The sequence below is a fragment of the Anomalospiza imberbis genome, chromosome Z, assembly GCF_031753505.1.
Source record: "Anomalospiza imberbis isolate Cuckoo-Finch-1a 21T00152 chromosome Z, ASM3175350v1, whole genome shotgun sequence".
Classification (NCBI taxonomy): domain Eukaryota; kingdom Metazoa; phylum Chordata; class Aves; order Passeriformes; family Viduidae; genus Anomalospiza; species Anomalospiza imberbis.
In genome coordinates, this window is record NC_089721.1 from 51,543,630 (window position 1) to 51,615,718 (window position 72,089).

A 72,089-nucleotide genomic window follows, 5' to 3' on the forward strand; every position below is an offset into this window, starting at 1 on the left:
TTCCTGACTCAATCAATTCCAGAATATTAAAAAAAAAAAGAAAAAGCAATGCAGTTACCACTGCCTTCTGCTCTCTTTTTCAGTGATAGACTAATTCTGTGACCTTTGAGACACCAAATACTTCATGTCTTCCCATCTCTTTTTTGTGTATGCTTTCCCTCAGTCTGGAATCTCTGTCCTACAATTCTGAAAGAAGACAAATATGTCTGTCTTGCACAAGGTAGGCTGTTTCCCCAGGAACCTGTGAGATGCCATCAAACTCCAGATTTGGAATTTGTTTGCAAGTCTGCAACAGACTTCTGGAGAAAACCAGTTCCAGACCTGTGTCCTCTTGGTCACAGATCTCTCATCTCAGGGTTTTTTTCTCTATGTCAATATTTTCCACGTGAAGGATTTATTTTACCTTCTTAGGCTCCTTTTTTCCTGTATTTGTCTGAATAAAAACTTGAAGGGCTCACAGTTTTATTGTCCTCATGCACAGAAGTCAGCTGCAGTCCTGGTGCTGCTTATAGCTACCCTCTGCATCCTAGGCATTATTCAAAATCTTTTGAAATTGTATTGTTTTAAGAGCACGTAATTGTTATTATTTTTACTGCTCTTTTTTTTTTTTAATATGTCTTGTCAGATTGGTAGGAAAAGAATGCTATGTATCATCTAGACCATTTTAATTAAAACTACTTTTTCTTAGTGACTAATTAAGTTGTCAGTATAACAGTACTGCAATGGGTCTGTGAAATCCTCTGTCAGTTGCACTAACAACAGCTTAAGAACCTGTGCTTTTGCTTCGGTGCTATACCTACACCATTAAATGCTCAATACCTTTTTGTCCCTGCAAAAATTAGTTTTCTCATTTGAGCAGTGTAGCACTTTTACCACTGTGCATCCATTTGATAATGGATGTGCTGAACTAACTACAGAGGGTTGAATATAGCAAAAATACTGGTTTAAGTATTTTACACAGACAGTGTTGGGCGCCACTGTTGGGCGACACTTGCAGCTTTCACCCGCCACGGCCTCAAGCAGCTGGGAAGCCTGGCTAGAGCTGCCCTTCCAGAGACCGTGGCTGCCACGTGGACAGGAGCTCCAGGGCTGTGGCGTTTGCCTCCCTGCTAGTGCTGAGTGTGCCAGCGTGGGTTCACAGCTTTGGTAGCTTCACGCTGAGAGGAAGCGAAGGGACAAGAGAGGCTCACTTTGCCAGCAATGCTGAGAACTTTTATTTCTCGCGTGGTTGCAGTGGTGGTCGGAGCAGCCGTTCCCAGCACCAATGCAGGGCAAAATGGCTCCAGGACAGAGAAAGTATTGAGTTATATAGGGGGTCGGCGGACAGGGGTGGAAAACCCCCTCGCCCAATAGGGACAGACAACAGGGGAGTGACATAGAACATAACAACCTGTGGGAACATAACAGAGGTGGGTACAGCGTTCTGGGACAAATGGGAATGCAAAGGTGGGGTGACTGACACAGAACTTTCTGTGAAGAAGCAGGGAGTGGTTAAAAGATTGACATGTAAGAGCTCCCGTGGTAGACTGCTTGGAGCAGACCATTGTGAGGGAAAATAGGGGTACAGAGAACCAACCTAACTAACAATTATTAAAATCCCTAACTAAACCCACCCAACCTACAACAAGACAGTTTTCTAATTGTACTATCAAGACATTTTGTTCATATTAACATCTATTTTCATATTATACCAAGTCAGTCATGTGTTAACAAAAGTGCTCACTTTGATTGTATACTACTTATTGTTTTTGACTCTTCTTTTCCTGTTCTCAGGAGTTTCAGGCATCTGTACTGAAAACACTCAAAAATCATACTTAAAAACTGAAGTAATTAATCATATAGATTGCAAACAAACTGAAGTTGAACAATGCCTAAATAATCTATTGATTTAAAATAGTGCACCCAAACTATTCATCTGATCACTAGAGATAAGGCAAACAACAAAAAAAATCATTTACTTGTGAAGAATGTCAGATGTAATGAAAGCCTCCTTAAATAGGATTCATTTCTTCAAGTGTTTGACTTCTGAAAAATACAGAGAATAGAGACTATCTGGAGTCCAGCCCTGTAAGAAGAGATCTGAGGTTTTGGGTAGATGGCAATGAGCCAGCAGTGCCCTGGCAGCCAGGAGGGCCAAGCATGTTCTGGGGGCATCAGTCACAGCATCACCAGCTGGGCAAGAGAGAGGATTGTCCCACTCTGCTCTGCACTGAGGCAGCCTCACCTCGAGTGCTGGGGGCAGTTCTGGGTGCCACAATCTGAGGACATCAAATTATTGTAGTGTATCCAGGGGAGTGCAACCAAGGTGGTAGAAGGCCTCAGGGGCAAGACTTAGAAGGAGCAGCAGAGGTCACTTGGCTTGTACAGCCTGAGGAAGAGAAGGACCCCATTACAGGCTACATCTTCCTCAAGTGGGAACAGCAGGGGTGGAGACACTGATATATTCTTTCTGCTGATCAGAAATAAGACAGGAGGACTTAGAATAAAACTCTTTCAAGGAGAGTCCAGATTAGATATTAGGAAATGGCTCATCACTGAGAAGTTGGTTGGCCACTGGAACAGATTTCTATGGAAGTGGTCATGTCAACAAGACTGTCAAAGTTCAAGGAGTAACTAGATAATGCCCTTAGTCATATGGTTAGTTTTAGGTAATCTTGAGAGGAGCAGGGAGTTGGACTAGATGATCCTTGTGGTCCTCTGCCAACTTGAGATACTCTATGGTTCCTTGATTCTGTAATTCTAACACTTAAGATGATAAGTCATATTCTTCCATAAACTATGCAGCCCTCAGTAATTTAATAACACATACATATAACCATACATGTGTACGTACTCCCACTTTTGCTTGTACTTAATTACAGACATGTGAGTGATCCCTTGATTTGAATAGGACTACTCACAAATTTAAGCATCTGTTTAAGTGCTGCATTTGGGATTGAGCACATAGAAATGAGAATAAAACCCACAGAGTTTCATTTAGTCCCTACTGAAGTCAGGAAGATTCTTGCCACTGCCTGTGGTGAGAGTTGGATCAGATCCAAGCCTGGATGAAAAACTCAGCATGAGAAAGCCACTAAAATGTACAAGGTATTTGTAACTAAAAACATATCTGAAGGAAAGTGGCATTTTCTGATATATAAGCATGAGATTGTTTGGAATCTGTGACACTGAAAGTCTATTATCTATAGTCATGTATTATTAAAGCAAAAAACTAGCAAGCATTGTGGGAGTGAGGCCTCTAAAGCTATACAGAAGAGAAAAAACATGTTCAAAAATGAGGCTATACATTATGTTTAGGAGGCAACAGTAACAAAAGAAATCTTTTCCTTAAATCACACTGCATTAAACACAAGTCTGAGGTGTTTTGTTTAGCTTTCTTTTTCTTCCAGCTGAGCAATTTTTGAGCTATTCTTGAATACTTAAAAATACAATATTCAAATATTAAATGTGTAGTCATATTTTTCAAGTGTATAACCTGCAGGTAATTGTGAGCAGTCTTTGGAAGACAAAAATATTTTGCAGCCTGCTCCTCAACAACATATCCATGAACAGATTGGGTAATTCAGTGGGTTTGTTTACTGCATCCTGGCTGTCAGAGATGACCATATTCTTAGAATTCTTCATACAATGAGTCAATCTTGAAAAGAAAAACAAAAAAATTGCCTGTATAAGGATTACATAAGCAAAAGCTTTTCTTTGCCTCTTCTTGAAAAACATCTTTCTTTCAGCATACTTCATCCTTCCTTGTCTCATCTGATCATTTTTTATTCAAAGTTTTATCATCTGGAACTTGAAGTCCTTCAGGGTAAGAGCAATCCATTAGATGAGTTATTTTCCTTTAGCTAAATTATCAAGTAGAAGAAAGCACAGAATAAATCCTGATTCAGATCTAGATCTAAACAACAGCAAAGTTGCCTGGAGCTGATGTGCATCATTTGAGCTTAGATAGTCCATGCACATGAATGGATATCATACAACAAATTAGCAGTAAAATATGAACTACAGGTCACTGAACATTGTTATTTGTCTATGAAGTAGTTGATTTTCAGTACTAGAAATATCTTTGCCCCATTAAAGAATGTTTAGCTCAATCAAGGCAGTTCCTCTTACCAGTTTTACAGATTATTTTTGCACCAGGAAGTTACTTCTAATCCAGTCATAATACACAAATTATTTAGCATCAAAGTGGCCTCAGAAAGGGCCTCAGTGCAAGCAAATTTAGCATGGCAAATTCAAGAAAATTTTCAAGAAAAGTTTCTATTATTCATTGCAGACTGGGGGTCAGAGGAACGAAAATTTCTTTCATGTAGTTATAGAAGGTATAAATGTTAGTCTTTCAATTTTACCTGAATAATAGTATTTACAGCATCAGTTATTATTACTCCAAATTTCCAGTAAGATTTTTCCTTATCAGATTCCTATGCATGCATAATTATTGAACTACTACGTCAGTTGTGGACCCCAGCCTCATCCTAACAATTCATTGTAGAATATGTTGTCCACAGATTAAATATCAAAACTGAATTGTGAACTTCATAGTAATTTCTGCTGTACCTTCATTTTCTTATTTGAGGATATATCTAAATTATTTATCTTATTAAAATAAAAACAAACTAACAACTTTTTTTTTTAATGCTGATTTTTACTGTGGTAGATCTAGGAACATAAGAATAAATAATTTAGAACTAGAAACTTTAAAAAAGAATGGTTGCGGTGTTGGTATTTCTTTGCCCTGGTCCAGGGCAGCCGGGGGTGCCCGGCTAGGCACGCTGCTCTTTGGTGAGACTGGGGCGGAGCTCTAGGGCTGAGCCTTTGTGTGGGTCTGCCGCCTCCGTAGCCGCATGCTCAGGTGAGATAAAGGGTGATGCTGCCGTGCCAACCCTGCAGCCCCCTGGCTTTTCCTGCCCGGCAGAGGCACGGTCAGCTGCGGGGGACACTTGCCCGTTTTTTGTTTCTTGTGGCAGAGTCAGGGAGCGGCTAAGACAGAGCGCTGTGCTGTCTGCCTTGTATGGAGGAGAGGCGGCATCCGAGGAGGTAATGAGGGAGTCGACTCAAGGCCGTGGAAAAAGTCTCAGGTTTAATGCAAGCTCTGGGGACCTCTCAATGCCATGGTCCCAGCAGCCGAAAGTGGCCTCAAGGCTTTTGCAATCATCTTAAGTACCGGGGCAGTAACAAGGGGGAAGGGATGCCCACCACCCAATGGAGGAATTTGGGGGAGTGGAAGGCAGAAGGACAGACAGAAACATAAACCACTGGGGGAAGTTTAAGGGACGGACCCCTGGCCCTCGTCCTGTCACTCGATGCCCAAGGTGGAAGATTTTGGGAGAGTGGGATTACGAGCTGCATGATGGACAAGGCACCAGGGAGGGGACAGGGGAATGACTGAGTATTTTCAGGGAGACTGGCATTGGGGAGAAGGGTGGGAAAGCTCAGGGTGGAACCATTGAGGGGGTAAAGGGGCAAACCATTACAGAACTGTTACAAAGATATAAAAACACAATACAACGGTGTGAGAGAAGGCACACTCTGCCTGCATGGCTGAGAACTGTTAATTTCCTGCATGGCTGCAGCAGTGGACAAAGCAGCTGTTCCCAGGCACGTGGGGGCAAATTGGCAGTTTAGACAAAGGGAACATGGGGTTAAATAGGGGGCGGGCTGACAGGGGCAGAAGCCCCCCTGACCCAATAGGGACAGATAACAGGGGAGTGACACAGGCCACGGCAACCTATGGGAACATAACAGGGGTGTGTACAGCATTCTGGGACAAATGGGGATGCAGAGGTGGAGTGATTGACACAGAACTTTCTGTGGGGAAGAAGGGAGTGGTTACAAGATTGACATATAAGAGCTCCTATAGCAGACAGCTTGGAGCGAACCATTTTGAGGGAAAAATGAGGGTACATAGAAATGACCTAAATAACATTTATTAAGACCCCTAACTGAACCTACCCGGCATGCAACATCTCGCTGTTTTTTATTAAATAGAAAAGAGCAGCTGCTTGAACTTCTTTGTTTTGTTTTTCATGTGGTCGCTTCCCCACTCAGTCTCTCCGGCTGCGACTACTTCAACTGCTGATGGAGATGGCTTTGAGATGGTGGTGGGGCTCATCCTTCCCTGAGTGTTTGGGGGTATGGGAACTGGGAAAACAACTTTATTGTAAACAACTGAACTGGGAACACAAACAGACAGACTGACGTAACTGAATGGATTTTCCCTCTGGTTCTGGGAAAAAATTTTTAAAGAGATGTAGAATCCCTTCCTTCTTTGTGGCGTCAGCGATTGGATGCACCCCCCCAATTAGTGGGGTCATTTGCCGCATCTCCAGGCACTGGATTGTTCTGACTCACTGCTTGCACAATGTGATGAATTGCGGCCCCCCCTTGAGGTGCTGGGATCTGCCTTATTTTTATCTGCATGTGAGGCAGACTCGCGCTCTCCTTTCAGTTTTTTTGAGAGGCCTGGTCCCCCTTCCCCCGCCTCCCGCTGCCCCTAGCAGTGCCCTCCCCAAAAATGGACATGGAATTAGAAAATGTCCCTCCCGATTGCAGTGGAAGCAGCGGAGCTTAGATGGAGACTGCCTCGGAAGAGCATTCTTTGGAGGCACAGCAGCTGAGATGACCATGTTGTCTTTGGGCTTTTCTTGGACCTCCTCTATCTCGAGCTGTGTTTTAGTGTTCATGGATGCTGCTTCTGGGACAAGCTGATCCCTCCACATGCCTCTCCACTGTCACCCTGACCCAATCCGTGAAATCTGCAAAAGGGTCAGAAACCGGTTCCTGCTCCCCTCCTCCCCCCATACCCCTCTCCCCCCCTGGATCCCTGGGGACCATGGGAACACGGAGGTGGGGCGCGGGGGACAGGACAGGGGCTGTCCCATTCCTGAGACAGTGGGGTGGAGACAACAGAGCCCTCCCTGGTGGGAGAGGGTGGGGCCGATGACGCGGCTGTGAGGACATGCAATAGACTGGAGGGAACGCCCACACGAGGAGGAACAGGGGGAAGGGGAGTAGCCTGATCCCTCCACGGGGCGGCACCAGTGCCCACAGGGAAGCAGGAGGGGTCTGGGGCTACAGCGGGAACAAAGGGAACAAAGGGGAGAAAGGGATTGTGGGAAGAAGGAGCCCCTGCAGGCATTTTTCCTCCATTTTGTGAGAACAAAGGAGCTGTGGTGCCCCGTCACATCGTCGGCGGGTCTTCCTCAGGGAAACAAGGAAAAAGGTTTAGGGAGACAAAACTGCGCAGGATTGCGCTAAAACTGGGATTTTCAACTGGGAAAAAGGGATTGGAATGAGGGTTGGGGTCAGAATCTCCACGGCGTGGCCAGTGCTGCTGAGGCGAGGGTGCCGGGGGGACTTGGGGAAGCCGGTAACGTACTCCTTGTTCTGGAGGTTACCTTGCACCTTTAAATGGTGGCATGCCCCCCCCACCCACCCAGACTCAGGGAAAAGGGAGAAGGAGAGGCGGGTAAGGAAACGGGTGTAGGATAAACTGGGTTTTTGTTTGGCTGCCACTTTCCCCCCTCCCAGTCTTCATCTCGTGTATCTTCCATTCTAACCACTTCCCGAATCAACAAAAACTATCTAATAAAGCTATTTTTGGCAGAGGAATTCTTGTGCTCGATTCCATCGGTCAATTTCTCCCCCACCCGCTCCCAAAAATCCTTTCCTAACTTCTGCCACGGAGACGCCCGGGAAAGCATAATGCAACCACCAAATGGAATTCTTAACTGAACTTTTGGGGACACCACCATCCTTCACCTTTAGGATCTCTTTAACTTGGGTGTAAAATTCTCTCTGGTGGGTGGTTAACACGGCTCCCATGTTACCAACCCACACGAACCTGACCTCAGCTGCAGGAAAAGTAGGAAAAAAAGAAAAAAAGGTGGAGTCCGCTGGCAGCTTTCACTGGCACTGTGCACGGTGCGTCCCGTAACCCTGGGATCATGAACAGCCCACCCTTGGTGATGGTGGTTTTTAGCCGGGTCTGCCCCTGCCGCTGAAAATACTCACCAAACTGGTATCTTCACAAACAAAACTGCAGTTGGGGTCCTCGTTCTCAGAAAGGCTTCTTGGTGTCGTCTGCGACCATGAGAAATTATGCTTCCGTCCCTCATGGAGACCGCAGGACAAAAGTCCATGTGCTCCTACGAGGCTGGTGGAGTTTTCACAGACTTATTTTGTGGAGGCACGCTCCAGTTTTCAGTCCAACATTAGGCGCTTTTTTCTGTGCGGAGACGGTGGCTTGGCTTGCAGCTCAGCAGTGGCGGAGGCCTGGCAGTGCATGGTTCTCAACTCAGCAGCAGCACATCTCTTCATGCAGCTCCGGGGTGCATGACGGTGAGTCTCCACCTGCGTTGGCTACTTCCCTGGGCGCCCCTCACAGCTATGGCCCCGGTGTTGGGCACCACTTGCAGCATCGGTATTTCTTTGCCCCAGTCCCAGGCAGCTGGGGGTGCCCAGCTGGAATGCTGCTCTTCAGTGAGATCAGGGCTGCCGCGTGGTGCAGAGCTCTAGGGCTGAGCCTCCGCGTGGGTCTGCCACCTCCGTAGCCGCACGCTGAGGTGAGATGAAGGGTGAGAGAAGACACACTCTGCCCACATGGCTGAGAACTGTTTATTTCCTGCGTGGCTGCAGCAGTGGACAAAGCAGCTGTTCCCAGGCACGTGGGGGCAAAATGGCGGCTGGGACAAAAGGAGCAGGGGGTTAAATAGGGGTCGGGCTGACAGGGGCGGAAGCCCCCCTGACCCAATAGGGACAGACAACAGGGGAGTGATGCGGACCACGGCAACCTATGGGAACATAACAGGGGTGTGTACAGTGTTCTGGGACAAATGGGAATGCAGAGGTGGGGTGATTGACACAGAACTTTCTGTGGGGAAGAAGGGAGTGGTTACAAGATTGACATATAAGAGCTCCTGCTTGGAGCGAACCATTTTCGCTGCAAGCAGACAGCTTGGAGCGAACCATTTTGAGGGAAAAATGAGGGTACATAGAAATGACCTAACTAACATTTATTAAGACCCCTAACTGAACCTACCCGGCATGCAACAAATGGTCTTATAATTTATTTTTTTTTTTCTGAAATTCATCTCTTGGGGAAATCTTGCTTAAGCTAAGCCATGTAGCAGCATATCAGTGAATTTTAAGGCTGGGTATGTGCTTGTGAATGACCTCATTCCCAGGTGGTAGGGCCAAAGCAGAAGCACAGGCTAAGGAAAAATCTTGTTCTAAGCAGTGGAAATGTGCAAACTCTTGTACTGTGGCTTGTAGCTGTTGTTCAGGTCGTACTGACTTTTATAGGTGGAAGTGCCATACCACAGAAAACACCTTTGTCTTACTAAGAAGTCAAAGTAGCTGTGGTTTTTGCTGACTGCATAATAACAGTATATATTCTTCAGTGGCCTATAAAAGTGTAATAGTATATGCTGTATGCCTTCTTCAATAAGGTGAGCTTTCAAGCCAGAGTTTATATTAAATATTTGTATTAGAAAATTATTCTATTTCTAGCACTGCTTATTAAACTTTACTAATGAACCATACAAAAAATATTTTGCAGCCCAGCCTAGCCCATGCTATGGTAATACTATGTGGTCAAGGCTTGCCTGGTTTCTGGGGGATAGCAGGGTGTTATTTTCTTCCCTGTTTCTATCTCCGGTCTTCATGCAGGGTTCCCCAAATGGAGAGTGAGCAGCACGGTCCAGCAGAGAAATTTTAACTAGAGGTGGACCAGCAATGGCGCCTAGGTATGGGCCATCTACACAGCTTGCCCTGCAGCTGTGAAGTTGTGTCCTAAAAGCTGTTTTGTGAGGAAGCAAATCCTGCCTCTTACCTTGCTGCTGACATGGAGTGAAACAGGAAAAATTACATGAAGAAAGCCTATGGGTGATATTCTCCTCCAACACTCACTTGAGATGGTGGGGGGTAGCTCAGGTGCTTTGTTGCAATATGATTAAGCAGAAGTAATACACATGAATGAAATATAAATCTCGGAGTTTATTCAGGATTTTGGTGCCAGTTTTGTGGTAATTTTGTGCCAGCTGGACTTTAAAGTTTCTCTACAAATACACAAGTACTAGTGTTAAATCTCCACAATGAAATGTAGTATCTCACAAAGCTTTTGGGAAGTTTGCCAAGCAACCTCTGTGGACTTGCTCTTAAACATGTACAGCTCAATGTTTTACTAAAAAGGAGACACTTAATTCAAATTAACTTTCCTGATATTAAACACATTTCAGTATGCTGAAATCCAGAATGTTTATAATGATGCCAACTGGTTTTCTGATGCCAGTATTTTACAACCATTCAGATATTTATTCAAGGGCAAAAAAAGCTTTGCAATTTGTACAGGTTGAGAGAGCAGAAGAATAAAGTGAGATATACCACATGTTCAAAGAACATAGTCCTAGTCCATTTGCTTTGCAGTCAGGGTTAATTTTAACCTCTGCAGCATTCAAATTCAAAACCTATAAGTAATTTTGCCCTACAAAGTTGTCCTCTTCTGAAAAAAGTCTAATTCAGCATTTTGGTTTTGAACCATTACCATCTGCTTTTTTTACTTGGAGTTTTTCAGAGTACTTTTACAGAGTTGTTCTATCAAAATCATATTTGACAAAGAAAACGAATGTTATGCTTTGCATCTAAAAGATCACAATTACTGTTTCCACGGTGGCCACCCTTTTCTTTAATGAGTTGCATGTGCCGTAGGAAACATTCTTGTTTATAATTAATAAAAGAATTAGTGACTTATTTTTAAAGATGTATTCCCCTTGTAATGTGGCTTTCATGAGCTGCACCTGCTCCAGCTGTAGAATCATTGATCAATCATGTGCGCAGAGACACAATACTTTCCACAAAACGTGCATAAAAAGGTAGAGCAATCAGACAGTTTCCTTTTGAAAACATGATCTGTGCTTCTGGACTTGCTCATGAATACCTCAGGTGGTATTGTTCAAGCAAACTCACAAATAAATTGGCTTTTACTCTGTTTAGCTCAGGCAATAATTCCTTTTCAGGGTGCTTCATTTTCATTTAGTCTCTGGTTCAATTCTGTGCTGACAGTTTGCATTAATGCAGCAATGTGTTAATTGAACATAAACCATAATACCAATGCAACATCTCTGTCTTGAAATTAATAACCATCATTTGTAAACCACATCATGTATTTTATTGTAGGAATAATTTACTGATGGGGCATTTTATGCTTAGCAGTGATTAAGAAACTGTGCAATTTACAACAGAAACAAACGGAGCCATATAAAATGGGTAATAAAATGTGTGTAGATGTATATAAATTTGTTGATATGAAACACAAATTAAAAATTTAAATGCTTCTGTAATAAAAGGCAAAGTAGAGGGGGCTTTTCATATTACTATCCCTCAAACTGATATGCAACCCAATAAAAGATCCAAATTTACAGGAGGATTTGCTTTATATAAAAACAAACCCTTTCAGTAGATGAAAGCATCTGTTTCAGTCATTAATAACACATGTAATGTATATGGTGCTTTGAACTAAACGTTTCCATTATAAGTGAAAGCCCATTTGCAGTGACAGCAGCAGTGCCTGGGTGTGATCATAGTGTTGCCCTAGCATACGATAGCTGCTGCAGAGCAGGAGCTCGGGCATATGCTTCACCAGAGCTCTCTAATATCACTCTCAAGCACCAGGGGGGAAACATTCAGTGCACCTTGACACAATTAGTGTGGAAAGCAGAATAGGTTCCTGTGATTTGTTTGGCGAGTGCACTAAGTGCAGGTACATGTTTTTAAAAGTTAAGTTGCCACACTGAAACTTATTCTTGGTTTATGATTTATTAGCACCTCTCTCATGTTTTCTCTCCTGATAACAGCAAAATCAGGAGAGATTCCTCATTCTTCCCCAATTCTTTCTTCTTTTTAGAGGTTTGAGCAAAAGCCACTTATAAACAGAGGTTTAGGAAGAAGTCTTTAAGTTTTTTATATGAATAAAGGAAAGCCCGCACCTGCATTATTGACCTTAAATACTGTTAGCTAATGTAGTGCAAAGGCATTCAGCATATTTTTCACACCAACGTTTTCTGGGCAGCATTCCAAAACTTAGCAAGAGTTTAAAATGACCCCAAGTTTGTGAATGTGAATGGACCTATTATAGGGTAATCGTCTTTCCCAAGCTTTAAGCTACATTTACTGGCTTAGACTGAACTAAGGAATTTTTTTTTTTTCTAAATTAGAAGATTTAACTCCTTATAAAGTTATTCTTCTGGAGGTTTGGTTTGTTGTTTTTTTGTTTGTTTTTTTTTTTTCAGTAATGCACAATGAAACCATTCCTAGTTTGTCTATGTAAGAAAAGTCTGCAATGGCTTGACAGATGCAAATATTATAGTTGTCTCTTTGGTGAAAATTAAGAGATCATTTTAGTGCTCAGGCTTTCAGTATCACATTTACACCCCTTACATATAAATTTGGTGTGTGGCTTTGTTAATGCCCTACAGTACATTATCAAAAAACGTGTTGACTATCGGGAACTAACACAAGACTTAGGGTTGGAACAATGAAATTTAATTGCAAAGCTCTCTACAAAATAATCACTTGAACTATTGTCTGGAATCTGTAAAAAGTAAAAAAACACCTGGGTTGATGCTCTATGTTCTTTAAAAGCCCCAGCTGCATGGACTCTGTAATTGAGGTGGGGTTCCTTGTTCAACAAGATTCGCATGCCATATCCGCCTCCCTAATTTTGTATTTTGGAGTAGTGCTGAATCCAAGCTCTGCAGCTGGTAAGCTCCCAGGACCCCTTAGAATCACACTGGAAGTCTGTCAGCATAATTTCACAGAAATCATTATATTTCTGTGAAATGTATTAGTATGATCAGTTCAGTAGCTAATATGAGAATACAGTCCCACAGAATGGCTGTACTGCACCACAGTGCACACTGTGTTGTTTAAGCAAAAATTTTTTAAAAAAAAGTTTCTTTCTTAGAGTTAAATACTTTTTTTTTTACAGTTTTAGGACTTGTGGAGAAAGAGGATATCCCTTTTTGGGATGGTGAAAGGCCATTTTTATAACAAAGTCATAACAAACTTCTGAAAACTGGAGATGCATAGGTATGTGTGAGGAGTAAGACCAGAGGAGATTCTCCTCTTTATCTAAATCATGTTTAAGTGAAATTAATGTTCTTCATACTATACAGTGACAAAACCACTAAGTTTTTGTAGTTCAGGCTATTCATATTTTATGGAAGAAAATACAATGCCTATGGGTATAAAATGGTATTTTAATGCTTGCTAAGTTTTCTTACTTTTCCTGCTTGTAGCTGAAAATCAGAAACTAGCATTAGTTGCATTACTAAAACAACTACATTTGTCCTGAAGCCATGACTGATTTTGGTAACCCAGTGAGAAGGGTGCTTCTGTCATAAACACATAGGAGGCCCTCAGTCTGTCAAGCAATTAAGTGGACCTGAATAATCCTATGTAATTAAGCTTCTTACTGCATAATTATCTTTATTTTAAATGTGTCTTTTGATGAAACATCTGTTCCCTGCTCTAGATTTGAAAAGATATATCCATACACACGATGGAAATGGTGCTCGTGAGGCCATCACACATGGTGCTGCTGCTCAGTTCCTTGGCGACAAATGTTGTAATTTGCTCAGTCTTTGCATGCAAAAGGCAGGTGCTGTTGCATCCATGGCCTGCTTTGCCTGACCTCCATGCTCGCTGCAGCTGCCTTTCACATTGTTACCCAGAGAAATAATTGTGTTTGAAAACCTGGCTGAGGATCATCACGCAATGAGGTGGGGAAGGCCATACGCTCCCAGTGTAAGGACAGTCAGAGCTCTTGGACGTGGCCCTGACAACCAGCTAGGCAATAAGGAATTAAAATAAAGCCAAAAGCAACAACAAAAATATCAGCCCCAATAATAGAATTTCCTTTTTTTTTTTTTCTCCATGAAATCAAATACTGCTGCTACAAAGAAGGCTGTTGAATTTCTGTTAAATACGTTATTATTTCACAGATATTTTCAACTTGTAGATTTTTTTTTTAAGCTAAAATCTCTATTAAATAGAAGTACCTTCTTTTACTGGTTTTTAAAGCAGAGAGAATTTCTACTAAACATAGGAATTATTTTCCCCTTGGTCTTATATAGTACATTTGCAACTAACTATGAATTTTTACAGTTAGTTTTTATTTCTTTTCATCAGAATCACATGGAATTGTGCTTGGCAACTCTAAAGACCATGGTGGGAGCTTCCATTTACTCCCTTTGACTCTGGGATGCTCAGGAATGCATCCTTAGGCTTCTCAGAACTACAAATAGCTTTAGGTATGATTTCTGCAGACCACCAGCCACAAAGACATCCAGGTCTCACTAATTATCCTCTCTTCTTCATGTAATATTTGTATCTGTATCTATAGGATGAGATCATGTACAAACCTAGAAAAGCCTATTTTGCAGTCTCATGGGGTCCCATGTTCAAGAGGGGAAATTATCCACTTGCTGGTTAAACAGACAGTATAGGTACACTGGCACAATATAGTTCACAGTCAGATTCAAGGTCTTTAAATTTGGCCCTCTCTAGTAAAAATTACTAAAGGCACAGCTGTTAACTTCTGTAGGAGATGGACTAGATTCCTATTTTTCAGTACTACACTAGTACATACTTTTATACCGTGTTGGAGTGTGGAAAGACTCAGACAAAGCAGTTGAACACTGTGCTTGCAGCTGTAGGTGATGGCAGAATCATAAATACAAGTGATTGCTCCTGGATTCTCACTTACCTGCTCTGCTACCACACAGACCACAAACCTTCTTTTAATTATCCAACTAATTGCAAAATAAACCACACTACTGAAATCTCAGTTTGATGGCTCTTTTTGATACTACATGACAAATAGTTGAGAGAGTTTAAACTTGCATGACTTTTGCTGGTCAGCACATCTAAATGAGCTGTTGAAAATAGCCTGGGGAGGTATATAAACAGGCTGACATTCTGCTGTATTTAGAGTTCCCAGGCACAGCCTTAACTAAATTTTGAAAATGTTCTGTAAGGAAAGAGTTCTAAGCAGCATCCTGTCAGCAGCCCTTATTACTGTCATGTATCCGATTTTCAAAACAAATTGATCCACTCTGCTGTAGGAATTCTGTGGCAAACCATTTGGTCTGAGTTGTCAGAATTCCTGGACCTTAATTTTTCATGACAATGCTTACTAACACCACTGTGTACAACTTTATGCCTAGCATTTAAGGCAGGGTGATAGTGGTATTATCCAAGAGAAGTCTGGAGGCACTGTTGAAGAGGACAGAGTGGGATGATGTGTAAGAGTCTCAGGTCTCTGACACAATGAGGAGCTGTCTGGCCCACACCACACCCAGTGAGTGCTGATCATCGTACCTTGGCCCTTTCACCTAACAACCTGTCATAAATCATTAGCAGCAAGACATGCTGTCTCCTTGCTCCCTTTTTGTTCTGCCACTCAATAAGTCCCATCATATTCAGGCACCCAAACTGCAGTAATTTCCTAAGCACATAATTTTACCGGGAAAAGCAGCATGTCATGCTGATGTGACTGAAACCATAATAATGCTAATGGCAATATATCATATTGTCTTCTATTCCCCACTTTGATCATGGTGCCTACTGTCACCATATGTATCTGTGTGCAGCATTATCCCTTTAAAATTGCCTTTTCAATTAGATTTGCCTCTGATTTTTTCATGAGGTACGAGCACAAGGTCCTTCTTTGAAACTGGTAATAGTTATGGGACAAAATAGTTGAGAATGCTCCTGAAGAATTTTCAGAAACTAAACTAAATGGAGAAATGGATCAACAGGAATCTCATGAAAATGAACAAGGACAGAGAGGAACATCTGCCATGGGAAGGAAAAACCTCTTGCAGAGAGAGATGCTAGGGACTGCCTGGTTGAACTGTGTCCTGGGGTTGCTGGCTGCAGCAAGCTGAGCATGAGCCAGCAATGCACTGGTCAAACAGACCCAGGGCTGTTTCAGCAGGAACGTGGCCAGTCAATCACTGGATTGAATTCCCCTTCTTCTCAGCATTTTTTGACCACATCCATATACTGCATTCAGTTTTGGATTACCCAATGTGAGAAATAAATCAGATTGAACTTAGAGGGCCAGTGATGTGGTTGGGCTTAGGGCACTTGCCCCGTGAGGAGAGGCTGGAGGACCGGGCCTGGCTCAACTTAGAGAGAGGGCAGCTCCAGGACTTTTAAAGTAGACCCCACTGCCTATTAGGGGTTTTTGTAGCTGGAGCTAGGCTTTTCTAAGCAGGCCACAGAGGGAGGGTGAGGAACATGACAGTCTGGGACTGACCATAAGGAAACCTTTCCCCAGAAATACAGACAAACAGTGAAGTCTTTCCCTGAAGTGCTTGGTTTGACTACTTGGTTGATGCTGCTGAGGAATATATTAGACCAGAAACCTGCAGAGCTCCCTCCTGACCTGAGTTTTCCTCTGCTTTCCCTTGGATGCAAGAGATATTAATCTACTGTTGGTTTATAAATATATATTCACTGTTAAGCAATGTGGTTTTCTGCTCAGGCTGGTCTTCCTTTTGAGAAGGGGATGTTAATAATGAGCTCATGTGGTCCTGTATCATAATGTGCTTATGCTCTAAAGATTTCTTTTTTATTATTTATACAACTTTCCAAGCCTTTTTCTGTTCAGACTGTTTTCCAAATGATTATTGTTGCATGGTTCTTTCATTTCTGGTAATGGGTTAGGGAGACTTTAAGCCCATGTTCATAGCTTTTTCTTTAGAATGGTGCCATTTATAGAAGCAGATTGTAACTAGGCTAAGGACCTGACCTGGTTTTACATGTTTGTTTTTCTTCTGTCATTGTAAGAATATCCCTAAAGTTAGGCAAATTATAAAGCTGTTGAAAAATTGAGTTTGGAACATAGGTTATTTTTAGACATGAGCCACCACAATGGAACTTTAGTGCCCAAAGATGAGCAATGTGTCCCTCCCACTGTCATACCGCTAGTTTGGCCCTCCTCTGTACTCTTTGATAGAGGCTGGTCCCAGGCCAGATGGAGGAGAAAAAAGCCTGAGTAGAAAACAAGTAAGTTAAGGAGACAAGTTAAGGGAGGGAGATATAAAAAGTAGAGCTTGAGCATGGGTTTGGTAGGTAAGAACTGATAATGTCAGTATATCAGAAACAGGATCTTGAAGAAGTAAAACTAAATAAATTGTCACAAGGGAGAAAGAAGGGAGGAACTAAGAGTTAAAATCTCCCCAAATCCCAAAAATGCAAAGTTTCCTATTTTTGTGGTGTAATATTTAGCATTAACCACATTGAGTAATTTTGTGTTTTTCTGGCTTTTACCTACATATACAGGCTAATTTCCTAGTCTTTACAGAGCTGAAGTTCCATTGAGGTCAAAAGGGATACAGAAAATGTATGTCTTGGTATTTTAAATTGCAACTGGGGGCAAATACACTTTCTATAAGTAGCAAAGATCTAGCAGAATATTGAAATTACAGTAACATAGCTCTGAATATGTTGAATTCTTGCAGAGTTTTTAATATAATTTCCACTTGTCAACATCTATTTCAGATGGTTTTATTGCTAAAGACAGTTAGCAATTTAGATAAAATGTATTTTATGAATACTATCTATCCATAGTCTTCTCTGTGAAATACTCAACTGCATAGAGAATTTTCCTTTTAAAGACTTTGAATACTGACATGAGAATTGCTTTACTTTACAATGAAACGTGCAAATTGCATTCCCATTTTGTGTGCTCTGTATGTAAATTGGCTTGATGGAACTCATTTGAATGGCTTATATGCTGGATGGGTGTGTAATGGGTAATAAGTTTTTTAATGTTCTTTTATGTTGTTTTTTTGGGTTTTTTTTTTCCAAAATGTGTTCCAATGAAAACTCCCTTTCATATATTTAAAAAGCCCTCGGAGGGTATTTCATTATCAAAGAGCAAAGATGGAATTTTCAAAGAAAAACACCTGCCTAAAAACTGCTCCATCATTCCTTCTGTTTTAGTTCTGTTCCTGAATCCTCTACAGGTCAGATCTAGCTCTGTATCTCTTTCCCATCTTCCTATATTTGCAGACTGCATGTCATGCAGTATATGGATGACATCTTCTTCTGCAGAAAGTCCAGTGTGAGAGCAGAGTGCTGTCACTGAACTAATAAGGAAAAAATACTTTCTCATTTACACTGATAAGGATTTGAAAGCACTCAGTAGAGGTTCACCACTGTGGTACCAGTCTATGTGAGAAAGGGATTAAGCCTCTGGGAGCAAAAAGGAGCTGCTTTTAACAATTTCTTTTAAAGTTATTAGGAAAAAGGAGAGGAGGAAGTAAAGCTAGTTTGAATCTATCTTTGATTGATTTCAATAAGACTTTTTCAGTGTTCCAGCCACTGCAGGATCTGATTTTTTGCTTATATGGAGTGCCATTCCACACTTTATTTAGCAAATTTGTGGGCGTAGGTTTCTTTGGAGCAAAAGGAAAAGACTGTTTTCTATGTGATAGTCTGGGTGGAGAGAATGTGTTTCAACAGATTGTACCTTACAGGAGTTTCAGGTCAGAATACAGGTCACAGCTGGAAAGGCCAGTTAAGATCTTGCCTCTCTTTGGGGAATTCCTCTAGCACTGTAAACCTGACAGTCAGTAACTTATCTGTGTATATATGCATTTGCTAAGCATGATGTTCTCTGCAGAACAGCTGGAGTTGCCACTCAATGCTGGAGCTGAGCCAGTATTCTGTCTCCACCAGTGGTTAGCCCTCAGCCAGAACAGAATCTACTATTTTTGAAGTTACACTAAAAATTTACCCAAAGACACTTAAGTTTTTTAAGAAAAGCAAGAAAACAAACAGAAAACTGTTGCTGCATTCTTCTCTTCTTGGTTTTTTAATAGAAATAATTGTTTCAGTAGCATTTCTCACTAATAAACCCAAATCTCTGGAAAACTCTTTGCCGACCAGTTTTTTCATACAAGGTTTCTGGCACTGGACAATCAAGTGGAATATCCACACAGAGATTGGAAATGTAAGAGGGATTTTGCGGCTTTTACCTGCTATGGTCTCAGGCAGCAGGAAAGCCAGGCTAGAACTGCCCTTGCAGAGAACTTGGCTCCTACGTGGACAAGCACTCCAGGGTTAAGGAGTGTCCCGACATGGGTTCACAGCTTTGGTACCTTCACGCTGAGAGGAAGAAAAGGGATGAGAGAGGCACACTTTGCCTGTGAGCCTGACAATGTTTATTTCCTGCGTGGTCACAGCGGTGGTCGGAGCAGCTGTTCCCAGCACTGTGCAAGGCAAAAATGGCGCCGGGACAGAGAAAGCATTAGATTAAATATGGGCGGGTGGACAGGGGTGGAAAACCCCCTCGCCCAATAGGGACAGACAACAGGGGAGTGACATGGAACATAACAACCTGTGGGAACATAACAGAGGTGGGTACAGTGTTCTGGGACAAATAGCATTGAAAAGGTGGGGTGATTGATACAGAACTTTCAAGAAGAATCAGGGAGTGGCTACAAGATTGACATGTAAGAGCTCCCGTGGTAGACTGCTTGGAGCAAACCATTGTGAGGGGAAATAGGGGTACAGAGAACCAACCTAACTAACAATTATTAAAATCCCTAACTAAACCAACCCAACCTACACCAGGATTTGGAGCAAACAGATAATCCACAAAGGAGGAAGGACTACTGCAGAGGAACAATGATGAGGAGCCACTTGAATGGATCATGTTGACGTGGCAAATAGAGAATTAGTAGCAGGAAAGATGTGCTGATACAAACTGACAGGATTGAGAAATCTTTCTCATTTCCCATAATACTTTTATTGCCAACATTGTCAAAGGGTCTTAATTTGTGTAATGCAATGAAAGCTTGATTACCATCCACTAACATTTTATGAAGAAGGGATATTTTGTATATATAAATTTGAGATTTGGTAGTGAAAAGGGATTTTAAAGCCACTTGTACCTAAACCCCTCCACAAAAGCCTCTGAAAGGGAATGTGCAGGGTCTACATTCCTGCCTTTCAGCCACTTTTTATTCTAGGGATGTAGGGATAAAAGAGCAAGCAAGAGAAAAGGGAGGAAGTTTCTATAACACATTAGGATACTAATATTTCAGACTTTTTCACTCAAACAGGAGTTTTTGTTTTAAAAAATATGTATAAGAGATCTCAATATAGAAAAGAAGTGAAAAACCCTTTCTTGGTATTTCAGAGTGAAAATGCTTTGTTACCATAAATGCCCTTGCAGTTGGGTGTCCATGGCTTATATTTGATATCTACTTTTGCTTTATACATTCCTTTGAATAGTCTCTGAACTCTGGGTAAACTTTTCTCATCTAAAAATCATATTATAGGTTCTGTGAATATTCTGATTTTCTTCTTCTTTCTGTATGTTAGTATTAAAGCCTCATAATTACACTGAAAGCTTTAAAAACCCTCTGTGGCATGTATTTAACAACTCATTTGCATATTTGATATAGCATCTTAAAAAGTGCAAATTCAGGACCAGGACCAAAAAGAACTTGTAGGAAAAAGAGAAAAGGAGCAAGGAAGCATGAAAATCTTGATCTTGCTACAGACTGTTGTTCTTTGAATGAAACAAGGACAACAACAACAAAAAAGGCACACTGTAAAATCAGTTGCAAACTGAACTTTTTCTTAGTCATGATCTCTAGCTTTCCACTGGATTTATGGTACCTTTATTGGTTTTGATCCTTTGAATTTCAGAGTCCTTGTGTGTACCATAGGATATGTTGGGTCTTGTTAGTTTTGGTGTTTTATGGGTTTTTATTCCACTTGTAAAAAGAGTAATTGAGATTTTGGAATAAAGACGAAAGTTGACCAATTTCTTTGGTATTTGGATCCCTTGTAATCTAGGAAATGGACATTGGATTACAGATGGCTTAGCATTATTAAGTGGCAAAGGCACAGGAAGCTACTTATATGTTTCAAGGCCCTTGTTCTTACCTCAGTTCAGCAAAGAGAAAAAATTAGAGATATCAACTTTAAAAAATTACTGAAATCATGATCTTATTTACATAGTACATTGTGTTAAAAAGAGTGTATCCCTGTTAGCCAAAAATTACATAAGTAAATATGCAAAAAACCTCAGAGATTTAAAAATTAAAAGGTTGTTCTTCTGGACAATATTAGTTATTGTTCTGCACTTGTTCTTATTAGAACAGTCTGAAGTATACATCAGCCATCTAGTTTACAGCTAATTATTGCAATGACTTCTGCTCTAGCTGTGTTTTTCTAATTTGTATTGTCCTTGGGTTTCCTCTATTTCTAGATAGACAATTGTACCTAAACTTATAACTGAATTATTGATTACTATCCCAAATCCCTGGATGATATTTTTGTTTGCTGTTCTGCTCATGATTCCTAAATTGGAATGACCATTCTCTGAGATCCTCATGTTACAAGGTAGTTTACCAAAACTAACCCATGACCTTTCAATAAATTATTTCTAAGCTACCTGTTGTCCTTTGTTAAGTCGGGGCTGCTTTTTTCTTTGAGTTGGAGATATCAAGAGACAAATGCAAAACCTCTTCCTAAAAGCTCTTTGGGAATTTCCTTTGATTCAATTTCCTTTAACAACATGTAAGGGAATTTCCTGAGAGCACCATCCTTCTCTAACACCTCTCAGGATTAGTTTAGTCACCTCTGCTGTCAGAGCTACCTCAGCAAGCAATGTTAACAGTATTGCAAGTACTGGGTAGTAGTAACTGGTGGACAAATAGACAAATCCAAAATTTAAAGCATTATTAATCACATCTAATTGTGTGGAATGCTGTGAAAGAGTTACAAAGAAAACTTTCTCTCCCTAGGCAGTACTGAGGCATTGGTATACTCAAAAGAACCAAATCCTCTTGAAAGCAAAGCATTAATTTAGACTGTCCTTTTTCAATTCTAGATGCAATCCACTCTGTAAGAACTGCGCTCACTGAAGACAGAAAAATGCTAAGCAGAATTTTCCAGAAAAATTCTCTGAAGTGTTTTTATCAGCATACCTATCTTTACATTCATAAATGTTTCTAAAAGTAAGATTAGGTAATATTGATTCCTTAAAAAAAAAAAAAAAAAAAAAAGAAGAAAACCACAAAAAACAAACAGACCAAACAAAACACAAAAAAACAAACAAAACAAACTAACAAAGAAAAAAAAAGGCAAACCCACACTTCTTAAAAACACTTTAACACTTTAAATGCTGTCCTCACCAATAATCTATATGCTGTATGTACCATAACTGTAACCTCTCTAGTTAGGATGTCCTGCAATCTCCGGAGTGTTCACACTGGGATCTAACAGGATCTAGGTGTCCTCTTTTCAGATAACCCCCATTGTTTTCCTAATTGAAAGCTCTCCTCTCCTCTCCTCTCCCTCTCCCTCTCCCTCTCCCTCTCCCTCTCCTCTCCCACTTCTCTCCCTGGAACTTCCCCTCCCAGAATTTCCCTTCCCCTCCCAGAACTTCCCATCCCTTCTCTCTCCTCTTTAATTTTCTCTTCATTAGCAAGTTAATCTGCTTCTCTTTGCTGCCACATGTTGTGGGAGCTGGGGAAGAGGAAGTAATTGAAAACCAGCTGATGAGAGCAGATGAGAGGACAGTATCCTTCCTGTTGGGTGCAACCAGCTTTAGCCACCTGTGAACCTGCTAACTTAAAACAATCATGTTGCCTTATTCCTTTAAACCTTTTGAAGTCTCCTTACTTGAAAGACTGTCCTTATATTCTTCAGTGTTTGTGAAGGCTTCTGGGGCAGGGAGCAAGAGGAGGTGAGAAGGCTCAGATTTGAACAATTAAGCTGTTTCTTTGCGAAAATGTCAATTTATTTCACTGCCAGCTGTCTCTTTGACAGTGTGGAAGGAAGAGTTCTTTCTGCATTGCCTGCTCCCTTCTCAAAATCCAGATGTCTATGCTTTTCACAGGGGAAGATATTTGGGGGTTAGAGCATCTTTTACAGTGAGGAAAACACACATTCATTATACATTAATGGCTTGCAACAACTGGCTACAAATTCCAGCATGTAGATTTTCTGCCATTGTAAATCTCACCTAAGTGGCTAGTTTATCCTTTTTTTCTGACTTTATGTCATTCTTCCATTGCATTAGTTATTTTCCTCTGCCTCCTGACTTTTGTTGCTTTGTGTACCTTCTCCCAGAGAGTGTTTTGAGGTTTGTAAACCACCATATAAGTATTGAATGTTAAATAGTAGTTATGATCTTTTAGATTTCATTTCTGTTGATAGAATCATGCTGATATGAGACTGCCAAACCAACACTTGAAAACAAAATGTTCAAACAACATAATACTGGACTTTGGTACAGAAAACAATTCCTAGAAATCTTGTTTGTAATGAACAATAGACCAGGCAATAAGCATCAGATTAAGTTTATAAATGTATCCCTTCGATGAGACTGCTGTCATGCAGATTAGTGAAGTGATTTTTCAGGCATTTCTTCATAGCACTTATAGTACATAGAATTTTGTCCCCAGAAAATTTATTTCCCAGCAAATATTGTTTGAGAGTTGGGTTTGGTATATGTTGACAAGACACAGTCTTTTCAAGTGTAGGCATAAACATATAATAAGCCTGGTGTTCTTGTGTAGAACAGGCTTCACGCTGTCCCTGAGGGTTATACCCTGCCAACTCCTTGTGCAGCACTGACTGTTGACTTGTGACAAACAGATTACAAAGCTGGTGTGTTCAGCTATTGTATTTTGTCTAAGTCCTTTCTCAACCTAAAGCAGTCACTGCAGCAGGGTGCACTAATTGCTCATTTGCTGCAGTAACCTTTTCAACTGGACAGCATCTCATGTCTGATTTCGAGTTGATGTCTTTTTCCTTTAACTGCAGAGTGCTGTCAGGGACAAAAAGCTGGTGGTGTGAAGTGCCATAAAGTGCCTGCAATGTGCCTGCTATACCCTCCAGAGTTTTGCTCTAAGAACAGGTCAGCATGACTGTGGCTTCTAGGCACTGTATTTGTATACTTCGTGTTCTTGCCAAGATTAACGCCAGTAGCATGAGTACAGGAGTACATTATGTTTGCTGAAACACATTTAAAAACCACCTGTGAAAGAATACCATTTCTCAGATTAATTTGGGAAAGTGTTACCTACTCACATATGACAGGAACAAAATATGATCAGAAGGAGTGGGAGGAAAGAATGAAAAAATGAAATATTTTACTAGTGGTCATAATAATGATAATTCCTGTTTCTTACACTAAAACCATTGTGATTGTGAAGCCCCTATTTTTAATTTATTTTCTAGTGAACATTAAGATATCATTAAGTAATATATCAGGTTAACTTTTTCTTTTATATTTAAATCTTAAAATAGCTGCACCAGGGTAGGTATGATTTTCTCTTGTCATGTCAAAGGATAAGAATTAGCTCCTAAGAGCTTCTAAGAGCTACTTTTCTTGCTAGTCATAAAGAGGAACTAATAATGAAAGAAGTTTTCCATAATGGTAATTATTTCCTCTGGTTTAATTATTTTTCCATCACAATTTTTCTGATTAAATTTATAATTTAAACATGGTATTTGTCAGCAGGACTTAGTGCCATCACAGCTGAATTCCTATGAGGGTTCTTCACAGAAACAGAGTAATTCCCTGATTCAGTGGAAATTCCAAAAAATATGTTTTAAAACTGCAAATCAAAGTATATCTGGTATACAAAGAGGTAAACAATTTTTTGTCTGTTTGTTTGTTTGCTTGTTTTTTGTCTTCTTTGTATTGAAATTGCTGCAAAAACAAATTCTGTCATTTCATCCACTGGTGGTGCATCTAAAGAAAGCTTATAGTTTCCATTGTGTAAACCAAGAGGGCTTTGGTCAGAGACCATTAAGGGCCCCTTACATCTCTCACTGTTGTCTATTAAAGCTCATGATTTTCCTGCTTAAACAGAACTAAGCCAAACTTTCAGCTTTGAAGCATAATTTACCCAGTTCAAATCTGAGTACATGATACGTGACTGAATATAAATGAAATTGTTTTTACCTGCCCTCAGCCCATGCTGCAATCTTCCTACTTCTATGGTCTGCCTGTAATTTAACAGGACTGTGATGGCCTTCAGACACACTCCAGCAGTCAAGCATCTGCACCATTGCACCAGAGCCTGTTTGGTCAAACGTGAGGTCTGAACAGGCACTGGTTACAGGACCTGCATCATTCTGCACGATTATCTTTGTCATTTTGGAATAGCCTTCAAACAATTTAAAATCTGCAAGTTAATAATGAAAACTATAAAATGTATATCTATTAAAATGAGACAACTTTGATATTAGGTTAGTTGGTTTTAATTGCTTAGCAAACTGAAGGCTAAAAATGGACTAAAGGAAGAAAACCACAAATATATTCAGGATTTGAAATGTACTAGAAATTGATGATAGATGTGGAGTAGCTTTTTCCCTTCCTCATGTTTACGATCAGTATCCTTATGCATGATTTAACATCCTGTGGATTTTTTTATTGCTAAGTTTTACCTAAAAGCAAGAAGTAAGGTGAATTCAGTGAAATTTACAGAAAAAGTCCTAATTTTTGATGTGTCTGTTTGGCCAGCTTGAGGTGTATTATTTTCTCTATGTTTTGATATTTGCTTTATGTTTTGACATTTTTCATATATTTTTATCCAAATGCTAAATGTAGTACAATACTTTTTGCTTCAGAAAATAAAACACAAAATTAATGAAATCAAACATCAAGGAAAAGTTATTTTAAGACTGCCATAATATTTATATTTTGCACTTATTCAACTTTCCATCTTAGTCTACTGAGAATCAGCATGACAGAGAAAAGGCTTTCTCTTGTTTACTTTAGACACATACAGGAAGAACAAAGAGAGCAATCAAAGATTATTTCATAAGATCCATTCACCTGTCACAATGTTTCATGGCATTCCACTGTGACTGCAAAATTGGGCATTATCATTTAAAATAAAATAAATGTATTTTTTTTTTTTTGTTTTTTCTGTTTCTTTCCTTTTAGGTGAAATACATGATCTATAACCAGATGGCCTACAGGCTGTCACTTTTACTTGCACTGAGATTCAAACTAAAAGTAGTCTGAAAGTGTCCATACTACGAGGTTTTGTCAAACTCTCTGCCTAGTTACAATGATGACATGTAAACTTGTAGGAAATTATGCTCATTTTTATGCACTTGAAAAGTATCAACAGGCTAGTCCAGAAGAGATGAGGATTCACTAGTTGTTTTGAAAATATGGAACTCTTTTTGCCTAGAAAATGCCTTGCAAGGCCCTGAAGAGTAGACAGCAGTCCATAAATTATCCATTTAACATATTCAAATTTTCATAGTTGTATTATAAAATATAATATTTTAAATTTAAACCAATATTAACAACATGCTATGTGTAAACTCCTAAGGAAGGAAAAAGAACTCAGAAGTTCTGAGTTAAAAATAGTAAGACTAAAAATATTCCCAAAAGATGTGGTAATTTATTACACGGAATTACATTTGACAGATGTCAGTTTGTCAGCAAGAGTTGCTTCTCTTTGATTTTTTTTCCCCTCCATTTACAGAGCTGTATTAACTGCTTTGGTTAGACAAATTGGCATAATGAAGACAAGAACATTAAGTGCTTGAGTTTGAGAACCAGCCCCAGTTTTGACCCACAATTAATTTAGCCGTACAAGACAGCAGATAGATCTAGCAACTGAACACAGTCGTGTGCAGAATGACAGCGAAGCAACTCGCTGCTGTTTACCACTACAATTGAAAATATTTATAGAGCTTATCTCAATAAAATTGCTTCTATGCATTAGGAAATTAATCCAACAGAAATGCAATTATTCTGCTTTTATGTTTTTCTCCCATATATTGCTTCCTATAAGATCTGAGCACATCTGGCAGAGACCTGTGGAGCAGACAAATGGAGTAGTTTAAGAAATTACTGGCATTACCTACAAACATACCTTACAACTGTCCTGCTTCACACCACTACTCCTTCAGCAGACCCGGAAGCCCAGAAAACATGGTGAGACCTCAGCAGATCCATGCACATTCTGCAGTGCCTGTTTAAGCTCATAGTCACTGGAGCTTTGCAGTTTGCCACCTGTTTTTTGCACTGAAGATCTGAGGTGTACCCATGTAATTGCTGTGATGGTAACGCCTCCAGGACAAGTAGAAAACTACTGGGTTGCTTTAACCAGGCCCATAATCTGCAGCTGGTCTCTCAGCCATTTTCCAACCTATTTTGGAACCTTCTAAATTTGCCTTTTTCCAAATTAGACTGTTACTTATTGGATGACTGGCATAGAGCTAACTTGTGGGCAAGAACAGCTGAACTTGGTCTGAAGGATGAATTGCTGCATTGTGGTGCTTACTGATTGTTTTTCTTTTGCCTCTTTCTAGAACATTCCAAATTCTAAACTAAGTGACGTGCCCACTGTTACCTCTATGAAGAAAACATTTCCTTATGGTTTCCATGACATATATGTTATCTTGTTTTTTACTGTTTCAGATAATTATGCCCGCTATGAAATAAGCCATGAACTGCATCCATGTTGTATATAGCTGTCCTTCCTGTCCACATAATAAATTTTGCTTAAATGTATACCATTCAGAAGTAGTTTAAACTGAAACAACAGTCTCTTCAGATAATTTGTGGGTATTTAAACATGCAGGCAGAGGTTTATGCTGTCAAAACTGAATTAATTATTTTTAATCACATTATAAAGGGGAAGACAGTACAATACTTCTGTGTAGTTAAAGCACTAGAGATGACTTCTGCAAGAAAATTCCCCATACCTGAAAGAGGAAGTGACCTTATAGAAACAACTCCTTGTTCAAATGTGACATTCCACTTTCACACATCGGGAATTTTCAAACCAGATCACAAAAATATGGAAAGTAAGGTTGTTCATACAGTTTGCATGTGATCACTTATGTGAAGAGCAGCAAAAAACAGAGCCAAAAGATTTTCTCCCTTTCCATAAGCAATGTCTTTACCTACCCAAGGAGAAGTGCAAGAGACAGAAATTATTTAATTTATATCTCTGAAGTAGCAAGGGTAACTGGTCTCACAGAGAATGATGAGACAGTTCCAGGAAGCTGTGGAAACATTGAAGCTGTAGATCCCTTTACAGCAGAGTACTGGTCCAAAGTAGATTGCCGGTTCCAAGAATTTTCAGGCTACTTGTTATATGCTGTGAAACTTCCATTGTTGCCAACCTGATCTTTCACAGACTGTGACATTCTCAAAGTACATACCAGAGTTATAGATTAATGCAAGAACAAAAGTCAATGTTGCACAATTTTTATTTGGCTTCCAGACCTTAACCCTGCAGGGTACAATGGTTTTGCATACCATGTTATTTGGCTGAAGTTCTGAGACCACTTAAATTTTTTAAAAAAAATTTTAAAAAGAGAGACTAAAACAAGTGGGGAGGTTTGTCACATAGTCAATTATTTCCCAGACCCACATTTTAAGGTACTACATTAGCTGTCATTACATGTCTTGATAAAGTTGTGTACCTTGGCAATGCTGGCTCTGCCAATGTGACATCTGAGAACTTTGCCTCCTGCTGCTCAGGGAACTGCTCGTTTGAAGAATGGACACCCATGAGGAGAAAGACAGTGTGAAGCAGAGAAGAGAGGCTTATGACACTCGGAGGGAAGAGTGTGAAAGAACAAACAGGGAGACCAAAGAGCAGCAAAAGAGAGCAATTAAAATGGAGGGAAGGCCATCAAGGAAGCACAGTGATGTTAGGAAATAGAAAAAGTATCTCGGTGTGGGAGGTATGAAAACCCATCAGCACCTTTAAAGGAAAGTGAGAGTCAGAGCTTAGGACATGAAGGAAGGCAGTAAATTAGAGGGATAAGACATGGGTAGCTGCCACTGACAGGGAACACAGGCCATACAAGGACAGCCTGGGAAGTGGATTGTGTGGGCCAAAAGGGGGCTGAAGAAATGTGGCTTCATGAGCAAGACTCAGGCTTGGGAGCATGTGGGCTGCAACTCTCTAAGGGAGAAAGTTAAGACAGTATGAGGGTGCATAAGGTATAAAGAAGAGTATAGTAGTTTAAAGAAGACAGGGGAGAGGAGATTAAAGGTAATATAAGAAGCAGAATTTTATATCTTTGCAGAGAGGCCTGAATGGAGTAGACCTGATAAAGAACATGTTCTGATGGATAGCACAGGCAGAAATCCAACAGTTTTTCACCAGGGAGTTAATGTGCAGCCAAAGACCCAAATCATAATTTGGCATGTGCAATTAGTATGGCAGAATAAATGGGAATACTTAGTCATACAGTACATTTAAAGGGTATGGCAATACACTAGAGCTTAAAAATTTGGAAAGCAGGAAAGAATAAAAATAAACATATTTTTAATATTTCTAAAAATTATGGTTTAGAGCCAGTCATGATTTTCATGGGAGTTTCATTTGTGAGTTTTGAACATAGGAAATTTGTACAGATTTATATATTTTTTAAGATTTCACTACAACTTTGGGGGGAGAAGAGCTAAAACTGCCACTTTAAAAAGCAGACTTCAATTTTCACACTTTTCATTACTTTTCATGGTTGACACAATTCTTCCAAGAGCAAATCTGAATGAAGAGGTTTTGGGAAGCATGAAGTGGAGCCTGCTTTATTAAAAAACAGAGCAGACAGTGACGGATTCTGTCTTTCAGAAAGCCAGAAAAGCCAGTCTTTTTCATTTCCATTACTGTACAACTTATTCTGCACTTTTTGGCTTTCATGATAAGAAGCAGTGCCAAGTTATGTCTCATCATATGAATTCAGGCATCTTGATTAATCTGGCACATCATCACTCAGTGTGTTGACTGATCAAATCAGTGCTTTGGAAAGTCACTTTAAAAAGTAAAAAAAAAAACCAAAAAACCCCAAAACCAGTAAATACATGCATTAAAAAAAAAAAAAAAAAAAAAAAAAACAAACAAACAAACAAACAAACAAACAAACAAAAATCCCAAAATACCAAAAAAACCCACCAAAAACCCAAATAAACCACCCAAAGGTAATAGCAAGAAATTCATTATCAACAAAAAAGGGCTTTAGAAATCAGTCTATACTACAGCTATGGGACACTGACCTGCCAGCATCAACAAGTCTTGGTGGTAATATGACGGTGAGTGTCCTCTCCATTTTATCTGTGTGTGACACACTTAAGTCTAAACTTGCTGGCCATGCTCTTTATTTAGAATATTTCTGGCAAGATCACAACCTGTAGCTTGGTTCAACTAAAACCAAACCTTTCCATATTTTGGTGTGTTAAGAGCTGCTTTAACATAACTGATTGCAACAATTAGGGGAGTATTGCATTACAGCAAAATTTTTATTTGATGACAAATGGCCTAAAGAAGACAATAAACTCCCTTCTCCAGCATAAAAACATTAATAATTCTTTAATAAAACCACAAAATGTTGGCATGTACAACTCTAATTGCAATAATGACCTCAAATTTGGGCATTGCTTTTGTATTAATACCACTAACTTTGGTAAAACTATCTAATAGAACCATAGAACCCTGACATGAATGGGTCTAATTGTAATAATCACTCCAATCATGGGTATTTTCTTAAATTAATCCCACTAGCCTTCTGTCCTGGTTTAGGGCAAATTTGGGAGAAAACCTCCGGAAGGAGCCCCCAGAAAGCAAACCCCCATGGCCCCTCCCCCCACCTGGGTTGGGAAGAATTTCCTCAGAGAGAAGTGGAAAAAAACCTGTTTATTGAACAGGCAAAGCACTCCCCAACACAAAAATGAACAACACCAGATGACAAAAACTCTTCACTGCTCTGAAGAGATGACAAATTCAGAAAGTCTCTCGTGGGAGTGGTTGCCCAGTTATTGGTCCCTCCAGCGCTGGGGATGGCTGCTGAGAGTGAGAACTCTTGGTGTTTCCCAGGTCCCAGTCCGGAGCAGGTTCAAATGGTTCCAAGAAAAGGGAAAGAAAGAGAGTCCAGGGAAAAATTCGGACTGCCCAGCTAAACTAACTAACAAGCAAAAAGCAAAAGCAAGCAGATGCAGGAGCAAGAGCAAAGAGCAAAAGCAAAGGCAAAAGCAAAAGCAAGACGCAAAAGCAACACTATGTACCACCGTCTGTGTCCAGCAGACCATGGGGGAGAGAGCAGGCTGATAATAAAACAAAACTTTACTTTTCAGAGCCAGTCTTGAAGGCACAAAACATAATATCAAGCATAAACAGGACAGATGACTGGGAATACAAGCATCATAATGTCACCCTAGGACACCTTCATTAAAACTTCTGTCAGGATTTAAATATTTACTTAGTAAGATGGTGCTCTTTAACTATCAATAAAATATTGATTTTTATAACAACTTATATATTTAAACTGAGAACAAAGCCCAAGAGCTTCCTAAAATGTTTCTGATGTTAATTAATTTGTTGGGAGGTTTTTGTGCAAGTCAAATTCATCTTCCTAAAACGGAAGTTCCAGTCTTTTGTTATTACAATGAGCTTTTTTAAATTTTTTTTTTATTTTAACATTTTCTTCTCTCCTCTTTATTCAGAATTTTATCTGCAGTGTTTATTTTGGCCTGGGAAACCTACAAATCATTTCATTGATACTCAGTGAAATCTCAGGCTTTTTTTTTACTTTCTTTGGCAAGGAATGATGACTTCTGATTGCCCATGTAAACTTGCTTTGTTTTTTGAAAATAGCAATTGCTTTCTAGAAACAATGAAAATTATTACTGTGCCTCTATGAATTCTAAAGATAAATCTCAGTGGCAAATTCTCTCAGTTGTAATTGTTGCATTAAACCTATTAGTAATATGAATATCAGTACATTACAGCAGAAATGAATTTACCCACTGATATTAAATATTTTTTGTCACATCTGTTGGGGCAATATACAAAAGGAAAATACTCCCTCTTCAGAAAAAAACCCAAAGGGATCTTTAATATATGTGAAAGGACTGTGACCACTGTCCTATGGGAAAAACAGTGGTTTTTCTTCATAAAACATCATAAGTGGAAAGAGTGCAATACATAATCCTCTAAAAATTTGTTGGAATCTTTGTATGGCTTGACATCACATAAAAACAGTAAGCAATTTTCATGGTGAAGAAAAATAACCTGCATAGAGTGTGTTTCAGATATGGATCATCCCTCATAACATTTAGGGCTTATCCCAAGTTGCCTCTCATCTTTCAAGTTAATCAAACAAAAATTTAATTGACTAGTGGAGACCATGTGGATATGACAGAAAACCTGATTTCTCATTAGTAGTGCCTTTTAGTCACAGTACCTGGAAATAGCATTCAGCTTCTTGCAACTTCTCTAGTGCAAACATATCCAAATTTGTCTCCTTGGTCTCTCCTCCTAAGCACAGGAGACAAACAGGTCCTTGTTGATACTAATTTTGGGGATTTTAATTTTCAATAGGCTTAGATGAAGGAGGCCTTGGAAATTACTCTTTCCCTTAACTGATTTCCTAGAGTGATGGGTAACTACTTCAGCTATAGATCCCTAGAAAATGTTAAATGAGGTGGCTCCCCCCCAGGCCTCACTTAGAACTTCTGTTCAGATCTTGAGCTTGGGCTTTCTAAGATTATTGGTGCAGTTCAACCACACAAGCTTTCTACAACATCCTGTGTGGATAAAAAAGGTAACAAGGACTTGAGTCCTCTAACGTCAACATCAAAGACTGTCATAAAACAAAAATTTTGTAAACCAACTTTTCTACCAATCCAAATTTTGTCACCCAAACACAGGAATCAATCACAGTCCCTATGATTACAGAGGGCTGTTGTGATTCAGACTGCTTGCTTCTTACTTTATCTCTATTGACAGCTGTATTACTCCTCTCCTTCTTTTCAAAATGAAGAATATAAAAGGTTGCCTGCTTCCAAAAGCATTGTGTTACAGCTAGGCCTATGTGGTCTTTGACAGTGAATTTCAATTTATTGTTCATCCTATTAAACCTGCAAGGGCAAGCAGAGAAGCACAGACTCTGCCCTCTCCAAATTCCTGATGTGTCTGTTGTAGGCATAGTGTGCTGGTACTGCACACTGGCACCTCTGACAACATGAGAGAAGAAATTATGTGGTCTGTGATGGGAAATGCATCTGATGTAAATGCAGTCAAGAAACCTTCAGAATTAATTGTTAGGGAGTTAGGAAAATTAATGGAGTATAATCAATAATTTTCTCACTCTTGGCAAAAGGAGCATTTAATGTGAATCTCAATAAAGCACAATTGCCTCCTAAGTATAAAGTTGTTGCTAACATTAGCTGTATGGATGGGGCTAATGAAAAGAATACTGTACACTCTGCTTGAAAAATTAAGACAAGTTAGACAAGTTCTCAGGACAGTGTAGGGTAACTACAGAAATTTTCATTGAAAGATGTTGGGCTCTGAAGCAGAATCTTTATTAATGCTGCTGATATATAAAACTCTGCTACCTTCTATACCTGGAGAGCTATACTCCAGCAGTTGTGCAAAAGCTTAAGTAAAGATGTGCAAATGCTTAAACAGCATACATATTTTCAAACATTTGCACAATCGCTAAGGGAAATGTGTAAACAATCAGATGTGTGTGCCACAGATAGCTTGTACTCACTCTATAGTCTCATCCTATTTTGTGAATGCAGGAAGTAAAAAATCCTACTTTTTGAGTTACAAGAACAAGTTATATTCTTGTTATATTTGAGCTATATTCTGGTTTCACTTTACCATTCTGAGACCAGGAACCTTAAGCATAGACATAGTGCTCTTGCTCAGCCCATAACTTCATGTCATAGTTTAGTTTAAAAAAAAAATAACCCTAGATTTAATATTAGCATGAGGTAAAAGGGGGGATATAGAACTTAATCCTTACAAGTCACCAATTTTCAGTTCATTTGAAGGCAAAGGCTCTTTCATCACTGTTGTTAACTGATGTGCCAATCAGTCTTACAAGTCTAATTGCGGTAATGATGAAACGATTAGTTGAGAGCCCTCTTAAACTTCATCAGTAGGATTAACAGGGCCATGACTCTGTTGACTAAAAGTGACATTCAAATATGCATGCAAAAGGTCCCCTAAATATCAACAGAAGTTCTACTTCTTTTTCAGTAATAATTTGACCTTCCTTTTTAGTAGTACTTCAAGATTGTATTAATTAGAGATGTTGGTTTCCTACAAGCTATATCCTTGTGAAGTTTTGTTACAGTGATATACCTCCTGTGACATGGTGTTGAGAAACATTTGTCATTTATGGGTTTTTTGGTCTTTAGAGTTTGAAGTAAGGAAATGTCTTTGCAACCAAAATCCATTTTCCAAAAGGCCCCTCCCATTATAGGTTTTGAAGTGTTTTTTTAAAGTGGAAATGAGTATTGCAAGAGGAAATTCCCATAAATTCATTTTAATCTCTAACATATGGTGGATAGTTTTGGCCTAACCCCAAGATTACAAGTCCTGATAACAGAAATATAACTCAGCAGAAGACAGGAATATATTTCCTGAAGCTGGATTTCTTCAGGAAGAAAGAATCACATCATCTCTACCCTATCTTCATGTATCATCCCAGAATTGCTATATTTCAGCAGAGCACATTAAATTAACTCACAAAAAATGATGCTGTAATCCAGGAAATGGAAATGGTTCCAAGAAGATTTAGATTACCTTCTGGAAAGCAACACAACAGGGTGGAAAACACAGAATTCTGTGATAAACTCATGAAGTTACTTAAAGATGTGGTACGATCAAATATATAAAAATCACATATTTATCCTTTTCTTTCTGTTTAGTCTTTAATCTCTCTTAATGAACTCAGTGATTGTAACAATTCAACTTGCTGAGATATGGAATGAGATCAAGCTGTGTCCTTTTTCCAATTTTTCTCAATTTTTTTCAGTTATTAGGACATTAAAATATTTTCATTAATTATCTGTAAAATGGCAACAAATAGAAATGATACAGTGCATAAAAACTAATTGGAGCTACTTCTAGAATTTTAGTTTTCCACTAGGTTGTGGGTTATTTTTTTCCTTAAGATTTACAAATGTAAATATTTTACAAGAGGAATTTATTTTGTTTTGACACAGAGTGATTTTACTATGGAAGGATTAAATTCTTTACTATTTTCTGGTACTTTTGAAAAAGTCTATGAAATAATGTGACAGAAGAGCATAAGACAAGGATCACTTTCATATCCATTTAACAGACAAAATAATTTTATTACATGTATAATACAGGGAATAAAAAAATCCAAAACAGATACAAAATTCCACATATTCTGCTCAAATAAGCATCATTTGTGTACATATAGAAGCAGTCCCAGTTACACTGAGCCCTTCTTTCACTGTGGATTCAGTCATTTGACCTGATCATAGAATCACAGATTCTATGAGTTGGAAGTGATCTTAAAAAATCATCTAGTTCCAAGTCTCCTGCCATGGGCAGGGAGACCTTGCACAAGACCCATTTTCTCAGGGCTCCTCCTAGTCTAGCCTTGAACTCTTGCAAGGCTGTGAAATCCACAACTTCTCTGGACAACTTCTTCATCAACATCAAAGTAAAGAATTTCTTATTAATATCTAATCAAAATCCACCCTACATCACTTTAAAATCCTTTGCTCTATCACTTTTGCTCATCCTTTTAAAAATACCCCCTTCAGCTCTCCTGTAGGCCCACTTTAGGTACTTGAAGGTGCTGAAAGGTATCCTCAGATACCTTTTTTCTTCTCCAGGCTGCACAACCCCAACTCTCTCAGCCCATTTTCATAGGAGAGATGCTCCAGACCTGTGATCATCTTCATGGCTCTCCTTTGGATTCATTCCAGCAGGTCCATATCCTTCGCACACTGGGGACCCCAAAGCTGGATGCAGTGTTCCAGGTGGGGTCTCACCAGAGCAGAGCAGAGCAGGGGCAGAATCCCCTCCCTCGCCTGCTGGCCATGCTGCTTTGGATGCAGCCCAGGGCATGTCTGGCTTTCTGGGCTGTGAGTGCCCATGGCTGGGTCATGTTGAGCTTTTTGACCCTCAACAGTCTCAAGTCCTTCTCCACAAGAGAATACTGCTCTCAAATGCTGATTTTGATGTGGTGTGTGCAGCACTGCTCAGTGATTAGTAGCTAAAATTATATTAACTATTTACTGTTTTCTACTGAGCATATGTGCAATTTTCTACTGAGCAAATGTTTTAATTTAGGAAAAATGAATCCAAAATAGAAAGTATTTCTTGATCATCTCTTTTTTATCACTTTTATAAGAGCTAGAGATGCCTATGAAGGCTGTGAAAAGGCCCACATCCAATGAAGAGAACAATATCCTCATTCTGTATCTGTAGAAAATATCCTTTGAAGGCTTTCTTCACATTCCTACAAAGATTTTGTGTTTAGGACATGAAGCATCTCAGAAGCTTCCATAAATGAAAGAGTCAGAAGAACTCTCTGAATGCAATCACCACATGGAAATTTCCAGGAAATATAAAAAAGAACTCATCAAAGTGATTAAAAAAAAGAAATTATTTGGAGAGTAATCACTACTGCAAGAAGTCTCATCATTATGCATAAGAAAACATGCAACAAAAATACTGTGTAAAACTGTTCCAAAAGCCTTTAATTTAATCAGTGTGCTTGGGTGGTCATGAGCAGTGCTGCTTATTTTACCCCAGAAAAATCATATTTGTTGATTCTAGATCACTGAACTTCATCTAAGGAAAAGAGGAAGTCAAGTCCTCACACAGGAGCAGGCATAAAACAGAATGCATGTTAACATGTAGCTGTCTCCACCAGGATATTGCCTTCAATAGGGGATGTGTGAACAAGAAGAGCATATGTTGTGCTCCTAGATTAGTTTCCAATACTCCAACATTTCACAGCCTAGGGACTTCCTGAATAATAGAAACATAAATAATAGTAAATAATTATATCAGTAAGTCATGAATTATTCACCAGATGAATATATATATAAACAGCCTTTCTCACACACATACAAAAAACCCATAAAGGCTGATCTATGTTGCAATGTTTAAATGCATTCATTGCCAGCAAAAGAAGGCTCTATTCTCCTTTATGAGTGAAAGAAAACAGGAAGAGTCACAGGAGGGGTTTTTTTACACATATTAGATGTGTAGGACTTTGCGAGGTCTGAACTTGGAAGGCTATTTCTGCAAGAGGAAAACTTCATGAGGGAGTTATATCTCTCTTTGTAATCTCTTCTATTTACAGAGTATATCTAGTCTTGCTTCCTTTAACATATGAGAAGTCCAATAACAGGATGTGGCTGACATCCTGCCCAAAAGTATCTCCTGGCCTTTTGCTTTCATGGGTGTGTCTCTGTCACAGTTCAAGATTTCTTTGTCTTAATTCTTGTCTCCAAAACCAGCAGACAAACACAGCTCCATGATATGGGAGCTTATGTAGCTCCATCAGAATCTGGGGAATCCTTTGAACCATGTGATTCTGATTTTTTTCAAAATAGCATTGTGTTTTTGCTACCTGACTACAGAAATTTTATGTAGCTGTCTTAAGTAAGATTGTTGTTATTTATCATCTTTAATATGTTGCTTGACACCTAACAGCATCATTTCTTGATCACATGGAGTGACTGAAAATGCCTTCTTTATGGGAGAAGTAGAAAGATCTGCCATGTTCAGGGCATCTAATCTATGCCCTTAATTTTAAGCATTTTTGAACCCACAGCAAAACAAACAATAAGTGTAGAGGCAAAGGAATTTTCTATCTTTTTTGCTGTTGTTGTTTTATAACAAAATAAATGCTGCATGAAAATATTGAAGCAGCAATGAGAAAAGACTGTCAACAGAAGTATAGGGATTACTGCTTCATAAATTTGTTCTCTAGGGGACTTAATCATAACTTGAGGTGAATAGCTCCTGACTGAGCTGTGCATCTGGAAGTAATCTTGTTAAGGTCTAGTTTCCTGTTGATCTAACATGGTAACACGAGCAAGACAATTGTGATCACTTCTGTGTAGCAGACTGCACTGGTTCAGAAGGTATAGGTTCAGACACAGCTTTTGGTTAGCCCTGTCCAATGGAAGAAGAGAGAAGAAATACCTGAAAGAAATAGTGACATAGCAACAGCTGAAATGTAACGTCTTGCATGTTTGTGCTTTGCTGTCTGTGAAGGCAATGAAATAAATTGAAATCAAATGAAAAGCATACCTGCAGTTTAGATGAGAAGTACTGATCTGTATAACTGATCTTCTTGCTAATTACCTAATATTTGAAACAAATTCACCTGTGTAGTCTATTCAGCTCAGCAACATATATATTTTAACAAATGAGTAGAGCTAACACATGAGTAATCCTATAAAGCTGTGCCTCTTCCTTAAGTATCTTGCCAAAGCAGAACCCAATTCTCATAGAAATAATATTTTCATTTAAATATGCCTGTATTATGGACTTAATTGTGTTTCCTGAATACTTCAGCTGATTTAGAAAATCAGAAGGTGTAACTACGAGAAAACTTGCCTTTCCACATTTTTCTTAATAGAAGAAACACATATTTGGATTTTAAAAAGTGTGAAGAAGCAGCTATTTGTATTGAAGAACTGCTTTATCTACCCCAGTATTACTCACAATGCCTGCTCCCAGGCTTCCCAAGCCTCAGTGCATGGCAGCAAGCTTTGAGGTGAGAGGTGCTAGCAGCAATGGAGGAGAAGTGCATTAGAGACTGCCACAGGAATTTGAATATAAACAGTTTCACAGTCCAAACAGCATATGTGTAAGGATTCTGTAAGAGCTGTACCATGGCACTGTTAGCTTGCACTTTTTGAAAAGTCGTAGAAATTGGGAGAGGCCCTCAAAGACTGGAAGAAGCCAAATGTTTGGCACTTCTTCAATAAATGCAAGGAGTAGGATCTGGAAGTATGAATTGGTCAGCTTCATGTCAATCTCCAGGCAAATAATGAACATGAAAGAGAAGATTGTGACTGGAACACAAAGTGAGAGAAAAAACTCTTTTTTGGACTATTGGATTCCCAGGATAGATGCAAACAGTTTGAAGCCAGCTTATCAGTCAGTCACGAGTGACACACTTTGGAGTTGGAACTGTCATGGAAAGTGTTCAACAACTTTACCAACAGTCCAGTCAATGGATGAAATGGACCCTATCAAGGTTGAAGGACATCATGGTGGGGAAAGCATGAATGTCTGGAAAGCAGGCCTGCCACTTAAGGTGACCAAGGTGGGCAGGAAAAATAGGCTAACAGGAGCCTTACAGAGTATCACAGGGGCAAATGAAAAGCTGAAGTAAACAATTCCATGCATTACTTCAGGCAGGCTGGCAACCCAACAGCCTTTTTAAAAAGGCCCTGCAAGTTCTGCTAGACATCCTGAACAAGCTGAATAGAGGTGTCATCTCAGGTGTAAGTATGTGTGTCTGGAATGTTTTCATTGATTTTAGTTATTTATTTATTCTAGATTACTTCTGCAAAGTTACTACAAATTTACATTTGTATGAGATAAAAAGTTAACAACATTCCCCTTATGGTGGAAATATGATTGCTCACTGCTTTTTAAGCTTCATACTACATACCTGTAGTAATTTTGTTAGTTCTCATTTTGACTGTCATATACACAGAGAAACCACTGTGAATATAATTCTAACACCCAAGAAATTACTCTAAGTGTTTAAATAGTTTAGTCATTGTGTATTACAACTCCTTTAACAAAAAGCATTCTAATTCCATAGTTCTGCAGAAGGTTATTTGGAAATTATGGCGTTTTTGCTTCACAGAAAATGAGGATTCAACATTCTCAGATACTCAAGGATCTAAAAATGTAGAAAATTCCAAAGCGCTCTGCTTCAGTTAAACTCAGATGGAATGTGAGTACCTTTGAAAATCATGCACTAAAAGGACAAAGATGAAACAAAGAGGAATTATGACTGAACACCATGAGCAGAACTTATAAAATAATTATCATAAGTACAAATGAAATTAACCTTAACTTCACCCTGTGCTGCTGGTTTTGTCTTGGCTATTTTAAATCATCATTCTGATGACAATTTTTAAAAAAAGACTGAAAAAGAAAACAAAAACCACATCTCTATAATATTTTATTAGGCATATATCAGAAAAAAAAGAAGTAAAGTCACATCTTCATGATGCTGCTAAAGCTTATACTGTAAAAGAAAAGAAACATGCATCTCAGACACAAGGGGAAATCTTGTTAGTTTCCTTTAATTAAGGTTAAAAAGAAGTAATTCAAACTCATTGTAATTGACATCAACCCAGATTTCTCTAGGTATCAAATTCGGTAAATTCAGCATCCACCTTAGTCATTTGTCATGTTTTAGGTAAGGGTTATGTACTTCTTACAGCCTGCTGTGTTCTCTTCTGCTTTGTTTCCACTCAGCTGAATCTTTATTCAGGCTTCCTTGAGAAGCTAATAAAAATGTTTATGTTGCTTTCTACAGAAATAAAGACCTTTACATTGTTGTTTTGCATTTACATGATTTCATTCAGAAGGGTGAAATGACTGCTAACTGCCTTGTGCTTGTCCTGTCCCCAGGCTATTATGATTTTACATTTCCCCTCCATGTGTGATTAATCACATTAAAATTTTCCAAGAAGAAATTTTGATCCCATGTCTAATGGACAAATTATATCTTTACAAAATACTGAGCCTGTATGATGGGAAGTATCTCTTTGTTTTTAGTAGCAACCTATTCTCAGTCACATTATAACCAAGATTTACACTCAGCTTAGAAGCAGACATTTTTTTTTTTCCAGAGGCTTAACACAATTAGCAGGACACAAACCTGCAGTTTTTCTCAACCAAAGCCGTCTCTAAGGAAGATGAAAGTAAAAAGATAGCCAGATTCTCTGCAGCTGACAATATTTTCTGAGATCATCACAGAGATCATCACAGCTGGGGCTACTACTAACAGTGGTCTGTCAGTGGTTGGCATTACAACACACTGCCTTCTCAGTCTTTATGCCAAATGTGATTTGTAATAGAGAAAGAGACCGGCTCCTATAAGCAAAGCAGTGCTCAGTTAAAAATCCCACTGAGGGACTTTATCTTTCTTGCATATTTCATCTTCTTTGAAGCCACCATTTGCATGCCATGGTATCCTAAAATATAGGTTTGGATTCTTAAAAGTATCATTGCAATTGCAAAAACAGTGTGCCAAAAACTTGTGCAATGTTCTTGCTTGTTTTGATTTTATACATTGTGGAAAATTATACACAACACACTGATGGCAAGAGGGGAATTCTGTAAATCTAATTTTGCTGATGTCTTTTATGGTTTGGTTTTTGGTTTTTTGTTTGTTTGTTTGTTTATGTGGGTGAGGGCCTTTTTTTTTTTTTGTTTGACTTTGGTTGTTTTGTTGTTTTGGGGTTTTTTTATGCAAGATTTTTCTTTGTTTGTCTTGTTTTTGTGCTGTATCAAAATATAAACCCATCATTTTTTAGGCTTTAATATGTAACTTACTTTGTATTGTGATATCCTGTTCCATGTCACGCTGGAGAAGCCTGCAGCTGTCTAAAGCTTAATTATGCATGAATGCAAAGCCGAGATGCTTGGCCAATAGTGCCTTAGCAGAGTATGGTTTTTCACTTGTTTTTGTTTGAATTATAATTGGGTAGATTTATATTTCCCAAGCCATTCTGCCCCTTGTGCATGTGCTTCCTTGCTTCTGTTGCCTTTGTTTGAACCAGATTCTGAACAAGCCTTTTTGAATGTGAACTGTCTATTAGATCTGAGATAGGTCATTAATGGATTTGACAAATCCTTTCACCTTAAGACAGCTAAAAAAGGTACAAAAATGAGTCTCCTCCCCTATCAGTTCTACTCCAGATGGTTGGAGGTGGGGTGTTCTTTATTTTTTTAATGAATAGCTAAATAGAAGCTGGCATCTGGGTTGAAACAAAGGAGGCTTGGAGCCAGACTTCTAAAAGGGAGGGTAGTATCAAGCAATAAAGCGCTACACCTGCTAAAGGGAAGGTAATAGAGGCACTAAAAACACATTTGTAGTCACAATTATCATGTATATAAAGGCTTTAGACAATCGTTGTCAAGAAGATGTAAATGGTAAATCTACAAAGTCAACAAATAACATTGTCAGTGGTAGTAAAATATATGGCCCTATCATTTTATATGATATGGCACAAATTGGTGACAGCAATTGCACCTATTTTCTGAGAATCCTGAATATTTATTCAAACTTGTTCTCAGCAGTTAAATATCTCTGTTGTTGCTCTGTCTTTTGTTAGATTTATGGTTGCAACTCCTGAACAGTGTAAAACACACTTTAAGTCACCATCTGCATCCACGTCCTTCAAAAATACATAACCGTAAACACAGAAACATTCAAAGGAACTATAGGGAGAGGTGTCTATGTCTTTGTGCTGACTGTCTTAATTCTTGGAAAATTAATCCCATTTGGAATGTGGAAAAGTGATGTTATAAGCAATGAAAAGCTAGGATAAGGTGCTGCTCCCATGAAATATTACAACCAGCACTACCTGAAGGGTAGATAGCAAGGAGGGAATTTATTTCTCCATCATTGCCTTCAGATTTAAATGCTGATGCATAGAGGATTATTGCTCTTTAGCTTTTTTTAAGGTACAGAAGCTAGCTGGCTCCCCTCCTCCATGATCCCAGTAGAGTCATCAAGCACTTTACTAGTAAGCAGAGATACCCTATACACCATTTCATTTTGTAATGCAGTTCTGGAGATAGGGTAGGATGTTCAAAAGAATTGAAGCGATGAATATCTGTCTTCCTTATTCCCCCTTTTGCAGGGAGAATTTTGCTTGGCAGAGATCTGCCACAGTACTCACTAAGCTCCTGCCTGCCTCCCTGCTTCCCCTCATCCACATCAGACACAATCTGTGCCCAGAAGAATGGCAAGGGCTGGGGCATGTCCCAGCTGCTCTCTCTGTTTTGCCCAGTTGCTTCCATCTGGTCTTTGTGAGCCTGAGCCCAGGTACAGCTTAAGAGCACCAGCCCTCATTAAAGATTCAGAACATGGGAAATTTGAATTGGTGCTAAACAAATTACCACTGTGTCAAATGGCTCAGCATTTTGACACTTGATTCTCTGTGGATTTAGCTCTTTCTTAACGTTGGTTTAATGTGATTTTAACACTGACCTGAACGTGAAAAGCGCTGGATTTTTCTTTTATGCCTCTTTCCTAGATTCTAGAACATCATGTCAGATTTCTGGCAAGTGCCAGTGCTTCTTATACCTGCAGGTGTTTTTAAATATGTATTTTTAAGGACAATAAAGGAAACAATTTTTTTTTGTTCCTGATGTATTATTTCATGCTAGTCTTGACACATACCATTCAAGATATGTCTTACAAGGGACTGAAGGGTAAAAAAAAAAAATAAGACCCACAATAGATAAGGGCTGTTTTCCCCAGTGGATGATGGGAAAATGATTGGGTGTGTGGAGGGCAATTCCTTGCCCTCTTGAAATCTGAAGCCCAGAAAGATGGGGCTTTTGTGTGTCTGTTTTAAAAGGACTGAAATCCATTTGCACATCAATGTCAGCTCCTGCTAAAGAAAGCCAACATTGTTGATGTTATGCTTGTCAAATACAAATAATTTGTTTTCAAGGGGAGACAAGTACAAAGCTTCTTGTCCACCAAACAGAGCACATTAAATATGACCCTTTCTCTGGGCACATGTACACTAGCACAAGAAAGCACAGGAGATATATAATTAATATTAGCTAACGCAGAGTAAGGTTAATTGTTGCTTCTCTGAATACTTAATCTGCAAGCAGTTGATAAATCCCACAATGAATAAAAGCAGCTCGTATTTAGGTCACACAAAGTCATTGCTGTTTTTTAATTAAAACTGTGCACTAGATTAAAACTCAAGAGTATTGCAGGAGGACAATTCAGAAGCAGTAGCAATAGGCTGTCATTTGGCGTAAAAAGTTTCCCCAGCACACCCTAGGGACATGTTAATCAAAGCTTTTTAATGGATTCAGTCTGATCTGTGACAGGCTTTGTTCCAGAGATGGCATTTGCAGGATAGAGCTGCAAGTTATCAATAAGACACAGTAATTGCTGGGAGTGATTGAGCCTTGTTCCTTAGGCTTCATACCATTCACTCCTTTTTATTATCAGTCAAGCCCAGAGATGTCTTGCAAAAAGCAGTCAAGTGATGGGTTGTTTCTTTCTTTAATCCTGAACCATATAATGAAAGAAAATGAAGCAACATGAAAATTTGCATTAATTAAAAAATGTATAAAACTAATTTCTGTTTTCCCCCTGCTATGTTTTATGTTATTTTTGCCAGGATTTTGTGGTAATTTTTCAGCCTCTATCATATACTGATAAATCCTATTTAAGCAGTCAAAGCCTTTCACTGCCTGGTTAAAAGCTTCAGTTCATCCATTGACAGTTCTTTATTAAGTTATTCATTATCTCTTGGAAATCAAAGCACAGGCACAATCAGTAATAACTAGGGATAACACTTATCACCTACATGGATAGTTAGCCCTGCATCCATTTAGGAAAGATAACTCCCAACACTGAGATGAAAATTCTTTAGTGCTATTCAAGAAGATAATAGAAATCTAACATTTTTATATAGTGAAGGATCATAATCCTCCTTTTGTAGCACCACAGTCATTCCCATAGTAACACATTATACCTAAACCCACTAGGGACTATGACCTCTCAGTATGAACAAACAGAAGGAAAAGTTGTTTAGAAGAGAAGGAATCTCTTTGATTAGTAAAAGGCAACACCAGTATCCTGTGTGTGCACACATAAAGAGACACATAGACAGCAGCTAAATTGAATTTTGTTTTAAGTATGAACAGACAATGAAATCAATGTTAAAATCAGATTTCTTGGTTTCAATGAGGGTTTGCTTTGTGGAGTAACAGAACAAACTGTAATAGATTTTGCGCACTGCATTTACTTTTTTCTGGATTATATTTGTTGGAAATAAGGTTAAGGTTTATTTATTCTAGTAACCTCATTCCTGACAAAGCTTGGTGATATTAACAGGTGAAAGCTACCACCCAAACGAAAACAGAGGTGGGAAGTAAGGATTGGTCCTGTTTTGTTGGTTTTGCTGTCCAGTAACTGACCAGGTATTGTCATAATTACAGATGATCAGAATTTGTAGGTTTGAGGCTGTCTGGTGAAAGAAATGCTTTTGTTGAAAATTTCTTGAAGTATATTTCATAAATAACAAAAAAAAAGCAATGAAGTATTGCACTACTTTGAAATATTTAATGTGCTTGAGTAAATATTTTTTTACTTCTAATGTTTGCAATTAACAGACATTGTTGCATATCTCCTTTTATTTGAAACCATCAAACTCCAAACAGATTATTTCACATTTTTATTGAAAAAATTGATTTTTTTTTTCTATTCAGTTTTAAACTGTTGGGGAGTGTCTCAGGGTTTCTTACAAAGGAACAAATGTAGTAGCCTCCCTGCCCATTAATTATGTTTTTACTTCACAAGGAAATTATTTACTATGTATTTGTGAAATATTCTGAAATTTTCAGTTTGAAAACACTAGAAATACCAATATTATGTTCTTCTCTGTGTTAGCTGTGTCTGTAAAATTTAAAAATCTCTATGAAAATTTTATCTTTATCATTTCATCTTTGAAAAATTTAGAGACTGAAAAATTTGTACATGCTAATTATATAAAATTTACAAAATTTTAATTTTCCTTCATCTTTAAAATTTTTCAATTTTCATACAGTATTTTTATAGATATTTCCAAGAATTTCATAAGCAAAGTAAGATACTCTCAAACAGAGGGTCAATATATATTATATTCTTCCATATCACAACATGTATATGTTCATGGTTCCTAATTTTAAAAATGTGAACATTTCATGAGCTATTCTGCATTCATCACATAAAAACTGAAGCACTTTCACTGAGAACAAGCATTCTCCTGATAACATGTATTAAGTTTTCATTTTCTGCTCTGTCTTTCAGCTGCAGTTCAGGTAGTAGGCATCTGGGCAAGAGAGGTCATGACACTTGGAATACAACTTAAAACCAGACTATGTACCTTCTGCTTTGCTTTATGAGGTTCTAACATAAGTCAAAGAGTGATATCTTGTTTTAACCTGCACTTTCAAAAAGAAGAATTTATTCCTTAAAGTGTTTGTTTAGGTTTTTTTTTTCTGTAACTATCTAAATTTTTTTTTTAGAATTTTTTGTAAATTTTATTTTTTTGTAAAAATATTGAGTCTTCAATAACACACATCTAGTCTTGGTAGAAAATGTTCATGTGATATTTGCCTGATTTAAAAAAAAAAAAACTGGATAAATAAATGTAACAAAGTATTTTCTAGACATTAGAATGTGTTTATACAGAAGAATAAGTATTTAGTTTCTATTGCTTAAAAGCTTGTCAACAAAACCAAGAAAGGTTTTTTTTTTTTTTTTCATAATCCACTCAAAGCAAATTCACAGTAAATTTGCCTTTGATAATGTCCAGTTAACAAAAAATGGAGACTTTGATGAGTTTTTGTCCTAAGCATAGCAATATAGAAAGATTATGATCATTGCAGTAAAGATTGAAAAGCTGTTTCAGATAGATTATTCATTGTTCTTAAACTCTATGCGATAATGGTCTCATATCATTGCTTCAAATTTGGAATACCAGTGTGAAATTGTTACTGAAATGATTGTTGAAATCAATGGTCCACATAACTGGACCATTCTTGCTAGCCCTAAAAAAGAGGAGCTGTAAAAAATGATTTATTATTGATATACATTATTGTCATTATTATTATTTATTAATTTATATTGATACTGAAATGTTGCATAGAGAAACACTTTCAGAAAGTGAAACTTTCTAGTGCTTCTGATGCAAGTTGTTAGATCCTGCATCCTAGAATAAAACCACACAACTTTTCCTTTTTTACATATTTGGCCATGAAAAGGATCCTAACAGCCAGGCTTTTATTTGCTCAAGAGTGTAAAACTGTTTCTCTGAGACTATAGCTCCTAAGGAGGCCTGGAAACATGTCAAACTTTTAAAAGTCTCTTCTAAACTTCATACTTTTAATAACCAGATTCAGGCATATTGTGATGATAACACTACCTCAGTAAGTCTAAGATTACTAATTTTCTATCAAATACTCAGTCAAGGAAGAAAACTTTCACAAGATGAGGTTCAGGGGGACAATTTCTGGTCTAACTGACTGTGGTACAATTCCAGAACAACACTGATCATTTCAGTGGTGGTCACTTTGGATTTTACAGATGTGACAGAGTCAAATTTAGCCCAAAGTTTTTATAAAAAACTAATTAAATTAAGTGCTTACATAGCACATGCAGGCATTCAAGGGGAGATAACATAAGTCTGGGAGGAAGAAGTTAATATAAGATGCCAAACTACAAGGTTTTTTTCTGCGATGACACAATACACATGTTTAGCTCTCCCTCTCATCTCCTGATCTCGTCCCTCCCGTCTCCCAGTCCAGCTGAAAACATTTATATTTGGTATCTTTGATCCTTGTCCTGCCTTCAAACCCTCTAGTGCCAAGGCCTGTATCTCTGCAGGCATTTATTTTGCTGACATACTGCAGAGGAGAAGGCAGGTATGCCTGCAAATTTTCCTGCAGGACAGAAGATTATAGCTTTAATATTACCAACCAAAACCTTCCTAACTCTATTGTCAGCCACAAAATAGAACTTCAGAATTTAATTTTAGCTATTTATGGGCAGGGCAAACAATTTTTATAGCCTCTTTCTTTTTCTTCACCTGTTTTTCATGACGATGACAACCAGACTTGTTTCAAAGGGTCTGTGAGTCACACAATTTTTCTGCAGAACTGAAATTTTAAAGCAAAGAAAGGTATTTGGGAAAGATTAGGACTATGTAAAACAAGAAAATGGGACAAATAGACTTCTGACAAAAAAGAAAAGGTTATTACAGCTATTACTGGTATTCTAGCAAATGTACATTATATTTCCAGACCTTGCTGGGACTGAACCTTTCATATCCCAGTGATTTCAGTGAGAACTGAGTCTACTCAGTCCTGCAAAAGAACTGAACACCTTTTTATGCATGGTGAGATGCTTATGCTGGCTGTTTTAAGAACTATAGAGGGAAACCACTCTCTGTGGTTTAGGAATGCAGTCTCATAAAAGAGGTATGAAGTGTGATGCCTCAGGAATTTAGAATAAACCATTGGAGAGAGGCAGTGTAACAGGATGTCAATGTAAAATTTTTACTGAAAAAGAACAATGAAGTCTGCCTAAAATACAGTGGTTTATTGTCCTGTTAGTGCTATAAAAACTTGAATTTCTATTGGTTCCACATAACATTTGAATGCTTTTTATATTTACAAATGTATCGTAAATACTCTTGGCTCCCATAGGAAGACAGAAAAGCTTGTACTTTCCTATTTTTTGCTGTTAAGTAGCTGAAGAGTGGAGAGCCAAATATTGTCAGCTTTCAAGATACTTCTGTATCTATTTAGACAAAAAGCTACAGTATAAAGAATATAGTGCACAATTTTGCTACTCCCATATATTTGGCAGTAAATCCCCAAATCCCCTGTGATCAGCATAGAAGTTTAAAAACAGTTGGGTTGTGGGTTTTTTTGGGTTTGGTTTTGGTTTCTTGTGGTGGTGGTGGTGGTGGTGGTGGTGGGTTTTTTTGTAATATTTTGAATGACAGCAACTGGCTTGCCTAGGATCAGACAAGGTTACTGTTCTAGTACACTAGAGCATCCTCCTCTGACTGCAGGAACTCAGAAAGAAGAGAAATTTATTTTAAGTCCATACAAATTTACCAAGGAGACTTTATCCTCTCCCATTTTTCTCCACTTGATGCTGTGAGTTACTTGTATAGCCTACAGCTCCTGTGTCACAACTGAGCATAGGTGAAGCGTTGGTGCTCACAGACTAATGCTGTAAGGAACACAGATGCCGAAATAAAGCAGAGAATGGAGCTGAGAAACAAAGGAGATTTAGTATAGGAATAGTACATGCTATCAAAAGAAAAATGTTAGTAAACATGAACGTTTGACTGCATACATATATTTGAAATGGATTTTCTGATAAAACTGTGGTTGATGCGAGTTTATTTCCTTTATAATTTTTCATCTGAGTTAACACTGAGATAAGATCATGGCTGCTAGGGAAGGCAGTGCTATCCCTGATATGCTACAAAAATAACAGCTTACACTACATATATTTACAAGTATACCAAATTCTACCAGTTTTTTAAGGAAAAATAAATAATATTTTATATCAAAAAGCTATTTTGTGAGATCTAATAGTGTGGTATGGATGCTTGTCTTTTAGAAAGCAAATAATTAGAAATATTGAAAGATATTAGTCATTGAGACATCCTATTCTAGAGTCTAATTGGATGTGGTGTTGGATTTGAAAATGTAATCATGCAAGGAGAAGTCTTGACTGCAGTAAGACATGAGATCCTTTCAGTTTCAGAATATTGTTCTGAGGGCCAAAAGCAGAAGAGAAAGAAGAGAAAGCCTAACACGAAGTTGTGAATAGGCTAAAAACTTAAATTAATTATAAAATAATAACATGCTGTTATTGCAATTTTATTCATACATGTTTTCAGTCAGGTTTTTTTTATCCCCATCTTTTCCCTCAGCTTAAAGGAAGGATCATAGAACCCTTAAAGTTGGAAACAATCTCTAAGACCACCTAGTCTAACCACTGACCTACAACTGCCATGTTTACCACTAAATCATGTCCCAGGTACCACATCCACATGCTTTTTTGAACATTTCCATTCATGGTTTTCCATCACATCCCTAGGCAGGCTGTTCCAATGCCCTACCAGCCTTTCACTGGAAAATTTTTTCCTAATATCCAACCTAAACCTTCCCTACCACAACTTGAACCTGTGGCCTCTTGTCCTGTTGCTGGCTGCCTGGGAGAAGAGACCAACCCCCATCTTGCCACACCCTCCTTTCGGGGTGTTGCAGAGAGTGATGAGAACACCCCCGAGCTTCCTTTTCTCCAGGCTAAACAAGCCCAGCTACTTCAGCCCCTCTTCATAGGACAGTGCCTTCTCCAGTGACACTGCTCCTCTCTGGACTTGCTCCAGTGCCTCAGTGTCTTTCTTGTGGTGAGGGCCCCGAAACTGGACACAGCACTTGAGGCGGGGCCTCACCAGTGGCCAGTACAGGGGGACAATCCCTGCCCTGGCTCTGATGGCCACACTATTGCCGATACAGGCCAGGATGCCCTTGGCATTCTTGGCTTCTGTTCAGCTACTGCCAAGATCCTTTTCTAGCAGGCAGCTTTCCAGCAACTCTGCCCCATCCAGTAGCACTTACTGGCGTTAATGTTACCAAAGGCAATTTACCTTATTATTTACCTTCCTCATCCACATGGCCTCAACTCGCTGATACAATGTCCAGATCCCTCTGCAGAGCCTTCCTGCCCTCCAGCAGATCAACACGCCTGCCCAACTTGGAGTCACTTGCAAACTGACTGAGGGGGCTCCATCCCCTCATCCAGATCATGTATAAAGATATTGAACAGGGCTGCTTGCCCCCAGTACTGAGCCCTGGTGAACACTTTGGAAAATTTGTGACCAGACACCAGCTGGATGTAAGTCTATTCTGTACCATGTGAGATTTTCACTCAGTGAACAGTACACCCTTTCAAGCCATGAGCAGCCAGTTTCCTCAGGAGAATGTCAGAGGCTTCACAAAAGCCCAGGCATGCACATCCACTGCCTTTCCTCATCTGCTAAGTGGGTCACTTTGTTGTAAAAGGAGATCAGGCTGGTCAAGCAGTCTATCTTAAACCCATGCTGGCCGGACTGATTCCCTGTTTGTTTTGCATATGCCACATGACAGCACTCAAAATTATCTGTTCCATGAACTTCCCCAACACCAAGAGCAGGCTGATAGGCCTGCAATGCCCCACATCCTCCTTCAAAATCTTCTTGTAGATAGCCACCACACTGGGTGGCCTCCGATCAGCTGTGACATTCCTAGTTGCCCATACTGGCAAAAGACTGAAAGTGTTTCTCTTGCCAGCCCCCTCAGTATCCATGGGTAGACCCCTTCCAACTCCTCGGACTTGTGTGTCCACCTGGATTTCTGCTTGAATTATAGGGGCTTCATTCTTCTTCCCTTAACCGTCTTCCAGCTCCAGAGCCTGGGTGCCCAGAGGACAACTCATGTTGCTGTCAGGAACTGAGGCAAAGAAAGCATTATTAACTCAGCCACAGTGATATTTTCCTCTGTATCCAGTAAAGGCTGGCAGTTCTCCTTAGCCCTTGTTTAATTTTTTTTTTTTTTAATCTTTTACAGAAGTAATCTGTAGAAATGTAACAATAAACTGCTCACTTCTGGGATTTTTGTCACATGCTGTAGAAGGGTACACATTCGATCTACTGGGATATCATTAAGAAAAGCAAGTAATATGTCTGCTATTATATTTATTAAAATGTGAATGGTGCTCAGAAGTATTCTTTTAAATTGATTTGGGAGAACAAAACAGTAAATATTAAGAAATGCATCCAGTCTGTTTCCTTCAAATGGCTCCTGTGTTTTGCTGATCATTTCAGAAGGAAAAAAAAAGACTCTGCAAGGAAAGTATTACAACTTTGGCTGAAAGAAAAATAAGTATATGCCAGAAGATGTAAAATTCTTCCTACTTATTTCAAGTGTTAACACATATTTTAATGGTTTATGTTGCATTATGATGAATTTTCTAGTCACATCAATACATAGCAAATCTTAAGATTCAGAATCCTACTGTGGTTAAAGTTTTTTGGTCCAAATAAATATTACTTTTTATAATTCCACAAAACAATCATTACCCTGAGGTGCTAAAAGAGACGACATTCATCATGAACAGCTTTTTCTGTCTCCTTGCATTCAGTTAAAATTCTTAGATTGAGGAAGTTGAACTCATTGGATGAGAATCTCTTTTAAATGGTAAGGTCCGATTTTGTCTCTTTAAGTTTGTCATTTTCCTTATTGTCTTTTATACTCACCCATTACATTTATTTATAAATATTTGAATTATTTTCCTCTATTATTTCTAGGCAGTATTCCATTGAAAATTCTGATTGTATTTGGTCTACTGAGGCATTATGTGTAGCAAAAATGGTGAAGATGCTTCTTGGCCTTTGTATTTTATAAATGTAAAAAGGCCATTTTGGAGGAGCTTGAGACTGAATTCAACAGCCTTTGTACACAAAGACATTAGTCCTACAGCTTCTTCACACTGACCTCAGATGTGTCTTGGAGTGTGGTCTGGCACTGCTCCTTAAATCACAGTGAGCATGAGCTGGTTCCACTTATAGAGAAGATTGTTCCTCCATGTCACATCATCTCATTGTCAAACAGCACTTCAGGAGAAATTCGGATGCCTTGGATGGTCTGAGACCCCCGAGCAGTTAAAAAAAGATAGTCTGTGCCTCCCTGTTCCTCTCCCAGCCTTAAGCTTAACCTCTCACCACTGCCACCTCCAGAGTCCTCATCCTACCTTGAGAAAATAAGCCATATAAAAAAGTGAATAATTTCTGTACTTTGTACTGCATTAGTTCTACAATATCTGTCTGCCTCACACTAATTCATAAATGAGAATCCACATGGAGAAAGGAATTGAAAAACAACTTGAAAATAAACCTAAAATATTTTCTCTTTCCATAATGAAAGGACTGCTAAGTTTCTGCCTCCTAATGAATTCCATCTGTGCATCCAGGATTTGAAAATACTAAAACTGTCATACAACCCTCTAGATAGAAGTTTAAATGCAATTCCAAACAGACCTATGTTCCTCCATTCCATTGATGTTTATCTCCTTATCACTCCTTCATCCAGCTGCATCTTGTTAATGATAAAACAGAAAGACTTTGAAAGACTTTGAAAGGATTTTGAAATCGTTAATTTAAATGTTAGCACCTTAAGATGAGTTCTTGTCAGGGTAAGCACTAAATTTGCTTGGGTTTTTTTAGCTAGAGACTTACTAGCTAATGACAGAAAGATCTCTTTCATGTGTAAAAATATAATACAATCTGTGGAGTTGATGTGAAGCTTGGAAGGTCGCGTCCAGAACCTCCTCCAGTTCTGGGAAAACAAGTATTAAAACAAATATATAGCTAGTTCAAAACTAAGTGAAGGACTGTGTTGGTATGGTTATACTAGTTCTTTGTCCTGTTAGTCCTTAGGTCTCCTTGCTGGGATGATTCTGTGTTCAGAATCGTTATTCTGAATTTTCAGGGCAGACATGAGGTTCAGCATCCAAATGAGCATAACCACATGATGTGAACTATATTACTTGTTTTCTTCCAAGGCACTGGCATTCACATAAGAATGCCAAGCCTTTGCAAAAGGTATTCAAAAATCAATATATTTGCTAGCTCTATAAAGTGACAAGAAATCAGATGACAATAAAATTACCATGTAGTACACATATTCACACACACCACGTAAGTATGGCTTGACTTATGGATACCCTTAAGGTAAAAATAAATTTAGCTATGCTTTTGCCTGAAGAAAACAGGAACTTCTCACAGATGGTGTGCATTATTTTCCAGGCTACACCATGTCTATACCCAGCAGCTCTAGCCAAAGATAATAAAAAAGGAAACTCATCCTTTTTTTCTGATAATAACTCATAATGGTCATGTTTTGTAAATAAGAACATAAATTTGAATATGTTTCAAAAATTTTGACAATATATTTAATACAACATAGCAATCATAATACATAAAGAAAAAAAACTGGAAAGATATTTTACTGCATGGAAATATGCCTATTCAAATAAATTTTTACTTTGGTGACAGGTAAACAAGCAGTTGTTATAGCACCTAGAATTTAGTGAGGATGTTAGGAACTCTAACTCTGTTCTTTGCAGCTCAGGGACAAGCATTTGCATATAGGTGAGCAGAAGTAAAATTTTGTGTAAGACAACTGCCATTTCTCTGACTGTCCAGGCAATAAGTGGACTAAAATTGAACAGAAGGTAGGTTGCATTTGCACTGTGAGTACATATGAGTAAATACTGTCTTTTTTTCTTTTCCCAAAGATGCTTGTAATTGTGTAATTGTGCAGAAACTGCTTGTTACTACCTTACATGCACAAAACCCCAGTGAACAGAGGGTTCAGATACTGCATATCTAAATGCAGTATACTGTTAGTGCTTTACTGTAAGCATCAGCAGCTACATCATAGATAACCAGAAATGACAGTACTGTAACTGGGCTGAGGCTTTAGTCTCAGGCTGATTTAATTCTATGATTGTTTAATACACAGACTTGCCTGCAACCTTATGTGAGAAAGGTTTGAAGAACATTCACCTGCTTTCCCAAACACCTCATTTTAGAATTAACCTCCTCAGGCTCCCTGCCTGACTGGCTGAAAGTCAGGCTCCAAATGAGAACAGTATGGAACAAGAGGCTCCATTGAGTTTCTCTCAGCTATGCTGAGGAGGAGCTAATTTCTCTCCTTTGAAGACAAACAACTAGTCTCAACTACATCAAACAAAGATTAGAAGAACCTGTGTGACATCCTCTCTTACTTGCAAAAATTAGGTACTCATCATGATTTCTTATTTTACTGCTTTTTGAAAACACTTAAGGCACACCAGAAGGAAAAAGCTATGAAAATGTGTATTACTACCATCCACTGTGATCTGAGGCTTAAACTAGCATCTCTAACTTGCTGCAGAAGCATAATTGCTAACCACTTAATAATTTATGTCATATAATCATTTCATATTTCCTTCTAATCTGTCCTCTTCTCTTGATTGTCTGTTTTCTTCCTTTCTTAGGCTAAAGTTAAAATAGCTGGTACACCTGGCTCAGAAATGCTCTTCCTTTTACTTTTTCCCCTGAAGATTTCTCAATAATAGTATCTTGTTCATCTTCCTCTTGCAGAGACACTCATTTGCAAAGCACAAGGAGAATGGTCAACTATGACAATGCAGGGCATCATCATCTATAGTCTGAAAGACACCTATTTAATATGACTAGACTGAGCAAAGTATGACCAGAGGTTTGAACATTTTCCTTCATGAGAAATAGGTTACATGGGTCTCAACCCTGAAAAAAGGAACAAATGGGGCCATGAGGCAAGAAGAATTGTAGAGATTCAGTAAAGCTGTGTGGCATAAAGAAACTGAGTAGGAAATTAGTAATTTCCGTTTCTTGTAATAGATAACTTGGCCTTATAATAAAATAGAAATTTAAAAATCCACCAGATTGAAAACAAACTCAAGGAAGTGTTTTTCACATTATATATAATTATGCTCTAAAACTGGTCTCAGGTGACAATCTGTTGTGTCTCAAAAAGCACTTGATCAAATAATTAGTTAAAAAAAACCCTTTCTCTTAGATCACCACATGGATTCAATTGAGTTTTTTTAGGGCTATTATCATCTCTGGGCAGAAAGTAAGTCTCAAATATTTCTATAAAATTGCAGCTGGACAAAAAAGTACTGAAGTTGAAAAGTAACTTTTTCCTTTTGTCATCAAAGTTTTGTATGGCAAGAGAGTTTTAATGAAACTGCATTGCTTTGATTTGATTCTCAATAATTTTGTATGTGCTGAAGAAGCATGGAAAGGGAAATTCAGGAAGTCTGGCCTACTTCTTTAACTAGATTTTGCTACCCCATATAAAAATTATTTATATCTTGAGCCCAGCTCCTATGCCTTTCTAATTAACAGGCAAACTCACAGATAGAAACTAACCTAATGAGAAAATTTAAAGTAATATTTGTAAAATATTAGCTGACTGAAAATCGATGCAGCCTGTACAGGTCAAGCCTATCCAGCAGCATGTGCCTCTTAAGGCATGGGTGTGCCCTGCATAGACTAATGGGACAGTTCCTAAACAGCATTCTTGCCATTCACTGGAAGATAAGAAAGGAATTAGACTTTATCTCTTAGTACCTGACAGTTTTAGGGACAGTGATTTCTCGAGTTTTTCTGCTTACATCTGTCTGATCAAAAGTGATGACAGTGATTTGTGGATTTATGGATGAGCAAGGTAGGAAGCATCATGAGAATTAACTCATATAGTACCTATCAGAACACCCCTCACATCTTTCCTTTCCTTCCTCATTCATCCTGCTTTTTAGGGTCATTTGTTCTTTAGGTGAGTGGTTTTGCAGCAGATTAACAGATTTTCCACCACTGCAAACCCTTGTTTTGTGAAAGTGAGAGCAATAATACCATTAAAAATGTCCAGGCACTACCAGAACACCCCAATAGATGTTTGACCTCCTCATCAAAAAACCCTTTCCAGCTCCTCAAAAACATTTTTGAATCATTTTATGGGAGGTCCCGTGGAAGATGGCCAAACTGCTGTAACTTAAAATAGGAAGAAATGGGAAGAAATTTTGAGGACAGCTGAATACAGCTGTTCTTTATCTTGACTACAAACTAAGTGAAAAAGCATTTCTGAGACTCTCTGTGTTGTTACTATTTTCCTATGAATTTATTCTCTGTGATTTGGAATTGAGTCTTCTTCATTAAATTGTATCAAATAGCCCCTCTTCCTAATTACTTCTTGCCAATCCAAACAATCCAAACCTAATCCAGATAGGGCTGCTTTTTTTTTTTTTTTTTTTTTTTTTTTTTTTTTTTTTTTTTAAATTGTACACCTATAATTCCTTTTCTCTGTTTTTTTTTTTTTTTTTACTTTCTTCATTTTTTTATTCCCTTATGCTTACCATTGAAATAATTTTTCTCTGAATTCCAGAGGTGCCAAAAGCTCTTAACCCCATTCTTCTAATTCCACTGCAAAAGAGTAGAGAGACTCTGTCTTACATAGTGGAATAGACCTCTAACCCTCACAGGACTCTTTGGTTATACTTAGTAACATATGCTCCAGTCACTGGGAAAATTGTTTACTTCTGGTAGAGAAAGAGGGGATAAAATAGGTGTAAGTATGTTTTCCTGTGCAATTTTTTTTAGTTTTTCTTTCGTAATAGGGAAATCAAAAGCATTATGCTTCAGTCCTTGGACATTGGCCTTTGATTTTTTTTTTCTCTCTGCTATTTCACTGAAACAAAAAAGGAAGTGAGAGGCAAAAATGACAAAAACTGAATATTCAACTCTTAGGGGTATTTCTTCACCAACTCTAAATATCGTATTGAAAACCTATTAAAATTTTTAACCTAAAGGTCAAAAGTTTACTTTTCTGAATTTAAAAATCTATTTTTCATTATATTAAGAAAACATGGGCAAAGCATTATATTAAGAAAATATACAGGGCAGTCCCAGCAAGTACATACATCTAGCAAAAATTATTTATATCTTGAATTAAATAAATAACTGAACAAGACAAAACAAATCTAAATTCTGCCAAAGCACATAGGGGCAAGGAAGACTCCATTTCAGCTAATTAATGTAATAAAATAGGCCCTTCTAGGGTGCTATTCATCTTGACTTACATTAGACAGCTAAAATAACTGCTCTTAGGGTGCAATGTATCTAATCTGTTACTCTCAGCTGGCAGTAGGGGAGCTAGGTGACTCAGACAAGTGTGTGAGGTAGGTTTCTAAAGGTGAGGATTATACCCGGAGTCATGCAAACCCTATTACAAAACTAAAGTATCAGCACTGGTAGACACATCAGAGGTTAGCACAGTCTCTAATAAACCTCACTGAACTGCTGGAAAGGCTGCATGGGACTTTAAAGGCATTAAGCGATAAAATAATTATTTTTTGCATATGGGAGAAAAAATTGGGTTGTTTGTATTTTTTCTGTGGAAAATTCTCTAGAGTTGAAAGTGTTTTGCTATGTCTCTAACCTAGCCAGAAACACAAAACAAGAAGTATAGAAGCCAAGATATTTGGTGATGAGGTGGTTCGCTTTGATATTTTTATTTTTATGAGTTCAGTGAATGTCACAGAACAGAGGTTCCTATTAGGCTGATCCAGGAGCTTTGTTAGGTTTGCTAGCTTTGCTGACTTCTGGATGTCTAAATTACAAAATCTCTAGTGCAAAGACTACCTTTTCAGATCTGCATTTCTACATAGCCTAGCTCAGCACAGCCCTGATTTTTATCTGTACTTGGCTACATTGCCAGAGTAATAATAATGTAATGATAATAGTAATACTGACTAGTCTTATGCCTTATGCAGTCTCATTCATACTATGCAAACAAGTTTATATAAAAAATTATTAAGAGAAACAGATTGGTTTGACATTCAGTAAAGCAAGAAGTTTTGAATTACATAGATGTAGAGCTGTCATGAAATTGCAAAACATTGTGATCGCTGTCATAATTAGATAATATTATTTGAAACAAGCTGGCAATAAAATAATGAATTGTCAGTACAGAAAGTCATTGTGATACCAGCTATAAATACCAAATATAACTTAAATTCAGCCTTAAAATGTTCCTGTCAAGTAATTTATAATGAGATAAAATGCTCAAAAATGCCCTTGATTCTCATAGTGTTTCTACATGTAACCTGTGAAATAGCAGTTTTTCAAATTTGAGATACTTGTCTGCATTAGTAGGTACCACTTTGAAAATAAAATAAGATGAAACTAATCTTACATTTTCAATGTTCTTTAGCTGTTTTGTAATTGTTGTGGAAAATGAAGACAGATTCTTTTGTTGTTGACATCAGAAGTGGTGGTCACTCTGGGCCCACTGAGTACATTCTGAGCTCAAACAAAAATTGATTTCCTTTTTTTTAAAAGCAGCTGGCATTACAATGAGTAGCTTTCTTTCGATTTTTCTTTTCCACTGAAGCATTCAGTGAATGCAGCAGGCATAATAGGCTGAAGTAAACACTGTCAGGTTCTGTTATATCAAGAGCTCTTTTAAACTAAGCAGACAAGCTATCATCAGTGCCTGAAACCCTGTAAATGGCAGCAGAGACTGAAAATGAGTTTGTTTCCTGACAAGTATTTTGACGACATTTTGAAGAATAGAAGGAGATGCTTTGCTAATTACTGCGGCTGCCACATGTTCAGTCATGATACTGTTTCATTAATGAGCAAATATAAACAGCCTGTGTAAGGAAGTAATAGATTTAGAGATTCAATGAAATATGTGCCAGCAACTCAGACCATCATAAACAAGAAAAATATAGACATATCCCCTTTCGTTTTTCCTGTGTTCGTCTTTATTCATTGAAAGAGGCAGTACATCTCTCAAATGCTTTGATAAAGCAAGAGCTGTCTGTGGTAGGGCAAGCTAGGAACAAGCACAGAAAGGATAGAGCTGATGTTTTTTGTCAATAAATTCACAAGTTTGGAGTAGATATCCTTTGACAGGAGTGCAAATTAAAAACAAAAGCAGTATTTATAGCAAGAGGTGCAATCTGTCCTTCTGCACACGGTCTATCTTCAGCCTTGGTGAGACATTACAAAACTTGCAAACAAGACTTGCAAAACCACAGGCAATTGGGATTAAACATGTTGCAGCAAAGAGTCTTAATAATGTATAACAACTGGAAAATAGTGCTTCAGCTGACCATTACCCTTTCTGCAGTCAGCTTAAACAAAGGAAAGTTTTGGCTAGAGTCAGATTTGCCTCCAAGCAGTGGAGAACTTTTCAGTCATTAATAAAAATTATTGGAAAAAATAAAAACAAAACACACAGAGTTTTTTTGTTTTTTGGGTTTTTTTTAATAACCTTTGAGCCATCAGGTTGCCAAGAACTAGATATTAGTGGATGCTGCCTGTTCCATCTGTAGGACAGAGTCTTCTTGTGTTACTGATCTTTGGAAATCCAAAAAGAATATGTCCTTTGTGTCATGTATCTTTTCTTTTATGATACATAATACAGGGGCATGTTGGGACCTTCCTTTTCACAGCTGGCAGGGGGGAAAGGAGATGTCTCTGTTTTGTGACATTCCTGGAATTTTGTTTACGTATAGTCCCTAGCGGTGTTTATGTATAGGGCATATCCAAAGGCTATGTTCTCCTTTGCCGAGAATATTCTTGAAGCTTCTCTGGTGTCTTGCCCCCTGCCTTGTTCTTCTTCACTTTCTTCCAAAGTACACATGCTGCTTGTCAAACTAGAACAATTCCTGTTAAAAAATCCCTTTGGAAAAAATGTCTTTTAAAAAATCAACACTAATTTAAAATGTTACTGATTTTTTTTAGAAAAGTGTATATTTATTTTTATGTACTTTGACTCTTTTGAAACATTTGTAATAGCATGAACAATAAGACAGTGTGACTGAATGATACTCAGAAACAGTTCATGTGAAGACATCAGCTGACTATTATGTAAATGGCTTAGATTGGGGAAAGCATTTTAAGATATTAAAGTGAAAATATCAAAGTGATAAAGTGGCTGGTAAAGAAAACAGACTTTCAGAGAGCTTGAACACTGCAAGTCAGATCATACTGAGCACTAGTTATAGAATTAGGTATAAGCTGCAATGGAAGTATACTGAAGTTGCATACATCAAAGGCCCCATCTCAGTATTTAAATTAGGTAGGGAGATTTTTTTCTGGTATTTTTTTTTAATCCTTGTCTTCCAAAGCTTTGTTAAATTGTTTGTTACTACATAGAGTGAACGAAAACCATAACTGGGATAAACATATATATATATACACATATATATACACACATTGTAAGGAAGATGTCAAGAATATCAATGAAAAATAAATATCCTAAATGCAGCTATAAACTACATGTGTAGGTTCGAAAGTTTCTTATTTTATTTTCACTCACCAAAGTTACAAGATTATAGTCTTTGACACTGAAAGAGATCTCTTTCCTTGTTATGAGACGTGGCCATTCCTTACCACTCAATGTGTAGGCAAGTTTAGAATTGCTTCTTGACTTCTAAGTAACTAGAAAACTACTAAATTAGTTACTAAGATTTATAGTATAGATTCTAGAGCTGGAATCTAGTGTTAGGACCACTGTATTGCTGGAGCCTCTAGGAAGTCTTTGAACAGACAGCTTAAAATACAATTTCTCTTTTGACATTAATGCTGGATTACAGGACATTACCCTATTGCTAGAGCATACAAGAAGACAGGTTGACATTTTCAAACAGCACTGAAAGCATTTCAATATTTTTTATGAATCTTCTGTTGTTTTTACCATAAGCCTCAGGAAAACAGATACAAATTATTTGTCTGGAGAATTATATAGCTTTCCTTGCATAAAAGGATGGTGCTCTTTATAAAAGGGCTGTTTATAAATGAAGAAAGTTTTGTTTGTTCATTTGCAGAACTCCACCATAAGGAAATAATGGCATTTATACTAAAAAATCTTCATCTCATTGTGTGCTTGACTATATAATAGTCACACTTAAATAGTGGGTAATGTTGAGAACCTGGTCTTGATCAAAATTGAATTGTATAAAGAAATGTAAGAGGTATTATTCCATAAAAGCCTTCTGGTTTGTTGTGTTTTGGTTTTTTTGACATCTACATTTGTTATGCTCCTGTCATCTACAGTTCAAGCTGCTCCTTTTGACCCAGTACAGTAATCTGTGTGGAGAGCACTGCAGATAATTGTCAGGCTACATGACTTTTGGATCTGACACCACAAAAGACAGGATGTCTCATAGAAATGTGACCTGCTTATTTGGGACAGGATATGAATATCCTCAGGTGGTACTTTCATTATTTACTGCCGTAAATTTTGCCTTTCTAGAAGTCTGTAAGGCTGCTGTCTTTTGTTCATATGCATATTATCCTTTCTCATTTTTTGTTGTTTTCCTTGGTCCCTAGGTCCAAAACTTTTTGACCTGGGGTTGCAATTTTCTCTGAGTTTCCATAAATGAGAAGATTCTTTATAGTTTTTTAGTAATGCCACTTCTCTTTGTTAGCAGCATGTCTGAGCCTTATTCTCATGGTAGGACTTGCCACAAGGAACAGGGGTAACTGTGGCTGCAGAACGATGTTGTGGTGTGGTTTTGCAAAATAAATCTTTCTTTGCCCATATTTACCGGTCTTTAGAGTGTCTAAATCTCCATGGCAGAAATCCAAGACTGAAGATGTAACCGTACAAGTGTGATTTTGGAGAAGCAACACTGTCTCTGAGCCATGGTTACGATGGCTATGACAAATAACTAGTGAGTTGTTTTTTTCTTTTCCCAAAGACAGTGTTCACATAGGTTCAGGGTTTGTGCTTCTGCTGACAGGTAACACTTAACAATAATTTGGTTTTATAGTCTATATTCTGTGCACGCATCCGAACAGAAATTAAATTTTTAATAATTATATTTTCTTTCCATTTTCTTAGGGACAAAAGGACCTATTGAGGGTAATTTAGAAGGTCATTTGAGTCCTTCCAGGGTGACCCTTTTGGCTGACTGGATGCTACTGATAGCTTCTGAGAACAATTTTGTCATGAATATTGCAGTCAAAAGGCACATTTTGTGTATGGAGTCTGGACATCATAGGCATATATTATAGGTCCTGAAAATGGGGCAGCAAGAGGTTTTCCTCCTTTCCCTGCAATTCTACTGTGGCATTAAAAACCTGATTTTTGTCATACCTTGGGAAGACATACCAAGCAGGCATTTCTGAGTGCTTGTACTTCTGAGGAGAATGCAATTACTGAGGAAATTAACTTCACAGCCAAAGATTGTGGTATCATGATAATTTAGAGTAGTAGGAAGGATGTTTTCTGAGCAATGACTAATCTTGTTTTTCCCTTTGTTTTTGGTTATCACATAATATCATTCATTAAAACTGTTAACAAGAATCGCTTATCTTTAAATTTCCTATCCTGTGTCACTTTAGCTGAGTTAAAGTTTTCTTGTAACAATATATTACAGTCATACTCAATTGACTTTCTTTATAAAAGTGATAAATTTTTTTGTCCAGGTTTATTCTTAGTAGTTCTAGAAACTGGAAAAAAAAAAAAACAAAAAAAAAAAACCACATTGCTGGTTTCTTGCTAAAACAATTGTGCATGTCAACTCTAGTTTTCAGACACAACCTTTCTGAGGTTGAAGAGAAGCATGTTACTGAATTACTTCCATAAGAGAAAAAAGTCAAGAGGAGGTTACCAGAGAGCAAAGGTGTAGATTTTCACTGTTATCAAATCCTCTTCTCCTTTTTTTACTGATTTTCCCACTGTGGTTTGCAGTAAGGAAACAGGTTGACTTCCAGGGCAATTGTTTTCATTCTGTTTAAGTTCAGTGTTATAGCTACTGGTCATAACTTAACAATTATTTTGGCTGTTTTTCAGACAAAAACCTTGTGTATGGGTTAATCCACAATGAATAGAAGAAATTCTGTGAGTTTGGATCCATAGTACTTTTTTGTTATGTCTTCTCTTTGGGATGGTATGAGGGAAGTTGTTTGTCAAGACCCTCTCTCATTTTGGAACATGAAAGAGTTAAGTGTGTAGTGGAGAAAAGCTTTCACTCTATTTACAGTCTGTTTTTTAAATTAAACTACTGAAAATGCAGCAACATTATGCTTACTAAGGAGATGACTTATTTAGGTGGCATCACTGGTTATAGCTATTATGTGAGCAAATGGAACCAAAAAAACAGAAATAAAGATAAGTTGCATTTTCCTCATCATGAGCTTATGAAATGTGTTCTGGTCTATGAAAAAAAATGCCCTGGCTTCCCAAAGCAATGTGTTTTAAAACAATAATATAAGAAGAAGGTTATTAAACTATACCACTCACTGTTCATCCAAGCAAGCTTTTACCTGGTTTGCTGGAAGAACAGTAGTTAATCAAAAACAAAGACTGTCAGCTGTAAGAAATGGCATAAATACCATTTTGCAAAAGTGAAAGATATGCTCAATACATATCACACAAACACTTAGACACTCAAACACTCAAACAGCATTACATGAATATACAGGAATAAAATGAAAATAGCATTTTACATTATAAGTTCATTTTTACGGAAGCATTAAAATGTCACATGACCTTGTATCTAGACCTTCGGATAGCAGTCAGGCTGAAAAATATGGCTATTTCACAGAGAAGAAAAAGCGCTAAAATTGATCCAGTCCTTGACTAGAGGTTACAAATACAGTACTCAGGTATCTGATGCAGAAGTTTTTATTTCAACAGTCTGTGCTCATGTGTGTTATGAAAATGAAGACTGTAAGTCAGGCTGAAATGCCATTTGTCTGTCTCTGAATAGTAACTGTTTGGCTGGTAGAAAAATTCACAATAGGGCACAATATTTAGGACTTTTTACAGCCTCAACACCTAGAAGTCTTTGACAGGGTGCAGTCTGTGTAGGTCTAGGAAGTGAAGATACCTGTAACTGGAAGTTAGATGTGTGTAGGAAACAGCAAACATTACCAGTGTTTGCATAACTCAGGAGGTCAGCATTGCAGTGTGCACACTGAATAACAGATTCTGTTGTGTTCACAAGTGGTTCTGAGAAACAGCCAGTATTGTCAGACATTTCTTTCCTCAACTAATGCAGCACAGACCTGTTTTATAAGAAATTTTCCATCAAAAAAATAATTATACTGGTATGTATTTCCAATCTTAGTAGAAAAAACCTTCTGTAAAATTTGCTTGTTTTGAACTGGAGTAACTAGGGCAAAAATTGAGTAGTGCTGTCCCAGAGGGGAGGTTGCAACTTCCTTGGTCTGCTTTGAAATTTGGGAAAAACATGATTGGAACAAGAAAGAAGATTATCAAAAAATGTAAAAAAGGGCAGTTCCATACTAACAATTTTTTTTAAATCTTGATTATTTCACATTCCCATATATATATCCCAATACAATTTTAAGAATGCTAAATATTTTCAACAAGCTTATGCACTCAAACACTTTTTAAAATGTACAACTTTCACAAAATATCCAAGAGACAGTTCTGAAGTGTGAAACTGTTTATCTAAATATATCTGCATTTATACATTGGAGATGTAAAATCTGGGCAAAAATTCAGACTCTCTAGCTTTTATTTGTTGCAGAGTTGTCTGCTGAAGTTCAGTGATAAATCTTCTGCTAAATCCTTTAAATTCTGAAGTCAGCAAGGGCCATATTCATGGTGGTGAGAGGCAACAAATGATGTTACCTATAAATCCAACTAAATTTTTTAATTTTGTAAACCTGAAATATCTTTCACAAGTACTTTTGGATAGGGGAATTTATGTAAACACCTCACAATAGTTTTGAGCAGTTGAACTGGACAAGGTAAATCTCTTCAAATGAGTGCATTACTACTGAAAAGTAAAAATCATCTCTCTTATAAAATTTAAGATTTCATTGAATTCTTTAAAATTAATAAAAAGAAAAAAATACAAATAATAAGAATAAACTTTCTCTGGTATCTGTATCTTGAGACAAGGTTCAAGATGTCAGTTGGAGCCTGTTTTTGAAGAGGCACTAAAGAGCTGTGGTTATAACAGCAGTGCTTCAGATTGTGAGATAATAGGAATTCAGTCTTCCCAGGAAGTTGCTATAATAACAGTATTTTAAGGGAAAAAATGTTATTTCTTTCTAAGCTTTGCTGGCAAGATTTCACAGAAAAAGACAAAACAGCCTTTACCCCTTTTTTTTTGTTGTTGTTGTTTTTTCCTATTCCAGTTGAGGTTACAACTATCAACAGCACCATGCTTGTGTTTTCTCACATTTTATTTCACTATATTCTACATATTTTTTATCACTTAAACTTTAATTATGACAAAATTATCTGTATTCTCCTATACCATACTTTTTCATGGAAAATCTTTCATTTAAAAAAGTGAGAAGGATAACAACATGAACTTCTCAGCTGCAAAGGGTCAGATAGTGATTCCTGTTGTGCTAAGGTGTTATTAATAGCATGCTTTATTTCTAATTAATATAGTCGGTAAAAACTGTTCAGATCTTTTGTGGCAGTCAGGTGAAAGCTAAAGATCTGTAGACTAGTGTAGCTGGTTTGTTACAGATTTTGGGAATTGCATAAATAATTTTTCATCCATTTTGTGTTTTCCGTCAAAGATAATCCTGAAGATTTGTAGGTGGGCCTAAACTGGAGTGTTATTAATACTATTCAATATCTGTTATTGTTTTATTAACCTACTTTACTGTACATATTCTAAAGGCAGAAGACTGCATCTAAGAAAAAGGGATCAGTGCTCTCACATCAATAGGAAATCAGAAAGCTTTGCTGTTGTCAAGGGAACTGCTAAGAGAAATAAGGACAAGAAATTTGGCTTATGTTAGGCTGAAGGGTAATGAAGTTTTCAGGAAAAAGGCATAGTGGCATTTTCCTTCCCATCTGGGTAGTTAATATATCAGGTTGCAGACCCTGTTGATGATTCATTCTTTCTTGTTCCTGGACCTCTTCTGTGGTATATGTGCTTGAATAACCTCCACCACTTGAAGCCAAAAGCCATCCATTTCTCACAGCACCTACCTTAGGGCTTATTTTATTTCCTTTTCCTTTTCAATCATAGCAAATGTTTGACTCTGTCATTGCTTTTCTTGTTGATGTGACAACTCTATAGAATAAATTAATTTTCTTGTCTTTAATATATTCACTTGCCATGCAAACTTCTAAACAGTATTAAAACATAGGCTTTTCATTACTTGTTCCTTTTTGAACCTCAGTTTTCCTACTATTACAGCCTTTTCCAATACCATAAAGTTACAAGCTTCTCTAAGGATTTGTTTTCTATGCTTGTTCAGATGATGTTAGTATCATTAGATTGAATTATCCGGATATTATGAAATTTGAGTTTAACAAATGTTGTTAAAACATATTTTAAATATTGATGCTTCCATTAAAATTTGTGCCAGGTGTTCATTATGTAATACATTATAGGTGAATGGTTAAGTAGAAAGTGTGAGAAGAGTCTCTTTTTGTTTTTTTTTTTTTTTGCCCTAGTCTGATTACTCATATGTAAGAGAAAATGTCGGAAAGCAGAGTTAGGCCTGACTTCCCTAGATGTGATACCACCTGACCTGACAGTAAAATGGTGAATGCAGACTATATTGCTGAAAATAATAGAACCAAACAAATCATTAGATATACCATAGGGAACACTGGAGACTTATCTCTAGATGCCTGCTCAAGTTCTTCCTAGAGTGGGAAGAACCAGAACATTAGGTCCAGACCATCAAGAAAATGAACTTGTGGAAGTCTGTCATTCAAATGAAGCCAACTGAAATTCTAGCTATGATTTTTTTAGAAAATGTGAATATTAAAATGCCTTTATTTATGAAGTTGGACACATGTAATTACACACAGAATACCACACTGAAACATAAGGAAACTATTTTCTTATCTAGAGTATAATTTTTCAATCTTTTGTTTTTTTCCTCTCAGACCAGAAGTAGCCTAAACAAAAAATCTGAAATTGACCATATCTAAGTTTTGAAGTACCAGTGTTCCACGTTGACAATATTATACATAGGCCACACGTCAAGAATAGTCCAAATAAAAACACTACTCTGACCACCTTTAGTGTATAGTATTTCCTTGGACAGAATCTGCTAGCATAGGCAGGGCAATAAATGGCACAATAGGAAAAGAAATATGATAATCATTATTATTTTTCTAGAATGCAAGAATAAAATAATCCCTTTCTTACTCATAATGCACAACAGAAGAATGCTGGTGCAAACAGAACATCCTTTTAATCTAGTAAAATTATGGTTTTGCAATGAATGGAAATAGCACAAAATTGTAATTCAGTTTTTGTAGTAGATCCAGGTTGAAATATAAGTGGTTCAGATTAGGCCTTCTCAGAGTTTCAGTTTTTCTCAACCTTTTAGGAATGATTGTTCTTAACCTCAGGAGATTTGAACTGTGTCTCAGCCTAGGTTGTAACATCTATTAGTCTGCCATTCATACAAATGATAGAAATGCATTGCTGTGACAAATTTCCCTCAATATGATTGACAGTTTCTGATAATAAGTATCCTGGGCTGAGCTAAATTGTAGGCAGAATTTAATTTGCAGTAAAACATTATGTCCTGCCCACTACGAGCAAAATTAAGAATTTTGCAATTTTGTAACCATGTACAAAAAAAAATAACACTACACAGTTTAAAAAAAAATTCAGGAATTACAGTAGTGTTACATTGCTATGATTCATCTGCGTTGTTATACTATTTTATTGCTTTCTTCTTTCATTTCAGCTGTTCACTATGTTATGGTACCAATTTAAATAGTAATGTGGAAACATACCACCATGAACGGCCTCAAGTTTTAGCAAAATAGGGAAATCCACAAGGGGATATGTGGCATCTCGGGTTTGGGTGTAGATAAGGGGTTCCAATCTGTGTTAGCTAGCTGAGTACTGTGCACCCATGCGCATCCCCCGTGTTTCCCCCCCACTGCGGCAGTCCGCTCTGGATCTCTTACTGTTGGAGCTTCAGCCCGTCACTCCTGTAACCACTCCCCGTCCTGTCTGTCATCCCGATCCTGCAACCCCGTTCGCCTCAGAGCCCGGGGTCCGCCCCTGTCGCGTCCCCCTTGGTCGCCGTGGTCCTCGTCATCACCATGGCACCTGTTCCCATTGGATGGGAGGGCTTCTGCTCTCCTTGCCCTACCCCCGATAAAACCCCATGCTTCCCAAAACTCGGGGCCATATTCCCCCACACGGGCACTGGAAACGGGTCGCAACCTCTCCGCCGCAGGTCCTGCGGCCATTAAAGACTTTCAGCCTCCCTTTTGGGTGAATTGGACATTCCTTCACCTCTTCGCCAAAGTCCCTTGCTCGGTGACGGTAGAAACCACAGCCAGCCCCGCCCGGACCGTGGAACGGAGCCGCGTCTGGGAAAAGCAGCGAATTCGGGTCCTGGAGACAGGCGGTGCTGTTCCATCGAAGCACCGGAGCTGCCTGGGGGCCGGGAGGAAACAACAGAATGCCGCATTTGGCGCCCAGCAGTGGGGCAAGGGCCAGCGGAGCTGTGCCAGATCAGGCGGAGACTCACCGTGAAGCACCGGGAGCCATGCGGAGAGCCACCGGCACCAGCATGGGACCATGCTGCCGAACCATGCTGCCGAGCCACCATCTGAGCCAGGACAGTGCTACGTGCCGAACTGAAAATGGCAGTGGAGCCTCTCCAAAGTAAGTCAGTGAACTCTCCACCACCCACAGGGAAGCACGCAGTGCTTTCCCTGCGTGGGAGGGGAAGTGAAATCCTTCACAGCCATGAAGAGCCAAAGAAGAGAAACTTCCCGGGACCAAGGACCTTGGTGGCAGCTTTTGTTTGCAGAGATTCCAGTTTGGTGAGTATTAGGGGTCGGTGCCCAGCTAATACTCCCCTTCACGTGGGTGGGCTTTTGCCGTGTTCCCAGGGGGTCGGGACATGCAGAGTGCTGCATAAGCGGTGGCCGCTGGGGTCTCCTGTATTTTTTGGGGTTATTTTCTGCTTTTTCTGCACCAAGGGTGAGGTCAGGTGGGTAGAAGTAGGATGGGGACCATGCTAACTACCCAATAGAAGGAATTATATTCCCAAGTTAAGGATATCCTCTTGGTGAATGGCCCCTCCCCCAAAAGTTCTGTTAAACAGTTTGTACGATGGCTGTGCTTTTCCTTTCCACGTGTAACCGCAGAGGAGGCTCACAAAAAGGAGTTCTGGGAGCGCGTAGGGGCAGAGTTAGCAAAGGGAATTGAGCACAGGGATCCCTCTGTGAAAGACTATTTCCCTAACCTCCATCTGTTAATTTGGGAAGTAGTAAAAGCGGAGTCTGCACAGGACGCGAACCAGGGAGGGAAGGAGCCATCGGGCAAAGATGTTGTTCCCCCTGAACCATTTCCCTACCTTCTTCTCCTACCCCCTCTTCCCCCTAACCCGGGCGGGCAGTGGGGAGTACTCTGCTGCTCTAGGAGCAGGGCAACTCCACAGACGTGGACCATGCTCCTGGCTCCCCCGAGCCACCCCGGTGCCCCCGCCTTAGCGAAATTGGCCACTTCACTGAGGAACTGACCCCAAACCCCTTTTCTAATCCCTTTTTCCCAGTTAGAAATTCCAGTTCTGGCACTACCCCATGCTGCTGTGTCCTTTTGAATCCTTTCCTTTGTCCCTCTGAGGAAGCCATGGCCACATGGTCAGTGTCTTTGTCTTCCCAATATGGAGGACGGCCACGTGGAAGGGCTCCTTCTTCCCATAATCCCTTTCTCTCCTTTGTTCCCTGTATCCCTGCCTTTGACCCAACCCCCACCTGCCTCCCTGTGGGTGTGGGCGGTGTCCCCTTGGGAGATCAGGTCACTCCCTCACCCATTGTTCCCTCTCGTGTGGGCATTCCCTCCAATCCTTTACATGTTCTTCCAGTTGCGTCATTGACCCTGCTCTCTCCCTCCGGGGAGGGCTCAGCTGTCTCCGCCCCACTGCCTCAGGAAGGGGCCAGGCCCCATCCTGTTCCCTGCACCCTATTCCCATCTTCCCATGGGCTTCGGAAATCCGGGCGGGGGGGAAGGGAGGAGCAGAGACCTCTACCTTCATCTTCCCATGGGCCCCAGAGAGCTGGGTGGGGGGAAAGAGTAGGTGGGGGGGATGGGAACCCCTACCTCCAAGTTCCCATGGTTCCTGGAGACCTGGGAGGCAGGGAAGAGGAGGGAGGGGGGAGCAAGAGCCCCCGCCTCTGCATTCCCATGGTTCCCGGAGAGCCGTGAGGGAGGGAAGCGGGGGTGGGGGGGAGGGCAGGAGCTGTTTTCTGAGCATTTTGCAGATTCCATGGATAGGGTCAAAGGGACAATTGAGAGGCATGTAGAGGGATCAGAGGTCCAGGACAAGTTTGTCCCAGAAACAGCATCCATGAATGCGGACACACAGCTCGAGATCCCTGAAAAGTCCAGAAACCATGTGGTTGCCGTGAATGCTGTGCCTCCAAGAACGTTGTTCCAAGGCAACCTCCATCGAAACGCCAATGCCTCCACTGTGATCGGAAGGGGCATTTTGTAATCCAATGTTCATTTCTGGGGAGGGCACCCCCAGGGAGAGGGGCGAAGGGGGAGGGAGAACCTACTTTCCCAAAAAACTGAAACAGGAACGCGCATCTACCTCACGTGAGGATAAAAATAAGACAGATTCACAACACCTCAAGGGGGGCTGTGATTTATCAAGTTGTGCAGGTGGTGAGTTGCAACATCAGAGTGCCTGTGGGAGCAGCAGATGACCCCACCAGTCGGGGGGTGGCATCAAACTGCAGGCGATGCAAAGAGAAAAAAATGTTGCATCTCTTTAAAAAATGTTTTTTCCCCAAAACCGCAGAAAAACCCTTCCAGCTACCCCAGTCCGTGTGTGTCCCCAGTCCACATGTTTGTAATAAAGTTGTCCCAGTTCCCCTGTTCCCAAACACCCAGGGAAAAACCACCCCCAGCATCATCATGGTTGACCCTCTCCATCTGCAAAGAGCAGCCGTTGCAGCAGCAGAGGGCAACACCAGGAGAAAAAGCTAAGTGAAGAAGCAACCAGACGAGCAGTGAAGACCAAGCAGCCGTTCTTCTCTATATATTAAAAAACAGGGATATGTGGCATCTCTGGTTTAAGTGTAGATTAGGGGTTCCAATCTGTGTTAGCTAGCCGAGTACTGTGTAGCCCCATACACCCCCTGTGTTTCTGTCCCCCCACCACGGTCGTCCGCTCTGGATCTCTTACTGTTGGAGCTTCAGCCCGTCACTCCTGTAACCACTCCCCGTCCTGTCTGAAGACTTCAGTGTCTGTCATCCCGATCCCGCAACCCCGTTCGCCCCAGAGCCCAGGGTCCACCCCTGTCACATCCCTGTTGGTCACCGTGGTCCTCGTCATCGCCATGGTGCCTGCCCCCATTGGGCGGGAGGGCTTCTGCTCTCCTCGCCCTGCCCCCGATAAAACCCTGCGCTTCCCAAAACTCAGGGCCGTATTTCCCCACATGGGCACTGGAGGCGGGTGACGACCTCTCCGCTGCAGCTCTCTGCGGCCATTAAAGACTTTCAGCCTCCCTTGTGGGTGAATTGGACATTCCTTTGCCTCTTCACCAAAGTCCATTGCTCGGCGGCGGTAGAACCCACAGCCAGCCCTGCCTGGACCGCGGAACGGAGCCACGTCCAGGAAAAGCAGTGAACCCGAGTCCCGGAGAGAGGCTTTGCCACTCCATCCAAGCACCGGAGCTGCCCGGGGGCTGGGAGGAAACAACGGAACACCGCAGGGATAATGCAACAAAATGCCCATGGAACAATCACAATTCCACGCTGGTTTTTTTTTCCCTAGTTTTGTCTTGGAAGCACGGTTCGCTGGATCCACTCCAGATGTCCTTTTTTTCCTATGTGGAGGGGGTCCTATGGCCTGTTCCAAGTGACTTGAATTTTTCCTACTTGACCAGAAGGCC